Raw genomic sequence first — 72,089 nt, 5'->3', positions numbered from 1 at the left:
TGCAGCACAACATGATCTTTGGATGTGGTCTTGAATGGGTGATGCTGCCCAGAAGTCCACTTTCATGAAATTGTCCTTTGTTGGTTCTAAATTGTTTGAGCAGCAGTTAGAGGATCTGGTCAAAAAGACTGCAGAGAACAACAAACAATTGCTGGCTCCTGTTCAGTCTGCTTTCCAGGGTCAGGGGTGGGTTAGAAAAAGGCTTTTCCCTCTCCTGCTAAGAGCACATATCAGCCTGTTCGAGGTTGGGGTCATTGCCAGCGCTCACCAGTTGCCGTAAAGCCCAGTTCTAGCCAGGGGTTCCACCCCACAGCCTCCTCTTAAAGCATGATTATCTGGATTCACTCCAGTGGGTGATCAGCTCCTGTTTTTCAGAGAAGGTTGGTAGCATTCTGAACAAGATCAGTGGGTGGTCAAGGTGGTTTTGGAGTGTTGCCACCTAAAGTTTTCAGTTGTGCCTCCCAGTTTAATCAAGTAATCACCTTTTCTGAGGGATCCTGTGAGGCGTCAGGCTTTGTTGGAAGGTGTGCAGATTTTGTTGGAAAAGTTGGTGATGATTCCAGTTCCTGCAACAGAAGAGGAGAAGGAATTTATTCCATTCTCTGTTTGGTGCAGAAGACATCATGTGATTTTTGTCCAGTGCTGGATTCAAAAGCCCTAAAAGTGTTTCTTGTTCATAGACCATTCAAGTTGATCACACCACAATCCATCCGTCTTTTCCTGATCCAGGGTGATTTTCTAGCCACACTGGATATGATGGATGCCTATCTACATATGGTAATTGTTCAAACTCACCTTTGTTACCTTCAATTTGATGTAGACAGCAGGCATTTTCAATGCAGGGTCCTTCCCTATGGCTTTACCTCAGCGCCAAGGGTATTCACCAATTTGCTGGGTATCTTAGTGGGTAGGTTGCTCAGCCTTTCCCCTACCTTGATGATTGGCTAATTTCCTCTTCTTGTTTTTCCAAGGCACTAGCAGATGTCAAGGAGGTGTGCAATCTGCTTTGGGCTTTCGCGTTCCTCTTGAATCATCCAAAGTCACATCTGCACCCTACTCAGACGTTATAATTTCTGGGGGGCAGATTTTGTATGGAGAGGTTAGGAGATGTTCCTCTTGGAGGAGTGATACACCCCGTTAATTCACCATCAGCAGGATCTGTTGGCCTTTACATCAGCTTCTGCCAGGCAATGGTTGAGGTATCAGAGAAAATGGCGTCTGTCTTGTACATTGTGCCTTGAAGCACGGTGCATTTGTATCCCCTTACGCACCATCTCTTGGCACATTGGCTCCCTCAATCTTAGGTGTAAGAGACATTAATTTCTGTGACGGTAGAGATCAAACTGTGTCTCCAATGGTAGTTACAACCAGACACACTGCTCAAAGGGGTTGTCTTGGATCCTCCAGTCCCAGTGGTACTGTCCATGGTTGCCAGCAAGTTGGGCTGTGGACAGTGTTTCAGAACAGAAGAGACACAGCCCAGATGGGTTCCACAGGTCCTCCAACTGGCAGGAACTAGCAGCTGTTCAGAGGGCTTTGCTGTTTTTCCTTCCTTTGGTCCAGGGCCTGTGTCCAGACGGACAATCAAGGGGTGAGGTCCTACTTGAATTAACAGGGGGGAATGGATCTTGTTCTTTATCTTCTGGTGCATGGAACTTGCTTGTGGTCAGAGCTAATCTCAGGTCCTTGAAGGTGGTGTATCTTCTGGGTATAGGCAATTGGGCCTGCGGATCAATTTAGCAGGTGGTTTCTGTCATCAGTATCCCTATTTCTCAGTTCTGCAGTTTTTCAGGAGCTGATTCTCAGGTTTAGGGCTCCATCGTTAGACATTTTTGTGAAAGAGGAAAATGCAAGGCTATCCCAGTTTTGTTCTCTAGTGCCCTCAACATTGGGGTGGGGGGAATGCTCTGATGTTCATGTGACTGGCTGGCCTCCTCAATTGTTTTCCACCAATTCCTCTGCTCCAAGCGGTCCTATGGAAAATCAGGACGGACCGAACATCTGTCATTCTGGCAGCTCCAATATGGGTGAGGAGGCATCGGCTCTCTCAGATCTTGATTCTGGCGGTCACTCCTGTCTGGGTGTTTCCCCTTCAGCCCTCTACGTTGGCCCTTCTCTTGCTCTTTTAATCTGCGCTCAGGAGTCTGAACCTAACAGCATGGTTGCTGCCGGGTTAGCACTTCTTCAGCAGGGTTGTTCTAGGGAGGTGGTTTCTGCTGCACTGAAGTATTATGTCCTGCATTGGGGCAATTTAGAGAAGTGGTATGTGGCACATGATTTGGATCCTCTTCGTGGTGATCCCATGAAGGTTCGTGATTTCTTGTGTGAAGGTTTTGTATTGGGCCTTGTGTTGTCTCCCATCAGAGCCCATTTGGCTGCTATCGAGGTGGTTAGTGGGACAGGGGTGGCTCGGCTGGTTCCTTTTACTTCCAAGCTGCTGCACAGTTTTTTTCCTTCAGCCCCCTCCTATTAGGTCCTCTTTCACTTCTCAGGAGTTACTGCCGGTCTTTTAGGCTCTCACATCCCCGCCTTTTGAACCTTGCAGTCGGTGGACTTGAAGTTTCTCACTGAAAAGGTGTTTTTTCTGGTGGTTACTTGCTCAAGCAGAATGATTTTTGAGATAGGTGCGTTATAGTCTGTGTAATGTTGGTACATCAGTCGCTCATTGGTTTCTGTGTCATCTCTCGTGACACAGCTTAGGTTCACATGGTGTTATTTGATACGGCCCTGCCATTCAAGTTCCTTCTCCACAGTAATGAATGTTAAACTCAGGCAGTTCAAAGTACAAACCAGCGGAGAAGGATCTGTTTCTTAAGTTTTTGGAGGATAAAGTGATACTCCAGCCTATATCTGCTTGTTTTACCTAAAGTTGTGTCTAGTTTTCACACTCATTCGGATATTGTCTTTCCAGTGTTCTTCCTTCACCTTTCTCTGCTGGGAAAGTTGACTTGCACACTTTGGATCTGCATTTGAGGGATGTATGTGCCACTGCTACCAGGATTCTCTACATACTTTCCTTCATCATTATCGGTTCCAATAGGGGGGGATGTTTTTCTTCTACGTTTAGTGAACATGTTTTGTCTTCTGTTTCTCAGCCTTGATTTCTGTATTTTTCCATTTGTCAGGCATGTATTAAATGTTCATTTACTTGCATCGGTGCCGTGTGCTCCTTCTATTGTTGGTTTCTATAATCAATCTTGAAGCCTGGGCATGATCTCATGTGTAAGGACTGGGTCAGCAAAGACAAATGAGGAAGTAATACCCCGGCTACTTCTCAGTAATTTTCATTACTCCAGGCCCTGATCTTCCCTGACACAGTCATGGTCCCCGCTCTCCCTCCTAGAGGTAGGATTAATTATATTCTGCTTTCTGTGTTGGTTTTTATTATGCTTGGTAATTTGACAGGAAGTGATGTTAAAGATTTCCCTTCATGGCAGCAATTTTAAGGGAATTATTTTTGTTGGCCTGGGAATATGTCTTTCAGTTTGGAGATACATATGTAAGGACTTTGTCAGGGAAGACTGGGCTTGGACTTGGAGTATTGAAGATTACGAGTAAGTAATCGGGGCATTGTGCAAGAGGGAGTAGAAGAGAGAAGTTGTGTCATTGTCCTGCTTCTCAGTCTACATTAGAGGATGTACCTGGACGTGGAGGCTAGGCTGTTATTTGAGCTTGACTAAGGCACAGTTGCTATCAGTTTTAGACTACATTTTTGCTCTCGGGGGCCTTTACTGGTCCATCTGGAGATGCCATTGTCATTGACACTCCGATCTTATTCCCAGCCAAACTACTAGATGAAGGCAAGGGCACAGATGCACTTCTATTTCAGGCTAGTTCCAACAAAGTGATATTAGTAGCTTTGTTCTAGGATTGCTCTTCTAAATGAAGTAATGTGCGACTTCTGTTTTTATATATGCAGTACCTCTGGGGCAGTGAATTTAGCTTGTTATGTTTTAGCTATTTGTTTTATGTTTCATTTGCGCTAAGCAATCTTTGAGCTCATTCATTTTAGACCAAACAGCCGCTCACCCACTGATATGTACAAGGATACATACAGTCACACAGCCACTCCCATGGTGTATATTAAAAGTAGTATCACTCATTAGTAGTACACCTAGTATACTACTTTAAGCTTTATAGTACCTTAGTATATATGATTGGCAATCATAAACTGTTACAAAATACTTACACTCACTGGATGATTTCATCAGTGATGACATCAGTGATGTCATTTCAGATGTCGTCAGTGATGTCATCAGTGATGTCACTGACCATGTCATAAGTGGTGTAATATGTGAGATCTTAAGCAGTGCTTTGCAGGGGCGTAAAGTATAGTTAGCTCAGCTAACTATAACTGCTGGATTTCTCTTCTTCTGTACGAGTTAAATCTGACCCTAACAATAACGTCTCTGTCACCTTTGGTTTTTTCAGTGAATTTCTAAGGATTTTTAAATGCTAATTCCTAACTATAACGTCCCTGTAGCCTTCGGTTTTTCAGTGAATTTCTATGTTTTTTTAAATAGTGTTCATGTTTGAAGGGTGGTGGAGAAAGGGGGCTGGGCCTCTGACCAGCTTTCAGGAATCCAGCTGTGTAGTACTCAACAGAGGTAACAGGAGGGCTTCTTGGCCCCCAAGGTCCTTCATGGTCAAACCAGTAGTGCACCCTGAGCCGTGTTTACCAGAGTGGTTAAGAAAGGGAGCGTCCTTGAAGGCCAACTACTTCTCCTGTTATCTCCAGTAAGTCCCACACAGCGGATTTGTTGAGACCTGGTAGGAGGCCACACCCTCTTTCTCCACCACACCACAAACACGCCTCCTGGTGCACTACTAGTATGGGGTGTGGGTCCCTATGCTATTGAGGGTCATTGGGGGCTAACTACACCTCCTGTTACCTCCAGCAAGTCCCACACAGTGGGTTTGCTGAGAGGCTTTCAGTGGCCACGCCCCCTCCCTGAGTACAAATTCTGCCCGGGGAGCCCATCACTTGGGGCCTGGCCACTTCATTTAGGACCACAGGGGGAGCCTCAATGTTACTATGTTACTATGTTACTGGGTACTTGTAAAGCACACAGCTACTCCATGGAATGTCCAGGCGCTGAGAAAGAGAACCAGTGACAGAGCAGTACAGGCATCCCCAGGACAACTGATTTATTGTGAGAAAAGACTGTTTTTTTTTTCAGAACATTTATTGTAGCACAGAATTTGCAATACATTCCACATAAAGATAAGAATATTCAGAGAACTTCTCATTGGGCATTACAGTGATGGGTAAATTATACATTTGTGTTTACTACATCTCATCGTCTGATCCATGGTCTATTACCGGGGGAGTACATATATAACCTCTGTGTACATTCCATTTGCCCCACACTTTCACCCCTTTTCTTGGGACACCCCCTGCGGACAAATGTAGCTTTTTCAGCAAGCATGATCATATCCAAATCGTTACACCAGCCTGTTACAGTTGGGACCTGTGCTGCTCCCCAGTACCGAGCTATGTTCCGTTTTGCTACCATCATCCCCGTTGTTGCCCACTGTCTGTGTACATGGTTGAGATCTGTACGCTCCCATACATTCAATAGGCAGCACTTGGGAGACAGAGGAACCATGCTCCCACTAACTTCTGTGATGGTGTCCATTACTGCTTTCCAATACGATGTGATCCCCGGACATTCCCAAAAAGTGTGATAGAATGTGCTCACTCCTTCACAGTTGCGCAAGCAATACTGGTCCGAGGCTCTGCCGATCTTATGCAGAGTCACTCTTGTATAGTAGGTCCTATGTAGTATTTTTAGTTGTATGAGGTGCAGTTTGGAGGAGATCGCTACCTCCCGTGGTGATTCTATGGCGTCCTGACAGTCTGAGTCGTCTATGTCCCCAACCTCCGCCTGCCAAGTCACTCTTAGTTGCGTCAGGGGGTTATAAATGATTTTCCGGTATGTGAGGGAGATTGCTTTTTTGTGCAAAAAATCAGTCAGTAGTTGGCCTTCTAAGGGAGACGATTCAGGAAGTGTGTCTGTCGATGGTAGTGTTGTTTGTAGTGCGTGTTTCACCTGCAAGTATCGAAACCACTCCCCAGGGGCCAATTCATAGTGTTCCTGCAGGTAATTAAAAGTGACCACCTTGCCCTCCTTCCACAGGTCCCCTATCCTGGAGATTCCTATCAAGTCCCATTTCTGAAACCCTTTACTGTTTCCCAGGGTACCCAATCTGCCAGTGTTCCAGAGTGGGGTGTACTGCGTAAGCTTACCGGCCCACCCGAGTTGTCGTGTCGCTGAGTGCCAGACATGAAGCGTATGCGCAGTCAGTTCCTGGAGCCACCTAATTTTCCACTTATTGTATAGCATCCTATTCATTCCTCTAGTTCTCAGGGCTACCTTATCTAAGCAAAACGCTTGGTCTGTATCAGGCACATGGAGCCACTGATTGACTGTCGTCTGTTGTGAGGCCCAATAGTATGCACGGATATCGGGCAGAGCAATGCCGCCATCGTACCAGCTCCTGACGAGTTTACACATGGCTATCCTCGCAGGTTTATTGTCCCAGAGGAGATTAGTAACTTCGGAGTTTATGGCCTTAAAATAGGAGTCGAGTATACAATATGGCATGTTGTGAAGGGCATATAAGAATCTAGACAAAGCCATCATTTTGAAAAGAGCCGCCTTACCCAGCAGGGTGAGTGGCAGCGTCTTCCAGTGCCGAATATCACGCCGCAGCCTTTGCAGCGGTGGTTGAAGATTGAGCGCCCAGAACTCATCTGGGTCCGACATCACATGTATCCCAAGGTACTTAAAGCTATCCGTTACCATCTTGACCATACAGCCCCGGGGTAATTTAGGAGGTGGGCCATACAGAATATTGAGAACCGATTTTTCCCAGTTAATCGTGTTTCCCAACACCGATCCGAATGCCCGGCAGATATCAAGTAGAACGTTGAGAGACCACGTAGGGGAGGCTATATATATCAGAACATCATCTGCGTAGAGGGAGATCCGGTCCTCCCACCGCTCCCTCCGTCTTAAGCATTGAATAGCTGGGTCTCTTCTAATCCATGCACCCAGGGGCTCCAGGACCAGCACAAATAGGAGGGGCGATAGTGGGCAGCCCTGTCTCGTCCCTCGCCCCAGCATAAATTCCGTTGATATGTGTCCGTTGGCTACCACATGCGCGATAGGGTTTGTGTATAGGAGACTTACCCAGGAGCAGAATTTAGGCCCAGGTGTTGGAGGTCTGCAGACAGGAATGCCCATTCCACAGAGTCAAACGCCATTTTCGCGAGATAGGATTGCTGCATCCTCCAGGATTGTATGCTTCCGGCCCAGAACACTGTGCAGGCGGCAGCTGTTCAAAGCGGTATTCCTGCCCAGCATAAATCCTGATTGGTCTGGGTGGATCAATTTAGTGAGATATGGGGCTAGTCTAAGTGCCAGCGCCTTGGCCAAAATCTTGGCCTCCGCGTTGATCAACGATATCGGGCGATATGATGCACACTCCCCGAAGGTTTCCCGGGATTATGGATTGCCACAATGGTAGCTATACGTTGGTCCCTGGGAAGCTCACCCACAGTTAGGCTCTCTTCATACATTCGCAACAGGTAGGGGGCAATCCTATCAGCCGTATGTTTGTATAGTTCAACAGGGATATCGTTGGGGCCGCAGGCCTTGCCTGATTGTAGCTTGTAAATGGCTCCCTTTAGTTCCTCTGTTGTGAAGTCAGCTCCCAGATCTTTAGTTTCATCTGGAGTGAGCCCTGGCATGTGAAAGTCCCTGAGGAAGTCACGTGCTTCCTGCACTGTGGTCGTGTTGGGGGAGACCCGCTCAAAGTGCCCAGCCAGTGCAGTCACAATGTCTAGCAAATTTCTGAGTGTATCTCCATTCTGCGACTTGAGTCCTGCCACCCACCTGTTTGCACGTTCCCTTTTGTCCAACCACACAAGAAGTTTACCAGCCTTATCCCCAGTCTTGTATACCCTGTGCCGAACTGCTGTCAAGCAGGTCTTAACATCAGTCCAGAGGTGTTCGTAATATTCTTGTTGTTTGGCTCGCAGTCTATGTGCATTGTCGTCCGTGGGATCAGCTGCGTGGTGGGATTCTAGCTGGTGTACCTCCCGCTCCAACTCCTCCACTTCTTTTTTCTTGTCTTTCCTATGTCCCTCGATTAGTGAGATGGCATGGCTCAGTAGAACTGGCTTGTACGCCTCCCATAAACTTAACGGGGAAGAGACGGAGGCCTCATTTTCTGTGAAGTATTGTACGGTTGCCGTAAGCAGGCCTTTCCTAATTTTGGGATTGTAGAGGAATCCCAGGTATATGGGGTAAATACGGCTCTAAGCGGGAACATATGATCTATATTCCGCCAACACTGGGGAGTGTTATCCGTTGCTGTAAGAATATAGTCTAAGCGGGAAAGGCTGTTGTGTGCCCCTGAATAAAAGGTGTATTGTCTTACGTGTGGGTTTTGGAAACACCAAGTGTCAAGCAAACCGTGTGCCTCTAAAACTTCTGCCAGGTATGATCGGGAACGGTACTGAGGTCGAGCAGGTGTATGGTCCAATGCGTCATCTAACATCATGTTAAAGTCGCCCCCAAGTATCAGCTCTCCATCCGGCAATGCAAGCATCAATGCGCCTAGTGCCTGGAAGGCCATCGAGTGCAAGCGGGTGGGATGTACACAGTTACAAAATGAAGTAGGCGGCCCTCCCATTGCACCGCCACCACTGCAAATTGACCCTGGTCGTCTTGGAAAGTATGGTGGACCACAAGGGGAAAATATTTCCTGATCAAGATGCCCACCCCTCGGAACCCCAAGGTGAATTCCTAATGGACTATCAATTTAAACCCCCATCTATCCAGTGCTTTACATGTGGAACTCATTAAGTGCGTCTCTTGTAGTAGTGTAACAGCTGAGGTCTTACGTTTTAAGTATTGCAGAACAAGTCCCCTCTTCACCTTATCTTTCAGACCGTTGACATTCCACGAGACAAACAGTATTGTCGGTGTCACTGTGCGTTGCGTCATTTGAGTAGGTAGAGGAACCTATTTTATGTGCCCCTTTCACTAATCGGATACTTGAATGTATATGCATGGATGCCCTTAGAGAGATGATGTCTGGGAATGTGCAAATACACAAAAACACAACAATTACAACAAAAACCCTTGTAAGAACAACAAACTGAAATCCCCTTATATTATGTCCCTCCCTGCCTCCCTGCATGACGGACTTAGAACTACCCACCTCCCCAACGTTGCAGAGCACGTACCCATGTACCTTAGTGGGGTTAGGTCACTCCTTCCCCCGTATCTCTCCATGTAACAATGCCTCATATAGTCTTGTACTTAAGATTACCTAGAAAAAAGAAGAAAAATGCATAGTGCTAGTAATGTCCAGTGAGGTGTCGGACTGTGACAGCTACAATGACCCTCAAATGCAAGCATATTGCTTGCGTTGTTGGGAGGAATTGTTGTTTCATTCCTGCAGCTGCAGGAAGTACTTCTACTGTTCCTCCACCGTATCAGCGTCTCTGCGGCATGACCTCCCACGGCATAGAAGTGGCGCTAGGGTCAGTTTGCATGTTGGTCGCTGGCATTTGGTGCAATTTACCACTGTGTCTTCCTGGTGCTGCCGCTGGGTACCAACCCTCCAACCAGTCCCGGGCTTCTCCGACCTCGGGGAAGAGCCATATCTTGTCCTCCGCCTCCACCCATAAGCGTGCAGGGACGAGCATGGAGTATTTTAGTTCCCTTTTCCAGAGTTCTCTTTTTACCTCCAGGTACGTACGACGCTGTTTTGTGACTGCTGCTGTGTAGTCAGGAAAAAAGGTAATAGTTTTGTCCTCAAATCGGACTGGTGGAGCGATCCGCGCCGTTTGCAGGATTACGTCTCGTCTCTAAAATTAAAGATACTAGCAAGGAGCGGTCTGGGAGGGTTCCCTGGTTTTGGCCTACCTCCTGGGACTCAATGTGCTCTTTCAACTGAAAAGTAGTTCGAAAGCCCCTTAGGTGGGAGGCGCTGTTGAATTAGTTCTTCCACTAAGAGATCGGACGCTCCCCCCTCCGCCCCCACCGGTACGCCAATAATGCGCACATAGTTGCGCCGTAATCTCCCTTCATGCTTGTCGAGGTTGTTGGTAAGCAGCTTCATTCCAGTTTCCAACCCCCTCACTCTTCTTTGAAGTTCTTTAGTTTCAGTGCATAGGTTCACAGTGGTCTCCTCGACCTCTTTGACTCTGGCGTTCATGTTCTTGAAATGGGCTCTAAGCAAGGAGAGTTCCGTCGAGACCGTACCAATTTTCCCATCTAGGTCTGTATGGATCTTGTTCAGGGTGGTGAAGATATCTTTCAGCGTGATCTCCGGATCACTCTCAGTGGACACGTCTCCAGCAGGTTCCTTAGAATGGGCAGCTGAGTCCGTTTGGTCTTTGGTGAACACGAACCTCTCCAGCTTGGATTGCGGGAAGTTACAATGTCCATGGCCCCCCATTTTCGCCGTCAGCGCCACAAACACTGTTGAAATAATATTGGGGTAGTACTCACCGCTGCCAGCCAGAAAGGTTCTATGTCTCCTGCGGCCTATAGGGTTCCTGCCTCCAAACAAGTAATGTCAATCTCCCCTCACCACATCAGACACTGTGTTGCTCGGTAGGTATGTGGTCAATACAATATAATTGTCTCTGCTTGCGTGTACTTGATAAAGCAGCACTCAGGCATCCCACTGTCATCAAAACCCAGTGCCCCGGCAAGAGGCCGTATGGTGCTTTGTGGCCCGCAGGTCGGCTGCCCACCTTACTGGTACCACATCGCCACTTCAAATCTGTCTGTTGGCACTGATCGCGCTCCGATGTTCGCTTCACTGGGCCCCAGTGTTATGAGCCTCTTTGGTGCTGTATCCGCCACTATAAGAAAGGTCCACTTCTGGCTATGTTCGCGTGTGGACCCCTCTGTATTAAGCTGAGTTCTGGGCTGCTGCTCAATGTGCCGGTCGATCAATCCTCGCTTGAACGGGCACTCCCAAAAAGTGTCGGGCTGTGCTGCAAGTCGCAGCTGCGTCCGTCAATGCCTTGGGGCAGGGGGAGTGCGAGAGGGCCTCACCTGGTGGTACAGCCACGTCAGGCAGTCATGCAGGGTACCCCTGTCGCAGGCGATCCTCCTTACCGCCGCTGGATGAGCAGGGAGGGCGTTCCCTCTCTGGTGATGCTGGCAGGATGGATAAGCGAGGCCCCGGCTTCGCGGCCTCACCCAGGCCTCAGCTATGCCACACGCCGGTGCGTCATCAGGGATTAGTTTTGGTTCAGGATGGGATCGTCGCTTATAGCCCACTGCGATCCTGTACTCATGCCACCACACAGATCTCTGCAAGGAGTGCGGATTAATAATCGGATCGTTCAGAACGCGGGAAGGGGTCACGGAGCCCCGTTTAGCAGTGGCCAGCTCGATCGACTGCTAGCCACGCCCCTCTTGAAAAAAGCCAGGTTTTGAATCCTCGCCTAAAATTGATGAGATCCTGCCCCTGACGTAAGGATGGTGACAGACTATTCAAGAGCTGAGAGGCTACCACCTGAAAGGAACGACCACCCATGCCAGAACGGGAGAACCTAGGAATCAGCAAGAGTGCTGGATAGAAGACCTCAGACTTCTGAATGGAACATAGCGCTGGCATCTGTTTCTCAGATAAAAGGCCCCTATATTATGGAAGGCCTTATAAGCCAGCACCAGGGCTTTGAAATGTGCCCTCTTTCATACCGAAAGCCAGTGCAAGGAATTCAGGTGAGGGGTCATGTGTGTCCTGAGGCCCACCATGTGTATGGCTGCAGTGTTTTGCACCACCTGTAGTCGGCCCAGAAGATAGTCAGGAAGGCCAACATACAGAACATTAACATAATCGAGGCGGGATAAAATCAATGCTTGGACTACTGTTTTCCTATGGAAAACCAGGGGTAGTGGGAGGAAGTTTCTCAACATTTTCAGTAGGCCAAAGCATGTGCCCACCACAGCTTGGACCTGGGACTTCATGGACATGTCCGTGTCCATTTTCACCGCGAGGTTCTTAACAGTCGTGGCTAAGTTTGCAGTAGGGGACATATTCTGTGGCCACCATTTGTGCCATTCCTCCCCCGGGTTGTGACCAAAAAAGATAATTTCTGATTTTTCTGAATTATACAACAATTGATTCTGTTTAAACCACTCGAATACTGCTGACAGGCAGATGTTTATCTCATTCCCATTCAATGGCCTCTCGATCCCTGTTGCTTCCCAGCCTCCTGCAGGAGCCCGCATTGCTTTGAGATCCATGGAGCTGCTGACATGCAGCTCCCTGTATCCCAAAGCAAAGTATTTCCCTGCTCGCTTCACAGCGAGCAGGGAAACAGATGCTGCTCTCTGCTTTCAGGAAGCGAGTGAATTTTGTGCTCTTGCTTGCTGTAAGCAGAGCTGAGTTTTCTATGGCATGGCGGGAGCCATGCCCCTGCCATGCTACAGTAAACTGCAATGTCCAGGGGTGGGCACTCCGGGACACTAAAGGAGTGGGCTTTTTTTATAAAGAATGCATGTGCCACTGGGAGGTGGTTGTCCCCGGGGCTGTGGGTAGCCCACATGGGCCCCCATCATTATTTTATTAGTGTCTCCGGGACCTGGGTGCTTAATTAAATGAAGCGCAGATGCCTGCGCTCCATTTTTTGAAAACGTTTCTGCCAAATTTGCGGATACACAGTGACTCCTGCTGAAAATAAGAAACAAAAAAATCCTTTTTTCACCCTGGGGGGTCCGAACAAGCCTAGGGAGTCAGGGTATTTCTACCCTGCCCCCTTTTTTTTATTAACGTTTTTCCTAGTGACTTGGTTCAAGCAAGCCACATGTAGCTGCTAACACTTCATTGTTTGAAGTGTTGGCAGCCAATTCGATCTCAGGCATGAGATTAGGAGGGGTCACGGATCCATCGTAGTCACAGTTTTATATCTGAGAAATCTTTAAATTTCTCAGAAACAACTGATCAATTTACACCATTGGTACCTTTGTGGACCAAGCACTACCTTTTTGCCGAATTTGGTGTAATTCTGTTCACAAGTTCAGGCTGTAGCCGTGTCTAAAGTTTCCCAAGGAATTTAAAATGGAGAAAAAACATTTTGGGACCACCCCTTTTTCTCTGCCCCCGCTTGATGAATCACCTCAAAACTTTCAAGACAGCAGCGGAAGTGACTGCCTCAATAGTTTTGAAAATTTAGCAAAGATTTGTCGAACGGGACTAAATTTATTGGCAAATCAAAACCAACTTTTTATTAGAAATCAGGTTCTAACTATAACTACCTGTTGGCGACCGCGTCTGGGCGTCTTTTGAAATAAATATTTCTTTGATACATTGTCCCACGGTGTCAGCGCCTGTCTTCTCATGCTTGAAATTCAGGACTGGTTTAATGTATATATATATATGTATATATATATATATATAAGCAAAGTATTTCCCTGCTCGCTTCACAGCGAGCAGGGAAACAGATGCTGCTCTCTGCTTTCAGGAAGCGAGTGCATTTTGTGCTCTTGCTTGCTGTAAGCAGAGCTGAGTTTTCTATGGCATGGCAAGAGCCATGCCCCTGCCATGCTACAGCAAACTGCAATGTCCAGGGGTGGGCACACCGGGACACTAAAGGAGTGGGCTTTTTTTATAAAGAATGCATGTGCCACTGGGAGGTGGTTGTCCCCCCGGGGCTGTGGGTAGCCCACACGGGCCCCCATCATTATTTTATTAGTGTCTCCGGGACCTGGGTGCTTAATTAAATGAAGCGCAGATACCCGCGCTCCATTTTTTAAAAACGTTTCTGCCAAATTTGCGGATACACAGTGACTCCTGCTGAAAATAAGAAACAAAAAAATCCTTTTTTCACCCTGGGGGGTCTGAACAAGCCTAGGGAGTCAGGGTATTTCTACCCTGCCCCCTTCTTTTTCATTAACGTTTTTTCTAGTGACTTGGTTCAAGCAAGCCACATATAGCTGCTAACACTTCCTTGTTTGAAGTGTTGGCAGCCAATTCGATCTCAGGCATGATAGATATATATATATATATATATATATATATATATATATATATGTATATATATATATATATATTCACTGAAAAAACCATAGGTTTCAGGGGCGTTATAGTTAGCTGGACTTTTCACTCGTACAAAACCATTGAAATTCCCCCGTTATAGTTAGTTCAGCTAACTATAACTCGCGTGCACGCAATGCACTGCTGATGACGTCACATATTACATCACTCATGACATGGTCAGTGACATCACTCATGACATCACTGATGACATCTCAAAAGACATCACTGATGACATCATCCTTGTGATAGAGTGGCAGACCTCCTCTCCCCCTAATATAACCTTTGATACACACATTCAAAAATAGAAACTAAAATTTTCAAAACAATGGACATACCAATATCAGTTACAACAACCTATTCAGTAATTCTAAGATCCACGTACACATCCACTCATTCACCAACAGTCTTATACAGTCACTCATACATGTACTCACTCATCATATGTACTCATACACCTGTACATCCTGAAACACAACGCCACTCATCCATAGAGTTACTCACACACATAGTCACTCATGCTAATAAAGAATCAAACATCCATTTACTTGCATATACAGTTAGAAACACACCACCACACTTACTTCTACAGAAACTTACACATACTTAGTCTTTTAAACAATCACTTATAGAAACACATACTTATTCATACAGAAACTCTTCCAATCTCTCACTCTCACATCTACTCACTTATATACACCAATAGTCACATATACTAGTTTAAAACATATGTAGTTACTCATAAAGACACTATTGAGACAGTCATTCACTCACTAACACACCCATGCACACACTCATCCACCCATACAGTCCTGCACACATGCTGTCTTCAACACACACAAACAGTGAGTCACTCATTCATGCACCTATGCACTACGTAATACTCCCCACCGAACCTAACAGACACTCAGACACTCATACTGATACTCAAAAAACCAACTAATAACCTATATAGACACTCATGTAGCTACTCACCAACCCATGCAGCCACTTGTACACAGAGAGACTGATACAGATATTGACATATTTAAACATTACTCACTAAGCCATGTATTCACTAAGATACACTTAATCAGTCAGTTATACAATCAATTTTTCAAAAACAAATCATCCATTTAGACACTTATATACCCATTTATTATTCCATCGACCTTGAGATATACATATATAAAACATATGTAATTTTCAGAAAAACACATATTCACTTGATGATGTCATCAGTGATGTCATGAGTGATGTCATTTGAGATGTCATGAGTGATGTCATGAGTGATGTCACTGACCATGTCATGAGTGATGTAATATGTGACGTCATCAGCAGTGCATTGCGTGCGCGCGAGTTATAGTTAGCTGAACTAACTATAACGGGGGAATTTCAATGGTTTTGTACGAGTGAAAAGTCCAGCTAACTATAACGCCCCTGAAACCTATGTTTTTTTCAGTGAATTTCTAAGGTTTTTTAAATGCTAATTCCTAACTATAACGTGCCTGAAACCTATGGTTTTTTCAGTGAATTTCAAAGGTTTTTTAAATGCTAATTTCTAACTATGCCTACAGAGATAGGACATGTGAAGAAAGAAGAAAAAACACACAGAAATAAAAAAAAGAAATGCAGAAAGAAGCAACAGAAGTCCTCAAAGACGAAGAAAAGTGCAGGAAGAAGGATAACGTGCAGAAAGAACAAACAGAAGAGCAGAAAGAAGCCTTGTTGCAAAATCATCCTGTGCCCTCAACTTTTTCAGACGGATACTGGTGGTTAATGAGTCTGACTAACCAGTCCTAGAGCCAGTGCTATGTTAAAAGACACTCAGAATACAGTGAAAACACCTACATACACTAGGGAACACAATGCGTTGGGGTCCCCCTGTGATCAGCATGACCTCCTCTGTAAGCCCCTAGTATATCATAGTGCAGGGGATTAAAACTACCTCTTAAAAAGTGCCACAGGGCGTGTTTGCACACATCACCTCAGGTCCCATCCCCTCCCTTCCCCACTGTGTAAACACGCCCTGAGGCCGTTTTTTAAGTTGGGAGATTAAGTCCCCTTGAATCCTGAGGATCCCTAGGGGCAAAATAGCCCACTAGGTACGTCCAGTAAGCGCCATTGCAGAGAGGTGTAAAAAGGGGCACGGCCTGCACCACCTATCTGCAACGCAGAGCAGTGGCACTTACTGGAAGCACCTGATGAGCTAGTTGGCCCCCAGGGTCCCTCAGGATTGAAAGGGAATTATTTCCCGAACTTAAAACGCGCCACAGGGCGTGTTTGCACACGTCACCTCAGGCCCCATCCCCTCCCTTCACCACTGTTTAAACGCACCCTGTTGCCGTTCTAAGTTGAGAGATTAAGTCCCCTTGAATCCTAAGGGTCCCTAGGGTCAAACTAGCCCACTAGGTACCTCCTGTAAGTGCCACAGTGCTGCGTTGCATAGAGGTGTAAAAAGGGGCGTGGCCTCAGAACACCTGTCTGCAACGCAGCTCCCTGGCGCATACTGGAGATACCTGTTGGGCTAGTTGGCCCTCAAGGACCCTCAGTATTGAAGGGGATTTAATTCCCCAATTTACAACTGGCCAGGGGGCGCGTTTGCAGAGTGCTGCAGGGAGGGGGCATGGCCTCCGGCACGATGCCGCTCTTTTATTTATTTTATTTATTTAAGAAGGAGGGCTGTGTGGCCCCCCTTCTTTTTCTAATTTACTGGCCCTGGGGACCCCATCCCCCAGGGCCTGAACCCTAATTTCTTTTGTTGAAAAAAATTATTTTGGCCCTCCCAAGGCCTTAATCGGCCCCGGGGACCCCAACCCCCGGGTCATGGCCTTTTTTTTTTTATTCTTTAGGAGGGGGCTGCATTGCCCCCCTCCTCAGGCCACTTATGGCCCCGGGGATCCCATCCCCCGGGGCCGGCCTTTGTTTTTTATTATTTTTTTAATAAATATATTTATAGAAAAACCTAGGACATGCTGGACAAACCGTATGTACCTATCACCATGACGATTTGCGTGATATTCATTAAAAGGCGACTATGCATAAAATGAATCCACATGGAATGTATTTAGAGCGCTAGTGAAGCTCTGACATGTCTGACGCCCTACCATGCCTAATACCGGCGCCCCCGCCGGTGGGTACTCTCCAAGTAGACACCCTTGTTGTTTATTTATACAAACATGGGTAGCTATTGACGGCAATTTAATATACACGCACACCAAGCCATTCAAAGCGGATTCGACAAAAATTCGACCAAACTATGCAAGAAACCCCCCTCACGGTTAATAAAACGCACATCCACCGCCGGATGTGTAATACTTTTTATTTTACTCTCTGGAAAGGAGACGAACCTCACTTGAGAGTCACAGCGTGCTCCTGGCTGAGCCCAATGCTGTGTTACACCCACCAGTGCCCGCCGAGTGCCTCACACCTCTGTGTTGTATTCCACCAGCTAGTGCGTATGCTATGACACTCTCTAGCCCATGTGCACTGTAACACCACCCCGTGAATATGTCATGCCACACTTGCCTTCGCACGGGTTATATTGCCCCATCTAACGTGCCTTCCTCGATGCCTATGTTATAACGCACAGCGCTATGCCATACATATTACAATCTGGGATCCATATCTTTGTCACAGTGCATATGCAACGTTACACTCCCCAGCACATATTTTATATTACAACTTTAGAGACTAGTTAGGTTACACAACACTACCCTGTGCATATTACACTCCAAGGCGCATATCGCATAGCACGCGGTGGTGCCTGTGCTATCTCGCGCTCTCTAATGAATCTGTCATTGCGCACAATGTATTGCATATTATATTTCACGCCCCAGTTCATCTTATTTTTGGTGCATAGTTTATACCATATACTATATCTAGTTTTCATTTTCAATCGTGCTCTCAGGACTATGTTCTATATAACACTGCGTCCACCTACCATTTTCACGGGCATTACATTTTGCGTTGGGGGTGGAGGGTCAGGGGGTGTTTCTGCTAAGTGAGCCCGGAGTCACAGTCACAAACGTCCTCTTCTTCCTGAATAAAAGTGAGATTATGCTGCATACTTGTTTATATTTTATTTAGTTCGCACAGACACACATTTTAAAAAGAATAAAGTTCCTAATACCCACCTTCTCTGAACAGTTAGCCTGCTGCCCCATCCACCTCCTCCCTATCCTCTGTTGTCTGAATCCATGGACTAGCCTCCTCCCTCCTGCCATGCATGGTCTGATGTGCTGCCACTGCCCTCCATTTAGCATGATGTACCAGTCCACCCCTCCTGCCCTCCATTGCCCAGTTCTATGGCCCATCATTGACCTCCTGCTTAGCCTCTGTGCTTAGCTTGCTGCCCCTATTCTCCTTCCCCCTGCCCTCCAATGTCTTTGTGCATGCCCCTGCTCCATCCTTTTTGCCCACCATGTTCCATGGACCTGCCACTCCTATCTACTCTGAGTGTTCTGTTGAGCTGCCACTCCCATCCCACCTGCCTAGCATTGTCAGATGACTGTAACCTGTCCCTGCCACCTCCACACTGCCTGTCCACATGCCATGCCCCTATCCCCTTCCTCCTGTCCTCCATGGTCCATTTTACTGCCACACCCTTCTGCCCTCCCTGGTCTATGTGCTGCAACTGCTCCTCCTGCCTGCCCCGCGCGGTCTGTTGTGAGGCCCCTTCCCCTGAACTCTCTTGTCTGTGCCCAGGTCCTGACCCTCCCTTCTATCCTCCATGGTCCTTTGTGCATGCCCCTGCACCCTCCTTCTTGCCCATCATAGCCATTGTGCTGCCACTAACCCTCCTGCTTGCCATGCATGGTCTTCTGTGCTGCCATGGCCCCTCCCACCTTCCCTGTGTGGTCAGCTAGCTGCCCCTGACCCCCTCCCACCTTCCCTCCATGCTCTGTGTGTATGCCATCATAGTCTCATTGTTGCTCTCCATGGTGTGTCTTGTTTCTAGTGCCCATCCTGCCTGACCTCCATGGTCATCTTGCTGCTCCTGCCCTGCCCCCTTGCCCCAAGCCCTCTTTTTCCATGTGCAGACCCCTATTCCCTCCTTCCTGGCTTGTCTGTTCCATTGTAATGCTCCTGATCCGTCCCTCCTGCCCTTTATGGTCTGTTATGCTGCAGCTTTCACTCCTGTCTGTCCATTATGGTCAGCTAGCTACCATTGCCTCTTTCCCCTCTGTTCTCTGTTGTCCATGTGCATAGTCCTGTCCCCTCCCTATTGCTTTCTATGGATTGTTGTGCTGCACTCCCGTCCTGCATGCGCTGTGTGGTGCATTGTGCTGCTGCAAACCCTGATGCCTGCCCTGTAGGGTCAGTTTGGTGCACCTCTCCATGCCCTCCTGTCCTCTGTTATCCAAGTCCATGTCCCTACCCCAATTCCTCCTGCCTACCATGATCCAATGTACCATGCTTGCGAACATTTTGAACTTGGTAAGAGGGAGATTTTGAAAAAAAACTGGGGTATTGATTTTCCCCTTTGAGTTACATTGAAAAAGAGGAGATTGTAGATAGGAGACAGATCAAATAAAGCCCATTTGAGCTTAACCTCTTCGCTGCGGCACGAATTCCGCCGCAGCGCTGGGGGGGTTTGGGGTGAGCGCGGCGCCGCCATGCTCATGACGGAACCACGCCGTCATGAGTCACGGGCGAGCTGTGCTCATGACGGCGTGGTTCCGTCATGACTCCACCCACTTGCGCTGATCGCCCGCACAGGCAGGGAAACAGCGCCGTGTGGGCGGAACGGCCGCCAACGGCCGCAGCATGACGGAACCACTCCATCATGAGCACACGTCACCCGTGGCTCATGACGGAGTGGATCCGTCAGAAGCATGCAAGGGGTTAAAAACATTGGACGTTTCCTGGCTGAAACGGGTCTGTTGGTATGTATGGTTGTACTACCACTGCCTCTTCCTTCTGCCAACAATGGTCTATTATATTGCCACAGCCTCTCTTGCCAGTCCTGCATTGTTGGTTTGTTGCCCCTGCCCCCCTTTCCATTGCCCTCCATAGTCTGTTGTGCTGCCACTGCCCTTCCTGCCTGCCAGTGTGGTCAAATTGTTGCATCTGCACTCTCCTACCTGCCTTCAATTTTCAGAGTCCGTGCCCCTGGCCTCTGCCTCCCAATGAACAACTAGATTGCTAACATTCTATATTTATTACAAAAGTGTGGAACGCCTGATGTCATCTTGATGTAATCACAACTGTAATACCTAGAGTATTTCCTTTAGAAATGACATATATGAGAGGGTCTTATTTGCATCAAAATTATGGTTAGTGCTCTAAAAAACTAAAATGAGGACATATTTTCTGAGTTTTCAAATAGCCACAAAGAACTTTTAAATTATTTGTAATCTTTATGTTTTTTTATCCAGTTGACCACTTGATTAAATGTTGCACCTAGGGGAGAGGATGTGGTGTTACTTCCAGAGCTGCAGACTTTGCAACTGGGGAACCAGGTTGGAGTTTCTGCTTCAGCTCAACATTCTGTGATTCTGGTCAAATCACTTAATCTCCCCATGTCTACAACCAAAATGAATTTGATCTTGTGTGATGTAACCAATGCTCATGTAAAGCACTCCAATACCTGACAAGTCTGCACTATATAACACTGCAAATACACAACAAATAAGTGTTTTGCACACTTCTATCATTGGGCTGTATGTGGGCTACATCTAGGTGATATTTGTGCTGCATTTGGACTCTTTTGTCTCTGGTGGCCATCTTGGGAGATTTATTTGTTATGAAGTTTCCTAATTTCCTCATTTACTGCAGTCTCCTCAGTGGGAATACTTTCAGTTTTTTATTTTGGTTCCATCAAGAAGGCATTCAGATGTGTCACACATGTGCCATAAATTCTGAATGTTAGCACTCTAGTTGCTCATTAGATCACTGTAGTAAAACGACTGCTCACCAGGGAAGTCTGCTGCTGGTATTCAAAGTGCATGTTTCAGTCTGCATGTCAGAATTTTTTTATGAAATAGAAGAAGATTTGAGAAGACAAAATGTGCCCTAATTTTTCTTTCTGCAGAACTAATCATCATAATGTCTATGGCAAAATGAACCCCCTCATTTTGTTCCTTTGTAAATTAAATGTTTTAAGTGTTACCACTTTATTCCAATCAAGATGGCTTCAGGTGTGCCATACTTTTGTCATAAGTAAGACTGTTAGCGCTCTAGTTGTTCGTTAGAACACTCTGGGACATTCTGTCATTGGGCTATACTTGGGCTACATCTGGGTGACATGTGGGCTACAGTTGGGCTCTTTTGTCTCTGGTGGCCATCTTGGGAGATTTATTTGTTACGAAGTTTCCTAATTTCCTCATTTACTGCAGTTTCCTCAGTAGGAAATACTTTCAGTTTTTTACTTTGGTTCCATCAAGAAGGCATTCAGATGTGTCACACATTTGCCATAAATTCTGAATGTTAGCACTCTAGTTGCTCATTAGATCACTGTGGTAAAGCTACTGCTCACCAGGGAAGTCTGCTGCTGGTATTCAAAGTGCATGTTTCAGTCTGCATGTCAGAATTTTTTTATGAAATAGAAGAGGATTTGAGAAGTCAAAATGTGTCCTAATTTTTCTTTCTGCAGCACTAATCATAATTTATATGGCAAAATGAACCCCTTTATTTAGTTCCTTTGTAAATTAAATGTTTTAAGTGTTACCACTTTATTCCAATCAAGATGGCTTCAGGTGTGCCATACTTTTGTCATAAGTAAGACTGTTAGCGCTCTAGTTGTGCGTTAGAACACTCTGGGACATTCTGTCATTGGGCTATACTTGGGCTACATCTGGGTGATGTTTGGGCTACATTTGGGATCTTTTGTCTCTGGTGGCCATTTTGGGAGACTTATTTGTTATGATGTTTCCTAATTTCCTCATTTACTACAGTCTCCTCAGTAGGAAATACTTTCAGTTTTTTACTTTGATTCCATCAAGAAGGCATTCAGATGTGTCACACATTTGCCATAAATTCAGAATGTTAGCACTCTAGTTGCTTATTAGATCACTGTAGTAAAGCTACTGCTCACCAGGGAAGTCTGCTGCTGGTATTGAAAGTGCATGTTTCAGTCTGCATGTCAGAATTTTTTTATGAAATAGAAGAAGATTTGAGAAGACAAAATGTGCCCTAATTTTTCTTTCTGCAGAACTAATCATAATGTCTATGGCAAAATGAACCCCCTCATTTTGTTCCTTTGTAAATTAAATGTTTTAAGTGTTACCACTTTATTCCAATCAAGATGGCTTCAGGTGTGCCATACTTTTGTCATAAGTAAGACTGTTAGCGCTCTAGTTGTTCGTTAGAACACTCTGGGACATTCTGTCATTGGGCTATACTTGGGCTACATCTGGGTGATATGTGGGCTACAGTTGGGCTCTTTTGTCTCTGGTGGCCATCTTGGGAGATTTATTTGTTATGAAGTTTCCTAATTTCCTCATTTACTGCAGTTTCCTCAGTAGGAAATACTTTCAGTGTTTTACTTTGGTTCCATCAAGAAGGCATTCAGATGTGTCACACATTTGCCATAAATTCTGAATGTTAGCACTCTAGTTGCTCATTAGATCACTGTGGTAAAGCTACTGCTCAACAGGGAAGTCTGCTGCTGGTATTCAAAGTGCATGTTTCAGTCTGCATGTCAGAATATTTTTATGAAATAGAAGAGGATTTGAGAAGTCAAAATGTGTCCTAATTTTTCTTTCTGCAGCACTAATCATAATTTATATGGCAAAATGAACCCCTTTATTTAGTTCCTTTGTAAATTAAATGTTTTAAGTGTTACCACTTTATTCCAATCAAGATGGCTTCAGGTGTGCCATACTTTTGTCATAAGTAAGACTGTTAGCGCTCTAGTTGTGCTTTAGAACACTCTGGGACATTCTGTCATTCGGCTATACTTGGGCTACATCTGGGTGATGTTTGGGCTACATTTGGGATCTTTTGTCTCTGGTGGCCATTTTGGGAGACTTATTTGTTATGATGTTTCCTAATTTCCTCATTTACTACAGTCTCCTCAATAGGAAATACTTTCAGTTTTTTACTTTGATTCCATCAAGAAGGCATTCAGATGAGTCACACATTTGCCATAAATTCAGAATGTTAGCACTCTAGTTGCTTATTAGATCACTGTAGTAAAGCTACTGCTCACCAGGGAAGTCTGCTGCTGGGATTGAAAGTGCATGTTTCAGTCTGCATGTCAGAATTTTTTAATGAAATAGAAGAGGATTTGAGAAGTCACTCAAAATGTGCCCTAAATTTTCTTTCTGCAGCACTAATCCTACTTTCTATGGCAAAATGAACCCCCTCATTTTGTTCCTTTTTAAATTAAATGTTTTAAGAGTTACCACTTTATTCCAACCAAGATGGCTTCAGGTGTGCAAACGTTTGTCATAAGTAGGACTGTTAGCGCTCTAGTTGTTCTTTAGAACAATCTCGGAAGCTGCAGTAGAACACAAAGGAATCAACTGACAGTCTCTGCCCTTGTTGGATGTACATGTTTTACTGAGAATGTCAGACTTCATTCTCACATGACTGAGAAAGATAATGTGAATTTACCGAAAATATGCTCTCAGTTTAGCTTATAGATCACCTTCCAAACCTCTGTGGGTAAAGCATGAGAAAATAGTTTTCAAGCAAACATGATTCATGATATCACATCAGAAGGCTTTTTCACATGGTAAAATCACTTAGAACACACCACAATTCCTAAAATGGGTATGGTACCATCAACAAATGATTTATAATGTAACTAAAGTCTTAAAACCTTCTATTAACCGCAATGCTTTTTAATGAGGTATATTGGTCCCAAGATGGCTGCCAACACTTCTTGGATGAAGTGCTGACAGCCAATCAGATCTCACGATGAGATGTGTGGTTAGGCTCCGCCCAGATATATATGTGATTTTACTTTTGATTTTCTCAGGAACTACTGAACGGATTTACACCATTCAAGCAAAAAGCACGAGTGTGAACCAAGGGCTACCTATTTGCCAAATTTGGTGTAATTCCGTTCAGCCGTTCGGGTTGTACCTTCGACTAAAGGTCCTATGGGAAAATGCATGGGGAAAACGCGTTTTGGGAAACCCCTTTTTTCTCAGCCCCCGCTTGACGAATCACCCAGTGACTTTCAGGGTAGGAGCTGAGCGGAGCGCCCCATTAGTTTTGAAAATTTCACGAAGATAAGTCAACCGGCGCCAAAGTTATTCAAAATAGAATTTTCAGATCTCCTATGGGAACTCGGTCCTAACTATAACTATCTACTGGCGACCGCCAGTAGATAATATATATGTATATATATATTGAACAGAACACCATCAGCGCGCTCTCAAGGAGAAACCAGTCCAGCGCTAAGTAGATGTGCCAGAAGTTGTTTCATACACAACGTTTTTAGACTGCCCCGCACACTTGATATTGTGTAATGTGCAAACCAATAAGTTTCTCTTAAGTAAGCAAAATAGAAACAAATGACAGTTTCCCAGGCTGAAAAATAGAAGGCTGAAGCATACAGGTACTGCGTCAGCCATCTTTGAATGCATATACATCCAGACTAGTATGTAATTACACAGATAGTTCAATCCGTTAAATGTAATACTAAACATGAATAATAAACACAATTGCATCATTGAAGTGAACCAAAAAAACATATGAAACGCACAATGCGGGTTACTGTTGTAGGTGGACATTGGTTTGCCTCAACCTCAGTAAGGGATGAAGCACATTGCGAGACAAGCCTGTTGGTATAACTCACACATAGAACCTTGGAGAAGGTATACGCAAGTGCGCAAAGGCCTGCCATTGAGCTGTGACTTAAAAATATTCACTTTATGCAAAACACAGCTGAGTAAGAAAGAATGCAAAACTAAAATTGTTGCATATGCGAGCGTGCCGCTGGTTCTGAAATAGTACACATCATAATGACTATACCAGCCTAAAATTGCAAGCGCCTGTAGGCCTGACTCAATGAAGGGCCCTGAACTCATGTTGGATAGGGAATCTACAAAGAGCACCTCTTGGCACCTCTTGGAACCTCTTGACATAGTGCCAAAGCTCTCGTAAGTATGGCGAATATAAGTGATATGTATAGAATCAACAGTTCCCCTTGACATACAGGAATGTCATGTGTAGTTAATCAGTACGGTTTACTAGAATGCATCTTGTCCACAGTGACATCACTGAACAGCCCAGCAGAAACACACTGACCCACAGAGCAGGACACGCCCTCGACCCCATCTTCGCAGCAGGAAACAGCGTCCAATTCAGCCACACAACTCAGCCGCCATGGACTGACTAACACTGCGTACACTTCGCTATCAATAAACCCAAGGCACCCAAACCAGCACCATGTCCACCATGAAGGAACTGGAGCAAGGTTACCGATGAGCAACTTAACTCCACCCTCACCTGAGAAAACCACACCTGGGCACCCGAAGAAAACGACGCAGCCAGAGAACTCCACACCTGGATCTCCGACTGCGCAGACGGACTCACCCCGCTACGCAACCCTGACAACCAACACCCCAGGAATGCCGCCTGGTTTACCACCGCTCTCCAAGAAACCAAGCACACCTGCAGACGTCTGGAGAAGATTTGGAGAAACACCAACACAACTGACAACCACACCACCTACAAGGATGCCATGGCGGACTATCACAACCAGATCAGAGCCACCAAGAGGAACTTCATCCACAACAATATCCTGGCCAAATCCACCAACTCCAAGGAATTTTTCAGTGTCATTCAATAATGCACCAACCCACCCAGCAAAGCCACAGACATTACCAAACCCCAAGACCTCTGCGACAAGTTTGGCAGCTATTTCCACCTCAAGATCAAAAACCTCTACGACAACTTTGTCGACCATCCACCAGGCACCACAGACGGCCCCCGGCCCCCAGAAACTCCAGCCAGCCCACCATCTCCAACTGGACACCAATCACGGCCGAAGACACCGCCTCCACCATGAAAAGTATCCACTCGGGGCCCCCACTGACCCCTGTGCCCCTCACATCTACCACAGAGCCACGGCCACCATTGCACCTGAACTGCAATGCACCATCAACACCACCTTCAAAACAGGCACCTTCCCAGATGACTGGAAGCGCGCAGAAGTTAGACCTCTGCTCAAGAAGCCCACAGCTCATCCCCCGACCTCAAGAACCATCGGCCCATCTCGCTCCTCCCCTTCGCAGCCAAAGTTGCAGAGAAAACAGTCAACAGGAAACTGACACGATTCATTGAAGAGAACGCCGTCCTCGACCCGTCCCAATCGGATTTCGAAGCAACCACAGCACAGAGACTGCCCTACTCTCCGCCACAGATGACATCCGCACCGTCCTGGACCACGGCCACTCTGCAGCCCTCATCCTACTTGACCTATCAGCAGCCTTCCACACCATCTCCCACCGCACACTAGTTGCCAGACTACATGACGCAGGGATTCAAAGAACAGCCCTGGACTGGATCCGATCATTCCTAACCGGAAGAAGCCAAAGGTTCAGGCTCCCACCCTTCCTCTTCGACCTCACAAAAATCACATGCGGAGTCCTGCAGGGTTCATCCCTGAGCCCCACCCTCTTCAACATCTACATGGCCCCCCTCACAGCCATCATCCGACAACACGGCCTCGACATTGTATCCTATGCTGACGACACCCAGCTCATCCTCTCCCTCACCAAAGACCTCACCACTGCCAAACTCAACTTCCAGAAAGGAATGCAAGACGTCGAAGTCTGGATGACCAACAGCTACCTGAAGCTCAACGCCGAGAAGACAAAAGTCCTCGTCCTCAGTATCACTCCTTCTGCATAGGACAGCACCTGGTGGCCGACCTCCCTCGGAAGCCCACCTACCCCCTCAGACCACGTCAAGAACCTCGGCATTGTACTCGACTCATCACTCACCATGAACCGATAGGTCAACGCTGTCACCTCCAGCTGATTCAACACCCTCCGCATCCTCTGCAAGACCTTCAAGTGGATCCCCCCTGAGTCAAGGAAGACAGTCACCCATGTACTCATCACCAGCAGACTGGACTATGGAAATGCACTCTACTCCGGCATCAAGAAGTCCCTACTCTGCAAACTTCTGACAATACAGAACACTGTCGCCAGACTCGTTCTCGGCATCCCCCGACACGAACACATCAGTCAACACCTACGAAGTCTCCACTGGTTCCCCATGGAGAAAAGAGTCACTTTAAAAATCCTCACTCACGCCTACAAATGCCTACACAACAACGGACCCAAATACCTCAATGACAGAATCAACTTCCACGTACCCAAAAGAAACCTCCGATCTTCCAACCTCTCACTGGCTGAATCCCCGTGCATCCACAGAGCCAGACCAGACGGAAGATCCTTCTCTCACATTGCAGCCAAGATTTGGAACGAGCTACCGGCAGACATCATACGCGCCCCCTCCCTGAACACCTTCAGGAAGACCCTCAAGACCTGGCTCTTCAGCTAAACAGATCTGCGGACATCCCCTCAGTGCCTTGAGACCCTCACAGGCGAGTAGCGTGCTTACAATTCCCTGATTGATTGATTGATTGATGTCCATCTACAACAGTAACCCGCATTGTGTGTTTCATATGTTTTTTAGTTTCATTTCAATGAGGAAATTGTGCTTATTATTCATGTTTATTATTCATGTTCATTATTCACATTTAACGGATTGAACTATCTACGTAATTACATACTAGTCCGGGTGTATATGCATTCAAAGATGGCCGCCGCAGTACCTGTAGGCTTCAGAGTTGTATTTTTTAGCCTAGGAAACTGTCATTTGTCTCTATTTTGTTTACTTAAGAGAAACTTATTGGTTTGCACATTCCACATGATCAAGACTGCAGTGCAGTCAAAATGCATTGTGTATTAAACGACTTCTGGCACATCTACTTCAGGCTAGACTGGTTTCTCTCTGAGAGGGCGCTGATGGCGTTCTCTTCATGGTTTTAATCTGCCGGTAAGCTCTGCCGGCGTGCACTCCACTTTCCACGGGTCCTAAGGTCTGGAAGGAGCGACGAGTGCAGATATTGAAAGAGGATCAACATAGGGACTGGCCGTGTTTTACATGAAGCAGGACATCAAGAGGAGTGAAGCCACGGTGTTTTTGCATAGGTAAGCCTGTGCTCGTTGTTTGCCTTGTCCCTGGGGTGGGTCTGCTGGGCATCAGAGGGCGCACAGTGCTCCCATTCCCTGTGGTATAGGCAACAACCGCGGGTCTTCTGTCTCTGCTCAACCTGACAAGATGTAACACCAAGTTGCATTGTACTGCGAGGCACGAACATAGTTTGAACGCACGATCGGGTATATTTCCTATCGATGGACACATCCTGCTTGAGCTATGTACATTGACTAGGCTCCTCATTGAAAGTAACGTTACACGGCAGAAAGAACCTGTTCATTGTTAAAGGGGAGTGGAACACCCAGCCCATTTTGGGACATTTGCTGAAGTTGTGTGTGCAATATGGAGGAAAAGGCTGAGAGCAGAGTGGCTGCTCTTACTCTGTTAACCAGGAAACCAGGGTCTGGGGCATCTAAGGAAATTAAGACCAATCAAAAATAGCCGCTTGAAAAAAAACTGAAAAAACTTGAAACATTTAAGAGAATTGAAATCTCCAAATGGTGGGAGCCAAGTTCACTACAGAACTAGGTCAATATCAAAATGGTGCCAAGAAGTTTAAGAATATTCACTACAGCATCTTATGAATCGCCAAATCCAATGATTGTTGAGTAGTGGTCTGAAAATTCCTCCTTGAGCTTGAAACACATGTTAGACATTTTGGTAAAATATGCCAGAATAGATCATGAAGCAGTGCTGATTCAAATCAAGTGCATTCTAGATGACCGCACAAGTAACATGGAACCTGATATCCTCAAGAGATCCCTGGATGCCATGAAAGAAAGGCTAAAGAAAACACGAAGAAGACATCAAAGACCGTAAACAACGCAACTTAGATCACGACTACGGCGATTGTGAAAGGTGCAGATACTAACCTTCAGCAAAAAGTACGATCATTTATACAGGGATCAATCAAAGCCTCAAGAAACACCGGTGACAATAGCAGAGAGTTCCATCTCAGACTTATCAACCACCAGTGATGCTGAATCAGAGACAACAGCAAGTAACACGTCAGACAATGAACGAAGCACATGTCCAGTGACTTTTTTAGACGAGTATCGGCTGCTACGCCGAGGACGTCAGACAACAAGGGACACTCCAACACCCAAGACAAGAAGCCAGAGGTGTAGGGGTCGAGGAAGAAGATGAGGAAACGCAGAAACAGAAGAAAGCAAATCCAACAGAGGTGGCAAAAGAGGCAGAGGATGGGGCCGCATGGGAAGCAACAACACGGGCTCCAAAAAGGCATACTGATGGATGCAGAAATGGTTAATAAGACTATTGTCAATCTTTCTAACAGACCTCTGAGTGACACTGAAAAACAGACTCTTCTATGTTTGATTACACCAATACTAGAATTGACTTGTTTAAATATGTCAGGAAACTGAAACTTAAAAAGTGGCATAAACTCAAAGGAACAGGCCCCAAGAGAAGGGAGGTAGAGAGGATCGCCAATAATGATAACAACTTTGACATAGGTGACATTGATACTTTGGTCACCATGAACTCAAACAAGACCAAGACGTGGGCAGAAGTGGGAGTGATGAACATCACATATTGGAAGAGCTAGGCATTATACATGATGCAGCAGCCAATAATAATTTCAGACCTAATTTCACATTTCTCCCTACACTGCCACATGATAGTATTGATACGTTTCATGTCAGTGTGACGAGATCTCTTATAGATTATCATCACAAAACATATTACAGAAACAGAAGACACAACAATCTGACTTTTGGTCAAAGGCAGGCTTTTGTTTCCTTAGCTGAAGACAAAGAGATTGTCATCCGGCCGGCTGATAAGGGTGGGAATGATGTACTGCTAGGCAGGAACATGTACATCACGGAAGCAACGAAACAGCTATGAGACACCAAATGTACACCCCTATCACCACAGACATATACAACAGCAACATCACTGACATCTGGGACATCTGGAACAAGTTGATTGTATGGAGAGACAAAGGGATTGTGGAATGGGAAGAGTACTGTTTTATCAAGAATGACCATCCCAGACTCGCTGTCTTCTTTTTGCTGCCCAAATTTCACAAGGACCCTCTCACCCCTCCCGGAAGCCCCATTGTGCCCGAACATTTTTCCAAATATGTGGATCATTTTTTGAGGGAACATGTTTCCAATATTCCTACTTACATCCGGGACACAAAGGATTTGTTGGTTAAGATACAAGATATTGTATGTGAGGAGGACTATTTATTGATCACCTGGGATATTCCCTCCCTATACACTATCATTGACCATAAACAGGGATTAGAGGTGTACAGAAATGTTCTTCTCGAAAAGCCCAGCAGGTTCAGAGAATATAGTGGGATGATTTTAGAGATGACAGAGTACTGTCTCAACAATATGTATATATGTGTTTTTATATGATGGTGCTCTTTACAAGGGTAAACTGGAACAGCGATGGGTTCATGCTTCGCTCCAAGTTTTGCTAACCTTTTCATGGGTGTTTGGGAGGAGGAGGTATTCTCTGATGCCAAACTTACAGGAAACAGTGTTCTTCATGCCCTCAGCCGTCATCCAGAAGTCCTTAAATGGAGCATCCCTTAAGGAGAGCTGCTGAGGGCAAGTAGAAACTGTACCAGTGAAACTGCTTATCAAGTTGAACTCAATAATATGATTGAAAGGTTCAAGGAGATAAGTTTACCCTCCATGGGTTCTGAAGAAAGCCAGTGACAGAGCTGATGGTGTTGGTAGACAGGATTCTCTCTTAGACAAGGCTGCAGCAGATAGAGACATTGACATTGAACCCACGAGAATGATTTTGACATACAATAGTGATGCTGTTGACATCAAAAGGATCATAGGGATATTCTCAAGAGTGATACCATCGTAGGTCCAAGCCTCCAAGACAGACCTAATATAACTTACAGACGCAGTAGGAACATCAGTGATATGCTTGTCCACAGTGACATCACTGAACAGCCCACCAGAAATGATCAAGGGCTGCAGGGATTCTTTCCCTGTGGTCATTGTAAGGCCTGTAGAAATAGTCGCCTCCGCAAGGAAATCACCCATGGGAGACACACTAAAAAGATTACTCACATGCAGTACCACATTTGTCATTTACATTATTGAATGTCCTTGCAAACTGTGGTACATAGGCAGTACCACCCTCATGGCTAAGAAGAGGATATTAGAGCATATGCGAGCCATCACTAACTTGGACCCCTGTTACCCTGTTGCTCATCATTATCAAGACAAACACTTTTCAGATTCTACACAGCTCAGCTATTACACCTTAGAACAGATTGTGAGAAGTTGGCCTGGTATATGCTGTCCACTTGTTAAAGTGGGCACCTTGCACCAGTCCAAACAACCCTTATTGATGATTAGGTTAAAGACAACCTTTATTGAAAGCTATCCTAGTGGTAGCTATGGAGAGCAGCCTTCAGGCTAAGTCTCGAAGGAATGTAAAGCAGCTTGGTTTACCAAATTATAACCTCTTGAATGACCAAATGAAAGGAGAACCACACAAGGTATATATATAAAATATATGTAGTTATTACTAAACACTCTCTGCTAACCTCTTTATGAGATTAGAGAACAAGGCACAAAATATTCATACACTAGAACAACAGTAAAGAGCACAATACACAGTGGGCCCCAGGGGGAGACCAAACCCTATATTAAGAAAGTGGTATAACAACCACGACTTGACACAGTGCCTAGAGCATGTAGAATCGCTATGACCACAAGAAACCACCCAAGGCAGTGACACAGGGGACCCACGGGGGACGCGTGCAGTGTGAGAACACAGCCGCGAGCTCTGTACATTCCTATGGGAAAGTCGCAGTTGGAATTTTAAAGCTTAATGACACTTAGGAGAGGACTTTGAGCAAACCCTTTTAAATTTAGAAGGTTCTAAGGTCAGCACCCACGTGAGCAGTGGAGTACTCATGTTACCTCACCCAGGGAAGCCGGTTGCATAGGTGTCAAATGGTGTTGGGAATCTTCGTTCTTTTCAATGGCGTGATGCTGCAAAGTGCTGCTGCCGTGAAGAGGAAAAGTGTCCGGTGTGGTCCAAGCCTGGATTGGAGCTGTAAAGAACCTGAAAGCAGAAGAGACAGAGTCTGCGTCACTTGCCAGTGACCAGGGGCTCGGTAGACGAATGCCCACCGATATCGGGTGCTTCATGTGAGATGAGGTGAAGCTTGACTCTGCAGCCATGGAGACCAGTAAACGTCGATGATGACCAAAGTCCGCAGGCGAGCTGTCCCATGAAGGATGTCGAGTGCTGTGGGGTCAGTGTCCGGATTGGAGACCAACAAGCCTTGGCAACTGCAACCCACGCGGTCAGAGAAAAGATGCTTCGGTGTGGACCAGCAAGGTCCTGTGTACTCCCCAAGTGATGGTGAGTCAGGGTACGTCTGGAGCAACCAGGAAAGCCCACTGAAAGTTAAAGTACCCTTCTCAGGGACCCACAGGTCGACGGACCAAGGATCGCAAAGGGACCTCGAGAGGAATCACTAAACACCGCTCACGGAACACTCGTGGAGTGTAGGCCAGTAATCTTCAATGGAATCAATGATTGGGGTCTGGACTACACGTAGCCCAAAGCACAGCCTCAAGGATCGCCAAGAAGCATATGCTGCTGCAAATGTGCATGGTGTCCAGGGGTTCAGGTTGCACAGTCCGCATGAGGACTGCGGGTCTCAGGTTTGCTGAGAGCACTGGTCGGCCTCGGAGAAGCTTAGGAACCCACCTCCTGTGTTGCAAAATCTTTGAGTCCATCAAGAGCTCTGGTCAGATGCATCTTTGGTGCCTGCCTTGCAGGGGAGTAACTCCTTTACTCCAAGGGAGATTTTTCGGTCATCCAACGAAGTGTAGATAGTTGAAGTACTTGGTTTCTGTAGCAAAGTTTCATCCAGGTAAATCTAAAGTCCTGTAGCCAGGGGTTCCTACTTTATACCCAAGGAAGGGGTGGGACAAACTCTGGGGACCGACCTATGGGAGGATCAGGCCAGAGTGGTGGCTACACCCATGTCCTTTGTCCAGTTTCGCACCAGAGCAGGGGCTGAGAGCTCCTGCAACTGGTTTGAGCTGGACTATGCACAGGGACACCAAATGTGCACCCAGTGCAGACATCAAAGCACTCTCAGAGTGCACCCACCCAGCCCCGTTACACTAAAGCCTGTCTGGGAGATGGTCACACCTCCCTGTGACAGGAAACCTATTGTCCAGCCATCCCCTGCTGGAGTTTCATCCAGCAGCAGGAGGGCAGATTCGTGTCTGTGGCTGGCAGCATGTATTTTGTGATGCCAGGGTCTGTGAAGCTGGTACCGGGTGTACCGGTGCTGTCATCTTTCTCCCTCTAGTAGGGCAGAATCATACCTCCCACACCAGTTACTGGTGTGGAGGTATGATTCCAAGGTGTTTGACACCAAACATGACATGTTTCCATGCAGCCGTTTTAAAGTTAGCATTTACCGCGAGGTTATTATGCACTTAAGAGTATATGGTTGGCTGCATCACAAACAACCCTGGAATATAGGTTCCAAAAGCTGCAGAGGGTCAACCTCTCACATAAAACCCAGCACCCTGCCTTTAGGATTGATAAGGACTGCCATAGGGGTGACTGATCTGTTTATATGTGCAGTGATATGGATAGATATAGTGAACCTATATCTAAGTAAGGGGTGCATACAACGCCTTACGCAGGCTGCTGTAGCAGACACATTGTGTCAATTTGAATGGTCTCCCAGGGGTGGCATACTTCATGCTGCAGCCCCTGAGAGGCCTCTGGGGTACCTATGCCCTGGGTATATAGTATACCATATACTAGTGACTTATAAGGGTACCCCAGAATCCAATCTGAAGTGTACCTAAAGTAAATGCAATCATTTTAGAGAGAAAGCAACTAGGCTGGGGTCCTGGATAGCAGGATCCCAGCCAGACTAATTAGAAAACAGTGAAACATCAGCAAAAAGTGGGGGTAACTATAAGAAGCAGATCCTACTCTCCTACACAGAGCACTTATGTTCTGAGAGGAGGTGACAGAGTTTTAAAATTGAGAGTGGGAGTCGAAATACATTATAGACTTACAAACCAAGATTCCTGGGGGATTAAATCAGGACGAAGAGCTAGCGATCCATCTTAGAGAATAGTGTTCCCTTCTCAGCCTACTGTGTGCAGTCTTTCTCCACTGCATTGGAAACTCATGTACAGCATATGCTAAAATGTCTGTTACATTGATTCTATTGGTATTTTATTGGCACTTTTTGTATTTATGAGTTCCGACATTGTTTTTTTCAGTTTTCTTTTGCAGGAGGAAAGGAAGGGGCCTATCCATAAGGTGCACACTTACGGGCCACCTACCCTTTTCTTCATCGTCACTGTGAGCACAACGACAAGCTAAGAACATTTTTAGTTTTCTCTGAGTATAATCATGACAAGATATGGGAACTTTGTGGACACTTTTCCTTGATGGATTCTAGTGAACCATACTGATTAACTACACATGACATTCCTGTATGTCAAGCGGAATTGTTGATTCTATCCATATCACTAATATGGTCCATACATACATCTTACGAGGGTTAGTCATTATGATGTGCACTATTTCATAAACAGCGGCACGCTTGCGACAATTTTAGTTTTGCCTTCTTGCTTACTTGGCTGTGTTTTGAAAACTGTGTATATTTTTAAGTCACAGCTCAATGGCAGGCCTTTGCGCACTTGCGTATACGTACTCCAAGTGTCTATGTGTGAGTTATGCCTACTGGTGTGTCTCGCAATGTGCTTCATCCCTTTCCGAGGTTGAGGCAAACCAATGTCGATCTACATTGTGCATTTCACATGTTTTTTCGTTTCACTTCTATGATGCAATTGTGCTTATTATTCATGTTTATTATTCATGTATACCATCTTACGAGGGTTAGTCATCATGATGTGCACTATTTCATAAACATCAGCACGCTTGCGACAATTTTAGTTTTGCCTTCTTGCTTACTTTGCTGTGTTTTGCAAACTGTGTATATTTTTAAGTCACAGCTCAAAGGCAGGCCTTTGCGCACTTGCGTATACGTACTCCAAGGGTCTATGTGTGAGTTATGCCTACTGGTGTGTCTCGCAATGTGCTTCATCCCTTTCCGAGGTTGAGGCAAACCAATGTCCATCTACATTGTGCATTTCATATGTTGTTTCGTTTCACTTCTATGATGCAATTGTGCTTATTATTCATGTTTATTATTCTCATTTAACGGATTGAACTATCTATGTAATTACATACTAGTCTGGGTGTATATGCATTCAAAGATGTCCGCCGCAGTACCTGTATGCTTCAGCCTTGTATTTTTCAGCATGGGAAACTGTCATTTGTCTCTATTTTGTTTAAGTAAGAAAAAATTATTAGTTTGCACATTACACATGATCAAGACTGTGGGGCAGTAGAAATGTGTTCTGTATTAAACAACTTCTGGCACATCTACTTCGGGCTGGACTGGTTTCTCTCTGAGAGGGCACTGATGGTGTTTTGTTCATGGTACTAATCTGCTGGTAAGATCTGCCGGCGTGCACACCACTTTCCACGGGTCCCAAGGTCTGGATGGGGCAAAGATTGCAGATATACATATATATGTATATATATATACATTACCTACTGGTGGTTGCCAGTAGGTAGTTATAGTTAGGACTTATTATCCATAGGAAAATCATAACATTCTATTCCCAATAACTTTGGCGCCGTTCCGGTCACCTCCTATCCTGAAAGTTTGGGGGTGATTCTTCAAGCGGGGGCCGAGAAAAAAGAGGGGTCCCAAAACGCGTTTTCCCCATGTTATTTCCCATAGGAAATTTTAGACACTGCTACAGCCCGAACTGCTGAACGGAATTACACCAAATTTTGCAAAACGGTAGCCTTTGGTTCAGAAAGGGGCACATTTTTAAATTTGTGGGGGGGCCTCTAATTAATGAAACCCCCGGGGCTTTCATTAATTGGGAGGGGAGCTGTGCAGCTCCACTCCTGGAGCCAGTGATGGCCCTGGGGACCGCCACCCCCAGGGCTGGCTCCTGCAATGTCCAGGGGTGGCCACCCTGGGACACTGCTGTTTTCAATGACCTGGTGGGCTAGTTGGCCCTCAGGGACCCTCAGGATTGAAGAGGAATTAATTCCCCAACTTAAAACGTGCCACAAGGCATGTTTGCACACATGTCACCTCAGGCCCCACCCCCTTCCTTCACCACAGTGCAAACGCGCCCCCTGGTGAGTTGTAAGTTGGGGAATGAATTACCCTTGAATACTGAGGGTCCCTGTGGGCCAACTAGCCCACTAGGTACCTCCAGTATGCGCCAGGGAGCTGCGTTGCAGAGAGGTGTTCAGAGGCCACACCCCTTTTTACACCTATCTGCAACGCAGCTCTGTGGCGCTTACTGAAGGTACCTGGTGAGCTAGTTGGACCCCAGGGACCCTCAGGATTCAAGGGGACTTTATCCCCCAACTTAAAACGCGTCACGGGGTGCGTTTGCACAGTGGTGAAGGGAGGGGGCGGGGCCTCAGGTGACATGAGTGCAAACACTCCCTGTGGCGCGTTTTCAGTTGAGGAATTAATTCCTCTTCAATTCTGAGGGTTCCTGGGGGCCAACTAGCCCACCGCTTAGCTCCAGTAAACGCCAATGCGCTGCACTGCATAGAGGTGGCCAGGGCCATGCCCCTTTTTACACCACTCTGCAACTCAGCTCTGTGGTGCTTACTGAAGGTAAGTGGTGGGCTAGTTGGCCCCAGGGACCCTCAGGACTCAAGGGGACTTAATCCCCCAATTTACAACTCACCAGGGGGTGCGTTTGCACAGTGGTGCAGGGAGGGGGCGTGGCCTGATGTCACAAGTGTGCAAACGTGCCCTGTGGTGCTTTTTAAGTTGGGGAATTAAGTCCCCTTGAATCCTGAGGGTCTCTGAGGGCTAACTAACCCATCAGGTACGTCCAGTAAGTGCCACAGAGTTGCAATGCAGAAAGGTGTAAAATGGGGCATGGCCTTGGACCACCTCTCTGCAACGCAGCTCTGTGGTGCCTACTGGAGGTGAATGATGGGCTAGTTGGACCCAGGGACTCTCAGGATTCAAGGGAACTTAATCCACCGACTTAAAACATGCTCAGGGCGCCTCTGCACAGTAGAAAAGGGAGGGGGCGGGGCCAGGGAAAATTGCTCTCACTTCAATGAAGCAAAGCAGATTGCATTTCCGCACTGGGAGCTGCATGTTAGCAGCGTTCCATGTGGAAAAGCAATGCCAGCTCCCGCAGGAAGCAGGAAACCGGCAGGGACCGTGGGGGCATTGGGGCTCCCCCCACGGTCCCCAACGAGGTGGCCAGGCCCCGGGGGAAGGGGTCCCCGTGGCCTGGAATTGACCACGGGAGGGGGGCCCACTCAGCCCCCTTCCCGTTAATAAATTATTATTTTATTAATTTGGGGGTCAGGCCCTGGGGGATGGGGTCCCCAGGGCCCCCAAAAAGTAAAAGGAAGGGGGGCCACACAGCCCCCGTTTCCAATTTTCTTTTTTTTAAAAGACACGCAATCATGCCTAGGCCCTGCCCCCTCACAAAAACACTCTGCAAACGCACCCTGTGGCACGTTTTAAATTGGGGAATTAATTCCCCTTCAATACCGGAGGTCCCTGAGGACCAACTAGCCAGGTACCTCCAGTAAGCACCACAGGGCTGCGTTGCAGAGAGGTGATCCAGGCCACGCCCCTTTTTACACCTCTCTGCAACACAGCCCTGAGGCACTTACTGGAGGTACCTGGTGGGCTAGTTGCACCCCAGGGACCCTCAGGATTCAAGGGGAGTTAATCCCCCCCAACTTAAAACACACCACGGGGCACGTTTGCACAGTGGTGAAGGTAGGGGGCGGGACCTGAGGTGATATGTGTGCAAACGCACCCTGTGGCGCGTTTTAAGTTGGGGAATTCATTACTTTTCAATCCAGAGGTCCCCTAGGGGCCAACTAGCCCACCAGGTACCTCCACTAAGCGCCACTGAGCTGCGTTGCAGAGTGTTGTAAAAAGGGGCGTGGCCTCTGAACACCTCTCGGCAACGCAGCCCCCTGATGCATACTGGAGGTACCTGGTGGGCTAGTTGGCCCTCAGGGACCCTCAGGATTGAAGAGGAATTAATTCCCCAACTTAAAACGTGCCACAAGGCATGTTTGCACACATGTCACCTCAGGCCCCACCCCCTTCCTTCACCACAGTGCAAATGCGCCCCCTGGTGAGTTGTAAGTTGGGGAATTAATTACCCTTGAATACTGAGGGTCCCTGTGGGCCAACTAGCCCACTAGGTACCTCCAGTATGCGCCAGGGAGCTGCGTTGCAGAGAGGTGTTCAGAGGCCACACCCCTTTTTCCACCTATCTGCAACGCTGCTCTGTGGCGCTTACTGAAGGTACCTGGTGAGCTAGTTGGACCCCAGGGACCCTCAGGATTCAAGGGGACTTTATCCCCCAACTTAAAACGCGTCACAAGGTGCGTTTGCACAGTGGTGAAGGGAGGGGGCGGGGCCTCAGGTGACATGAGTGCAAACACGCCCTGTGGCGCGTTTTCAGTTGAGGAATTAATTCCTCTTCAATTCTGAGGGTTCCTGGGGGCCAACTAGCCCACCGCTTAGCTCCAGTAAATGCCACTGCGCTGCACTGCATAGAGGTGGCCCAGGCCATGTCCCTTTTTACACCACTCTGCAACTCAGCTCTGTGGCGCTGTGGCGCTTACTGAAGGTAAGTGGTGGGCTAGTTGGCCCCCAGGGACCCTCAGGACTCAAGGGGACTTAATCCCCCAATTTACAATGCACCAGGGGGTGCGTTTGCACAGTGGTGCAGGGAGGGGGCGTGGCCTGATGTCACAAGTGTGCAAACGTGCCCTGTGGTGCTTTTTGAGTTGGGGAATTAAGTCCCCTTGAATACTGAGGGTCTCTGAGGGCTAACTAACCCACCAGGTACGTCCAGTAAGTGCCACAGAGTTGCAATGCAGAAAGGTGTAAAATGGGGCATGGCCTTGGACCACCTCTCTGCAACGCAGCTCTGTGGTGCCTACTGGAGGTCCATGATGGGCTAGTTGGACCCAGGGACTCTCAGGATTCAAGGGAACTTAATCCACCGACTTAAAACATGCCCAGGGCGCCTCTGCACAGTAGAAAAGGGAGGGGGCGGGGCCAGAGGTGACGTGTGCAAACACGCCCTGTGGTGAGTTTTAAGTTGGGGAATTAAGTCCCCTTCAATCCTGAGGGCCCCTGAGGGCCAACAAGACCACCAGGTACCTCCAGTAAGCACCACAGGCCTGCGTTGCAGAGAGGTGGTCCAGGTCATGCCCCTTTTTACACCTCTGTGCAACGCAGCTCTATGGCACTTACTGGAGGTACCTAGTGGGCTAGTTGGACTCCAGGGACCCGCAGGATTCAAGGGGACTTAATCTCCCAACTTAAAATGTGCCACAGGGCGTGTTTGCACACGTCACCTCAGGCCCACCCCCTCCCTTCACCACTGTGCAAACGCGCCTCTTGGCACTTTGTAAATTGGGGAATAAATTCCCCTTGAATACTGAGGGTCCCTGGGGTCCAACTAGCCCACCAGGTACCTCCAGTATGTGCCAGGGAGCTGCGTTGCAAAGAGGTATTCAGATGTCACGCCCGTTTTTACACCTCTCTGCAACGCAGCTCTGTGGCGCTTACTGGAGGTTCCCCGCGGGATAGTTGAAGCCCAGGGACCCTCAGGATTCAAGGAGACTTAATCTCCAAACTTAAAACGTGCCATGGGGTGTGTTTGCACAGTGGTGAAGGGAGGGGGCGGGGCCTGAGGTGACGTGTGCAAATACACCTTGTGGCGCATTTAAAGTTGGAGAATTTATTCCTTTTCAAGCCTGAGTGCCACTGGGGGCCAACTAGCCCACCATATGCATCCATTAAGGGCCACTGCGCTGCGTTGCAGAGAGGTGGTCCAGTCCACGCCCCTTTTTACACCTCTAAAAGCTTTGTAGCACTTACTGGAGGTACCTGGTAGGCGAGTTGGTCCCCAGGGGCCCTCAGGATTGAAGGGGACTTTATCACTCAACTTAAAACGCCCCACGGGGCACGTTTGCACAGTGGTAAAGGGAGGGGGCGGGGCCTGAGGTTCCATGTGTTCAAACACGCCCTGTGGCGCATTTAACGTTGGGGAATAAATTCAGTTTCAATCCTGAGGGACCTTGGGGGCCAACTAGCCCACCAGGTGTTTCCAGTAAGCGCCACTGCACTGCGTTGCAGAGAGGTGGTCCAGGCCATGCCCTTTTTTACACCTCTCTGCAACGCAGCTCTGTGGCGCTTACTGGAGGTACCTGGTGGGCTAGTTGGATCCCAGGGACCCTCAGGATTGAAGGGGACTTTATCCCCCAACTTAAAACACGCCATGGGGTGTTTTTGCACACATGTCACCTCAGGCCCCGCACCGTCCCAGTGTGTAAACGCGCCCCGTAGCGTGTTTTAAGAGGTAGTTTTAATCCCTTGCACTATTATGTACTAGAGACTTACAGAGGAGGTTATGCTAATCACAGTGGTACCCCAACACATAGTGTTCCCTAGTGTATGTAGGTGTTTTCACTGTATTCTAAGTGTCTTTTAGCATAGCACTGGCTCTAGGCTTGGTTAGTCAGAGTCCGTTACCACAACTACCCGTCTGAAAAAGTTGTGGGCACAGCATGATTTCGCAACAAGGCCTCTTTCTGCTCCTCAGTTGGTTCTTTCGGCACATGTCTTGCTTCTTCCTGCACTTTTCTTTGTCTTTGTGGAATTCTGTTGCTTCTTTCTGCATTTCTTTCGCTTCTTTCTGTGTGTTTTTTCTTCTTTCTTCAGATGTCCAACCTCTGTAGGCATAGTTAGAAACTAGCATTTAAAAACCTTAGAAATTCACTTAAAAAACCATAGGTTTCAGGCACGTTATAGTTAGAAATTAGCATTTAAAAAACCTTAGAAATTCACTGAAAAAACCATAGGTTTTAGGGAACGTTATAGTTAGTTGAACATTGCACTCGTACAAAACCCATGAAATTCCCCCATTATAGTTAGCTCAGCTAACTATAACTCGCGCCCCTGCAATGCACTGCTGATGACGTCACATATAACATCACTCATGACATGGTCAGTGACATCACTGATGACATCACTGATGACATCTCAAATGACATCACTTATGACATCATTCATGTGATAATTTCATGCATCTTCTCACACCCTAACATAACTTTAGGAACACCCACTCTAAGTTACAGACTGCCATTCTCAAAACCATAGACACTCCAACACCAATAACTACATACCCACTCACTGATTCTTAGGTCTACACACTCATCCACTCACTCACCCGTACAGTCACTTATACTTATAGTCACTCAGTACAGGACTATTATATGCACTCATACACCTATATAGACACTCACACACCACCACTCATTCATAGAGGTACTCACACACCTAGTCAGTCATGCAAATAATTATTCACACTCCCATGTACTCACCTATACAGTTATACACACACCAGCTCACTTAGTGATACAAATACTAGCACATTCTTATGTTCTTATACAATCACTGATACAAGCAAACACTCATCCATGCAGCCACTCTCACAATCACACACTCTTACTTATAGCCATTTATATACTCCTACACACTATACTGCCTTCCATATATGTAGTTACTTTCACATGTACACATGAGATATACATTCACTAACTAACACACCCATACACACACTCACCCACCCATACAGTTCATCACAGATGCACACTTCAAACTATGCACCCAGTGAATTACCCACTCACACATCGATGCACAGAGTCACACACAACCCACCCACACAAACACTCAGACACCCATACAGATACTCAGACAACCAATCAATAACTCATATAGAAACTTATGTTGTTATTCACAAACCAATGCAGTCACTTACACACCAACAGACAGACGGATACAGAGATTCACACAGTTTAGTCACTAACCCATGCATTCAGTAGCATATGTTTAACCCCTCTCTTATAGAGTCAGTCACGCACCTAGTAAAACATCCATTCAAATACTTATACACCCACTCATTCTTCAATACACCTTTGCCTATATATATTAAACATATTTAAACTTTACAGAAACACGCAGTCACTGGATGTCATCAGTGATGTCATTTGAGATATCATCAGTGATGTCATCAGTGATGTCACTGACCATGTGATGAGTGATGTAATATGTGACGTCATCAGCAGTGCATTGTGGGGGGGCGAGTTATAGTTAGCTGAACTAACTATAACGAGGGAATTTCACAGGTTTTGTACGAGTGCAATGTACAACCAACTATAACTTTCCCAAAAACCTATGTTTTTTTCAGTGAATTTCTAAGGTTTTTTAAATGCTAATAATTGACGAATCTTCGCGAAATTTTCCAAACTTTTGGCCAGCTCTGGTCCGCTTCTATCCTGAAAGTTTCACGGTGATTCGTCAAGCGGGGGCCAAGAAAAAAGGGGGGTTCCAAAACACGTTTTCGCCATGCATTTTCCCATAAGACTTTTAGCCGCAGCTACAGCCCGAACTGCTGAACGGAATTACACCAAATTTGGCAAAGAGGTAGTCCTCAGTTCAGACTCGTGCCTTTTGCTTAAATGGTGTAAATCCGTTCATTAGTTCCTGAGACAATTACAGTTAAATGTACATATATATCTATTGCCTCAGAGGATCCGCGCACCCTCCTGATCACAAGCTGAATTTTAATTGGCTGCCAACACTCTGAATCAGGAAGTGTTGGCAGCCATCTTGTGCCCCACTCTACCCCGGGGACCGCTTCCCCCGGGGCACTAACATAAAATAGGCAGGGGGCTCATGAACCCCCCCCCAGACCCGGGGACCACCACCCCAGGGCAACTTTTAAATAGTGGGAGGGGGACCGTGCGGCCCCCCTCCTGGAGCCTTGTACAGGCCCTGGGGACCGCCACCCCCGAGGGTCGGCTCCTGCAGTGTCCCGGGGTGCCCACCCCCGGGACACTGCTGTTTGCAATGGCAGGGCAGGAACCTCGCGGCTCCCACCCTGCCATTGCAAACTGCTTTGCTTCCTTCAAGCGAGAGCAGGGAAACCTGCTCTCGCTTCAATGAAGCAAAGCAGATTGCTTTTCCACATGGGGAGCAGCATGTTAGCTGCTCCCCATGTGGAAAAGCAATGCTGGCTCCCGCAGGTTGCGGGGAGCTGGCTGGGACCGTGGGGGGATTGGGGACCCCCCCACGGCCCCCAACAAAGAGGGCCAGCCCCGGGGGATGGGGTCCCCGGGGCTAGTAGTAGCCCGGGAGGGGGGCCACGTGGCCCCCCTCCTAAAAACATTGTTTTTTACATAGGGAAAAAAAAAACAGTCCCGGGGCCATAAGTGGCCACAGGAGGGGGTCAAGGCAGCCCCCTCCAAAATAAAAAATTACAAATAAAAGGGCCATGCCCCGGGGGATGGGGTCCCCGGGGCAAATTTTGGCCTCGGGAGGGGGGCCATGCGGCCCCTTCCCGATTTAAAAAAAAAAAGAATTGGGCAGGCCCTGGGGTATGTGGTCCCCAGGGCCAATAAATTAGAAAACAAAAAATGTTTAAATCGGGATCGGGCCGGAGGCCACGCCCACTCCTTGCACCACTCTGCAAACGCGCCCCCTGGCTAATTCCCCTTGAATACTGGGGGTCCCTGGGGGCCAACCAGCCCACCAGGAACCTCCAGTATGCGCCAGTGGGCTGCGTTGCAGATAAGAGAACTTAAAACACACCACGGGGCACGTTTGCACAGTGGTGAAGGTAGGGGGCGGGGCCTGAGGTGATATGTGTGCAAACACACCCTGTGGCGCGTTTTAAGTTGGGGAATTCATTCCTCTTCAATCCAGAAGTTCTCTAGGGGCCAACTAGCCCACCAGGTACCTCCACTAAGCACCACTGAGCTGCGTTGCAGAGTGTTGTAAAAAAAGGGCGTGGCCTCTGAACACCTCTCTGCAACGCAGCTCCCTGGCGCATACTGGAGGTACCCGGTGGGCTAGTTGGCTGCCAGGGGACATCAGAATTCAAGGGGACTTAATCCCCCAACTTAAAACACGCCATGGGGGCCGTTTGCACAGTGGTGAAGGTAGGGGGCGGGGCCTGAGATGATATGTGTGCAAACACGCCCTGTGGCGCATTTTAAGTTGGGGAATTAATTCCTCTTCAATCCAGAGGTCCCCTAGGGGCCAACGAGCCCACCAGGTACCTCCAGTAAGCGCCACAGAGCTGCATTGCAGAGTGTTGTAAAAAGGGGCATGGCCTCTAAACATCTCTCTGCAACGCAGCTCCCTGGCGCATACTGGAGGTACCTGGTGGGCTAGTTGGCCCCCAGGGGAACACAGGATTGAAGAGGAATTAATTCCCCAACTTAAAACGCGCCACAGGGCGTGTTTGCACATGTCACCTCAGGCCCCGCCCCCTTCCTTCACCATTGTACAAATATTCCTCTAAAATCAGCTGAACTACGAATTCCGATGTACTCACCTGTTATCAGGAGAGAACCCAGTGCTGCATCTTTTAGCCCAGCACTGACCCTGAAAAGTAATTCTAAGCGTACTTACCAGTAACTTGTATTTCCTTCCATAGGAATCCATTGTGTGGTTTTCACCAGAAAATTTTCAAAGTGTCCATTTTTGAAACATACACATATTCCTCTAAAATCAGCCGAACTACGAATTCCGATTTACTCACCTGTTATCAGGAGAGAACCCAGGGCTGCATCATTTAGCTCAGCACTGACCTTGAAAAGTAATTCTAAGCGTACATACCAGTAACTTGTATTTCCTTCCATAGGAATCAATTGTGTGGTTTTCACCAGAAAAGTTTCAAAGTGTCTATTTTCACAAAATAAAAATATTCCTAAAAAATCGTCTGTATGACTTAAACACATTCTTTCAACTGTTTACAGGAGGTTGGCCAGTGCTGGATCCAGGATCGACCACTGAGTAAGAAAAAGTAACGATAACACTACTTACCTGCTAAGTGAATTTTCTGCCATAGGATAACATTGGTGATTCTATGGGAAAAAGTTTCTAAGTGTCAACTTTTAAAATACAATAATATTCCTTAAAAATCACTACTGTAACCAAAGCGCTTTTACTCAACTGTTTACAGGAGATGTCCAAGGACTGAATCTAGGATCCAGTCTTGTGGTTAGAAAAGTAATCCATAAAGTAACTAATTGCATTTAACTAGAAATTCACATTGAGCTCAATGTTGCTTTGTGTTTGAAATTGTGTTGCCCATTGCAACAACTGTAACTACTGTACTTAAAAGTCTGTTGCCTATTTGCCAAGTATGTAATTCATTCTGAGAAAGTATATTTTGTATTGTAATGTATAATGTAATTATAATGTAATAAAAAAAATATATCTAAAAATAAATAGTTTAAAAAATGTAGTAAATCAGTATCAAAAAAATCAGTATAACAATTAATACATTCAAAATTGTCATTTAGAAAACCTTTGAAATTCACTGAAAAAACCATAGGTTTCAGGGGCGTTATAGTTAGGAATTGGCATTTAAAAAACCTTAGAAATTCACTGAAAAAACCATAGGTTTCAGGGGCGTTATAGTTAGCTGGACATTTCCCTCATACAAAACCCTAGAAATTCCCCTGTTATAGTTAGTTTAGCTAACTATAACTCGCGCCCCCGCAATGCACTGCTGATGACGTCACATATTACATCACTCATGACATGGTCAGTGACATCACTGATGACATCACTGATGACGTCACTGATGACATCACTGATGACGTCATCCAGTGAGTGTGTGTTTCTGTAAATTTTAAATATGTTGTGCATCACTCATGAGGTGCAGAAAGAAGCAAGGGCAGTGCAGAAAGAACCAACAGAGGTACAGAAAGAGACAAGAGTGGTGCAGAAAGAGGTAAGGGAGGTGTAGAAAGAGGCAGGAGAATTGCACAAAGATGGAAGAGGGGTGCCGAAAAAGGCAAGAGTGGGGCAGAAAGAAGCAAGTTTTGAGCAGATAGAGGTAAGAGAGGTACAGAAAGAGGTCAGAAAGGATCCAAAACAGTCAAGAGAATTGCAGAAAGAGGCAAGGGAATTGCTGAAAGATGCAAGAGAGGTGCAGAAAGAGGGAAGACAAGTGCAGAAAGAGACAACAGGGGTGCAGAAGGAGTCAAAACGGGTACAGAAAGAAGCATGAGAAGTACAGAATGAAGCAACTGGGCTGCAGAAAGAGGCAAGAGAAGTGCAGAAAGAAGCAACAGAGATGCAGAAGGAGGCAAGAGAACTGCAGAAAGAGGCAATAGACTTGCAGAAACAGGCAAAAGGGGTACAAAAGAGGGAACATGGGTGCAGATAGAGGCAAGAAATGTGCACAAAGAGGTAAGAGGGGTGCAGAAAGAGGCAAGACAGGTGCAGAAATTTGCAAGAGAGGTGCAGAAAGAAGCAAGGGCAGTGTAAAAGAACCAACAGAGGTACAGAAAGAGGCCAGTGAGGTACAGAAGGAGGAAAGAAGACTACAGGAAGAGGTTAAAGAGTTGCAGAAATAGGCAAAAGGGGTGTAGAAAGAGGGAACAAGTGGGCAGACTGAGGCAAGAGAGGTACAGTAAGAGGGAAGAGGGGTGCAGAAAGAGGCAAGAGGGATGTAGACATTTGGGACAGAGGTGCAGAAAGAAGCAAGAGCAGTGTAGAAAGAACCAACAGAGGTGCAGAAAGAGGCAAGAGGGGTACAGAAAGAGGCAAGTGAAGTGCAGAACGAAGTAAAAGAGGTACAGAAAGAGGCAAGAGAACTGCAGAAAAAGGCAAGAGGGGTGTAGAATGAGGCAGAAGAGTTGCAGAAAGAGGCAAAAGGGTACAGAAAGAGGTAAGAGGGGTGTAGAAAGAAGCAAGAGAAGTGCAGAGCAAAGCAAACGAGGTGCTGAAAGAGGCAAGATGGGTGCAGAAAGAGGCAAGAGAAGTACAGAAAGAAGCAATAGGGGTGCAGAAAGAGTCAAGACAAGTGCAGAAACAGGCAATAAAGGTACAGAAAGGGGGGTGAACAGGGGTGCAGGGGTGCAGAAAGATGCAAGAGGGATACAGAAATTTGCAAGAGAGGTGCAGAAAGAAGCAAGAGTAGTGCAGAAAGAAGTAAGAGAAGTGCAGAAAGAAGCAAGAGAAGTGGACATAAAAGGAAGAGGGGAGCAGAAATAGGCAAGAGGGATGCAGAAATTTGCAAAAGAGGTGCAGTGCAGAAAGAACCAGCAGAGGTGCAAAAAGAGGCTTATGCCATATTTATCCATGCAGTACCATTTGCTTCTCTAGAATCTTAGGGTTCACCACTGACATGCTTGCTGCAGGGAGTGGAGAGGTACGCTGTGTGGGCACATATGCGCTGTGAAATGCCGGTCTGTCTTCAGGTCCCTCTGACCCATGACGTGAGCCTTGTAAACCATTGCAGAAGCCTGTCCTGTGGTACTGTCACTTGCTTAGCATCTACATGCATTGTACCAGAGAGCTCAGGGACAAGATGGCATGCCTTCAAAAAGGTTTATAGTTAGGTACAAAACAAGCAGAAGAATTAGAAAAAAATATATATAATGGGAATAAAACAGGAACATATAGAAAATCCAAGGGGGTGTGAGGAGGCTGACAGATGGAGTGTTGAAAAAAGGCAAGTAAGATAGAAAACTGAGACGATGCACACATAGAAAATGGGAAAATATGGGCAGAGGGGCAGGAGGGGAAAAGAGAAAGGGTGGTCAACTGTCACAAAAGGCAGGCAGATAGAAAAAAGGCAAAAGGATAAACAAATGTTCAGATGGAGAGGTGCCACGCAGCAAAGAGACACAGGAAGGCAGATAAAAGGCGGAGAAAAGCTAGCTTTGGAGAAAGTAAAAGCAAACAGAGAATGACAACAAGGGAGGCATAGAGTTAAAGAAGGGATACACACAAGTAAGCCAAGAGGGGAAAAGGAAGAAAGGCAGGATGAGGGACAGATACAATAATATAGAAAAAAACAGGCAGCCAAAAAAAGCTAAAAAGTAGGTTTAACCAGGCAGACAGACAAATAAAAAAATGACGAAAGACAGACTGAAAAGTAAAACAACCATTAAGCAGTAGGACAGAGAATGGGCAAACGGCACACAGACGCAAAAGGGTAAAAAAGATATTCGGCAAAAGACAAATGGAATGAAAAGCGGATGGGAACTCAGACAGAAAATGGGAACCACACATTCGGGCAGCCATGCACAGTTTGAACATAGGAGAGTCGAGTAACCAGAGAGTAAACAAGAAAAGCAGATAGAAAATGTTGAAAAGACAAGAGCTACTGATGTGCAGCAGATGATAAAAGGGGAAAAGATAGATCGGTTGAAAGACTTGAAAAGCAGAAGACAGGCTTCTGGATAGAGGGGAGGGCAAACAGAAAAATACATAGATTAAAAAAAGTTTGCAGCTAGTGCATGGCAAAAGGACAGATACTAGCATAAAAGGGAAATGGAGTGAAACCAAATTGAAATGATAACAGAAAGACCGGTGGGAAGCAAATAACAAAAATCACTCTTAGAAATAAAGAAAAAGACAGACAGAAAGACAAACACTCGAAAGCTAGAAGAAATTCAAGTACATTTTGCAAAGAATGAACGAGTTGTGTGTAAAACACCAAATGCACACCCTTCTCCCAATTCACAATTGAGGCAGAAATTTAGAATACAAAACTTTATAGAAAATAGTTAAAAGCCCCTGCTGAAAATAAAATTCTGTGGCAAAAAGTGTGGGTGCTTCTTTCGCCTTCTGCTTCTTTGTTGCAGGCATGGTGTGCCTTCTGTTCCCCTTCAGGCAGACGTATTTCGGGAACGAAGTTCCCTTCTTCAATGGCTTCAGTTGCTTGAAAACAGAGACAGTTTCCCCCCCGCACTTTTCAATTCCGAGACCACGCTCCTGGGGGCGTAACCATTCTCATGGACATCTGGTTCTTGTAGTGTGAGAATGTGATACTCAAGAGAGTCCGCCTTGCATTCAATAAATAAAGCAGTCATTTTACTATTTAGGTTGATGCGCACTTCGCTGACACTGCTCGCTCCGCTTTCCAGTTGTAGCTCGTTGAATACTGCCTCACAACAACATTGGCACCATCGTGGCGCCATCTCAGGCCCGCTTCACCAGCGGTGTGCTTCATTCCGCGACTGGGCTCAGCCGCTAATATACCAATGAAAAAGGTTGGCCTAAAGGAAAGAGCCGCTGGCAGGTAAGTGTTCAATCATAAGATGGGCACAACTTGCACACGAGCAGCAGGCAGAGAAGACAGCATCCGCAAATGATTCAGGCCAGACACGTTTTGGGAATGAAGTTCCCTTCTTCAATGGCTTGGGTTGCTTGAAAACAGAGACGGCGTTTCTCCCAGCACTTTTCAATTCCGAGACCATGCCCCTGTGGGAGTAACCATTGTCAAGGACATATGGTTCTCATTGTGTGAGAATGTGATACTCAAGTGAGTTCACCTTGCATTCAATAAATAAAGCAGTCTTTCTACCATTTAGGTTGATGCGCACTTCGCTGACACTGCTCGCTCCGCTTTCCAGTTGTAGCTCGTTGAATACTGCCTCCCAAAAACTTTGGCACCATTGTGGCGCCAACTCAGGCCGCTTCACCAGCGGTGGGCTTCATTCCACGGCTGGGCTTAGCCACTAATATCCCATGAAAAAGGTTGCCCCATAGGAAAGAGCTGCCGGCAGGTAAGTGTTCAATCATTTAATGGGTACAACTTGCCCACGGGCAGCAGGCAGAGAAGACAGCATCCGCAAGTGATTCAGGCCAGACACGTTTCGGGAATGAAGTTCCCTTCTTCAATGGCTTGGGTTGCTTGAAAACAGAGACATCGTTTCTCCCCGCACTTTTCAATTCCAAGACCACGCCCCTGTGGGAGTAACCATTGTCATGGATATATGGTTCTCATTGTGTGAGAATGTGATACTCAAGTGAGTCCGCCTTGCATTCAATAAATAAAGCAGTCTTTCTACAATTTAGGTTGATGCACACTTCGCTGACACTGCTCGCTCTGCTTTCCAGTTGTAGCTCGTTGAATACTGCCTCCCAACAACGTTGGCACCATCGTGGTGCCAACTCAGGCCGCTACACCAGCAGTGGGCTTCATTCCGCGGCTGGGCTCAGCCACTAATATCCCAACGAAAAAGGTTGCCCCGTAGGAAAGAGCCGCCGGCAAGTAAGTGTTCAATCATTTATCGGGGACAACTTCCACACGAGCAGCAGGCAGAGAAGACAGCATTTGCAAATGATTCAGGCCACACACGTTTCGGGAACAAAGTTCCCTTCTTCAATGGCTTGGGTTGCTTGAAAACAGAGACAGCGTTTCTCCCCGCACATTTCAATTCCGAGACCACGCCCCTGTGGGAGTAACCATTCCCATGGACTTATGGTTCTCATAGTGTGAGAATGTGATACTCAAGTGAGTCCGCCTTGCAATCAATAAATAAAGCAGTCTTTCTACCATTTAGGTTGATGCACACTTCGCTGACACTGCTCGCTCCGCTTTCCAGTTGTAGCTTGTTGAATACTGCCTCCCAACAACGTTGGCACCTTCGTGGCGCCAACTCAGGCCGCTTCACCTGCGGTGGGCTTCATTCCGCGGCTGGGCTCAGCCACTAATATCCCAATGAAAAAGGTTGCCCCAAAGGAAAGAGCCGCCGGCAGGTAAGTGTTCAATCATTTAATGGGTACAACTTGCACACAAGCAGCAGGCAGAGAAGACAGCATCCGCAAATGATTCATGCCAGACGCGTTTCGGGAACAAAGTTCCCTACTTCAATGGCTTGGGTTGGTTGAAAACAGAGACAGCGCTTCTCCCCGCACTTTTAAATTCTGAGACCACGCCCTTTTGGGCTTAACCATTCTAATGGACTTCTGGTTCCTGTAGTGTGAGAATGTGATACTAAAGTGAGTCCGCCTTGCATTTAATAAATAAAGCAGTCTTTTTACCATTTAGGTTGATGCGCACTTCACTGACACTGCTCACTCCGCTTTCCAGTTGTAGCTCGTTGAATACTGCCTCCCAACAACGTTGGCACCATTGTGGTGCCAACTCAGGCCTGCTTCACTAGCGGCGGGCTTCATTCCGTGGCTGGGCTCAGCCGCTAATATTCCAACTAAAAAGGTTGCCCCAAAGGAAAGAGCCGCCGGCAGGTAAGTGTTCAATCATATAATGGGTACAACTTGCACACAAGCAGCAGGCAGAGAAGACAGCATCCGCAAATGATTCAGGCCAGGCGTGTTTTGGGAATGAAGTTCCCTTCTTTAATGGCTTGGGTTGCTTGAAAACAGAGACAGCGTTTCTCCCCCCACTTTTCAATTCCGAGACCACACCCCTGTGGGAGTAACCATTCTCATGGACTTATGGTTCTCATAGTTTGAGAATGTGATACTCAAGTGAGTCCGCCTTGCATTCAATAAAGAAAGCAGTCTTTTTACCATTTAGGTTGATGCGAACTTTGCTGACACTGCTCGCTTCGCATTCCAGTTTTAGCTCGTTGAATACTGACTCCCAACAACATTGGCACCATCGTGGTGCCATCTCAGGTCCGCTTCACCAGCAGTAGGCTTCATTCCACTGCTGTGCTCAGCCACTAATATCCCAACTACCATTGTGGCGCCAACTCAGGCCTGCTTCACTAGCGGTGGGCTTCATTCCGTGGCTGGGCTCAGCCGCTAATATTCCAACTAAAAATTTTGCCCCAAAGGAAAGAGCCGCCCACAGGTAAGTGTTCAATCATTTAATGAGCACAACTTGCACACATGCAGCAGGCAGAGAAAACAGAATCCGCAAATGAATCAGGCCAGAGGCATTTTGGAAACGAAGTTCCCTTCTTCAATGGCTTGAGTTGCTTGAAAACAAAGACAGCGTTCCTCCCCGCACTTTTTAATTCCGAGACTACGCCCCTGTGGGTGTAAGCATTCTCATGGACTTCTATATACACACACACACAGCATTCCCCGATTCTGGAGCTCCCGAAACTTCAGGGCGGCCTCACGACAATGGGCTCAGAGTAACCCATCAAAACACCATCATGTGTAGCACAGAAAGTGAGGCCCAATACTGGAAATTAGGCTTTTATTCAGGCCTTCAGCAGCACAGCATGCTTCCATTTACTAACGTTTCGGCGGTAATTGCCTTGATCACAGCTGGAAGTAGAGACATTTGAATTGCAAAGTGCGTTCATGCTTGCTTTTAAAATAATAGTCACACTACTGGATGTTAAAAATACAAGACCCACAGTGCATTGTAAATTCATTACAGGTGAACGGTCTGAAAGTTCTAATTTTATTTCACCATTATTGTGGATTCAAAGTTCTTACTTGACAATAACACTGTTGTTGGTATGGGGTCTTCAATCAGAGCAGTCAGGCGAATTGGTAATCCTCGCGTGTTACTGTCGATTATCGTTATGCCTGAAACAAACCCCATTATCAAGCAAGATCGCAGAAGGATGTAATCCATCACAAATCCCTTCTAACACGTGCACACATTGTGCTTCATTAGCTTTCCTTTGTAGGCTGGGCGCGTGAGTGGGTCATGCTCCTCGTTTTGAATACACACACAGCATTCCCCGATTCTGGAGCCCCCGACCCTTCAGGGCGGCCTCACGACAATGGGCTCGGAGTAACCCATTAAAACACCATCAAGTGTAGCACAGAAAGTATATACATAACTTACTCCCCTGCAATGCACTGCTGATGACGTCACATATTACATATTACATCACTCGTGACATGGTCAGTGACATCACTGATGACATCTCAAATGAATCACTGATGACATCACTGATGGCATCATCCACTTAATCTCTGATGCACCTACTCACATTCTAATATAACCTTGATAACGATACAAGACGTCATTGTAGCTTCCTTATTTAAATGTACAAATGCCTCCAGTTGCCAACATTAACAAAGGTCTACATATTACTTTAATCCAAAAAGCTGTCGGCCATATTGGCCTGGTCACGATGTAAAAATTCAGGAATGGATACAATAAAGAAAAGTAAACAAGTGTTAATACGCACACAATGTCATTTCAGCATATCTTGCCCCGTGACCGCCATACCTGTATGTTCGTCATTGTGACTTATTCATAATAAAGATACTTAGGATTGCAAACATCAACATAAACAATGGACTACACATTACTTTAAAGTGAAAGGCTATTGGCCATATTGATCTGGGCACGTTGTGTATTATAATGGTTCTTACACGAAAGAAAAGAAAAAAAGGGGTGTTAATATACACACTATCCCTAAATAAAGTAACAATTATAGTTCCATTCCATTCACTGCTCATTTGAGATGTCATGATTGGTGTCATGAGTGATATAACTGACCGTATCATAAATAATGTAATGCCTGAGTTCATTAGCAGTACATTGTGGGGGCGTAATTTATGGTTAGTTAAGGTAACTATAACTGCTGAATTTCACTGGTTGTGTATGAGTGAAATCTGAGTCTAACTGTATTGTCCCTGTAATCTTTGTTTTTTTTAGCAAATTTCTATTTTTTTTAACATTAAGTAAGATGCATATCACAATGGATGGTGGGGGGTTGGAAGCAGGGCCAGGCCTGGCATTGTGCTGAGCCCACCCAAGCTTGCTGCTCCTGCCTCCCCTCCTCCTAGCCATCAATTGTCCAAGTCCATGTCCCTGCACCCTTATTACAGCCCTCTGTAGCCATTGTTCTGGCACTGGCTTTCCCGCCTTCTCTGAACAGTTAGCTTCCTGCTCCATCCACCGCCTCCCAATCCTCTGTTGTCCGAATCCATGCACTAGCCTCCTCCCTCCTGCCATGCATGGTCTGATGTGTTGCTACTGCCCTCCATTTAGCATGATGTCCCAGTCCACTCCTCCTACCCTCCATTGCCCAATTCTATGCCCCATCATTGACCTCCTGCTTAGTCTCCGTGCTTAGCTTGCTGCCCCTACTCTCCTTCCCCCTGCCCTCCGATGTCTGTGTGCATGCCCCTGCTCCATCCTTTTTGCCCACCATGTTCCATGGACCTGCCCCTCCTATCTACTCTGAGTGTTCTGATGAGCTGCCACTCTCCTCCCACCCGCCTATCATTGTCAGATGACTGTAACCTGTCGCTGCCACCTCCACCCTGCCTGTCCACGTTCCATGCCCCTATCCCCTTCCTCCTGTCCTCCATGTTCCATTTTACTGCCGCACCCTTCTGCCCTCCCTGGTCTGTTGTGCTGCAACAGCTCCTCCTGCCTGCCCGTGTGGTCTGTCGTGAGGTCCCTTCCCCTGAACTCTCTGGTCTGTGCCCAGCTCCTACCCCTCACTTCTATCTTCCATGGTCCTTTGTGCTTGACCCCTCCTTCTTGCTCATCATGGCCATTGTTCTGCCACTAACCCTCCTGCTTGCCATGCATGGTCTTCTGTGCTGCCACAGCCCCTCCCACCTTCCCTGTGTGGTCAGCTAGCTGCCCCTGACCCCTCCCACCTTCCCTTCATGGTCTGTGTGTATGCCATTATAGTCTCACTGTTGCTCTCCATGATGTCTCTTGCCCATCCTGCCTGACCTCCATGGTCAGCTTGCTGCTCTTGCCCTACCCCTTGCCCCCTGCCCTCTGTTCTCCATGTGCAGACCCCTATTCCCTCCCTCCTGGCTTGTCTGTTCCATTGTAATGCCCCTGATCACTCCCTCCTGCACTTTATGGTCCGTTATGCTGCAGCTTTCTCTCCTGTCAGTCCATTATGGTCAGCCAGCTGCCATTGACTCTTTCCTCTCTGTTCTCTTTTGTCCATGCACATGGTCCTGTCCCCTACCTATTGCTTTCTATGGATTGTTGTGCTGCTCTCCTGTCCCGCATGCCCTGTGTGGTGTATTGTGCTGCTGCTAACCCTGATGCCTGCCCTGTAAGGTCAGTTTGGTGCACCTCTCCATGTCCCTCCTATCCTCTGTTATCCGAGTCAATGTCCCTACCCCAATTCCCCCTGCCTTCCATGATCCAATGTACCATACTTGCCAACATTTTGAACTTGGAAAGAGGGAGATTTTGAAAAAAAAACTGGGGTATTGATTTTCCCCATTGACTTACATTGAAAAAGAGGACATTTTAGACAGGCGACAGATCAAATAAAGCCCATTTGGGCTTAAAAACATTGGGCTTTTCCTGGCTGAATCGGGTCTGTTGGCATGTATGGTTGTACTACCACTGCCTCTTCCTTCTGCCCAGCCACTCTTGCCTGTCCTGTATTGTTGGTTTGTTGCCCTTGCTCCCCTTTCCACTGCCCTCCATAGTCTTTTGTGCTGCCACTGCCCTTCCTGCCAGCCCAGTGTGGCCAAATTGTTGTCTCTGCACCCTCTTACCTGCCTTCAATTTTCTGAGTCCGTGCCCCTGGCCTCTGCCTCTCAACAGTATCCTAATGAACAACTAGATTGCTAATATTCAATATTTATTACAAAAGTGTGCCACGCCTGATGTCTTCTTGATGTAATCAAAACTGTAATACCTAGAGTATTTCCTTTAGAAATTACATAGATGAGAGGGTCTTATTTGCATCGAAAGTATGGTTAGTGCTCTAAAAAACTAAAATTAGGACATATTTTCGGAGTTTTCAAATAGCGACAAAGCACTTTTTTGTTATCTTTATGATTTTTTATCCAGCTGACCACTTGATTAAATGTTGCACTTAGGAGAGAGGATGTGGGGTTACTTCCAGAGCTGCAGACTTTGCAACTGGGGAACCAGGTTGGGGTTTCTGCTTCAGCTAGATATTCTGTGATTCTGGTCAAATCACTTAATCTCCCCATGTCTACAACCAAAATGAATTTATCCTTGTGGGATGTAACCAATGCTCATGTAAAAAACTCCAATACCTGACCAGTCTGCACTATATAAAACTACAAAAACACAGAAAATAAAAATAATTTTTCACACTTCTGTCATTGGGCTACATGTGGGCTACATCTGGGTGATAGTCGTGCTACATTTGGGCTCTTTTGTCCATGGTGGTCATCTTGGGAGATTTATTTATTATGAAGTTTCCTCATTTACTGCAGTCCCCTCAGTGGGAAATGCTTTCAGTTCTTTACCTTGATTCTATCAAGAAGGTATTCAGATTGTCACACATTTGCCATAAATTCTGAATGTTAGCACTTTAGTTGCTGATTAGAGCACTGTAGTAAAGCTACTGCTCACCAGGGAAGTCTGCTGCTGGTATTGAAAGTGCATGTTTCAGTATGCATGTCAGAATTTGTTAATGAAATAGAAGAGGATTTGAGAAGTCACTCAAAATGTGCCCTAATTTTTTTTTCTTCAGCACCAATCATAATTTTTATGGCAAAATGAACCTCCTCATTGTGTTCCTTTTTAAATTAAATGTTTTAAGTGTTACCAGTTTATTCCAACCAAGGTGGCTTCAGGTGTGCCATACTTTTGTCATAAGTAAGACTGTTAGCGCTCTAGTTATTCTTCAGAGCCCTCTGGGACATTCTGTCATTGGGCTATACGTGGGCTACATCTGGATGATATTTGTGTTATATTTGTATTTGGGCTCGTTTGTCTCTGGTTGCCATATTGGGAGACTTATTTGTTATGAAGTTTCCTAATTTCCTTATTTACTGCAGTCTCCTCAGTAGGAAATAATTCCAGTTTTTTACGTTGATTCCATCAAGAAGGCATGCAGGTGTGTCCCACATTTGCCTTAAATTCAGAATGTTAGTACTCTAGTTGCTCATTAGATCACTGTAGTAAAGCTACTGCTCACCAGGAAGTCTGCTGCTGGTATTCAAAGTGCATGTTTCAGTCTGCATGTCAGATTTTTTTTATGAAATAGAAGAAGATTTGAGAAGTCAAAATGTACCCTAATGTTTCTTTCTGCAGCACTAATCATAATTTCTATGGCAAAATGAACCCCCTCAGTTTATTCCTTTGCAAATTAAATGTTTTAAGTGTTACCACTTTATTCCAATCAAGATGGCTTCATGTGTGCCATACTTTTATCATGAGTAAGACTGTTAGCACTCTAGTTATTCTTCAGAACACTCTGGGACATTCTGTCATTGGGCTATACGTGGGCTACATCTGGATGATATTTGTGCCATATTTGGGCTCGTTTGTCTCTGGTTGCTATCTTGGGACACTTATTTGTTATGAAGTTTCCTAATTTCCTCATTTACTGCAGTCTCCTCAGTAGGAAATACTTTCAGTTTTTTACTTTGATTCCATCAAGAAGGCATTCAGATGGCATACATTCTGAATTTTAGCACTCTAGTTGCTCATTAGATCACTGTAGTAAAGCTACTGCTCAGCAGGGACGTCTGCTGCTGGTATTGAAAGTGCATGTTTCAGTCTGCATGTCAGATGTTTTAATGAAATAGAAAAGGATTTGAGAAGTCACTCAAAATGTTCCCTAATTTTTCTTTCTGAAGCACTAATCATAATTTCTATGGCAAAATGAACCCCCTCATGTTGTTAAATGTTTTAAGAGTTACCACTATATTCCAATCAAGATGGCTTCAGGTGTGCAATACCTTTGTTATAAGTAAGACGGTTAGCGCTCTAGTTGTTCTTTAGAACACTCTGGGAAGCTGCAGTAGAACACAAAGGAATCAACTGATAGTCTCTGCCCTTGTTGGATATACATGTTTTTCTGAGAATGTCAGACTTCATTCTCACATGACTGAGTACGATAATGTGAATTTATAGAAAATATGCTCTCATTTTAGCTTCTAGATCACCTTCCAAATCTCTGTGGTGGAAAAGTATGATAAAATAGTTTTCTCTCAAACATGAATCATATTATCCCAGCAGAAGACTTTTTCACAGGGTAAAATCACCTTAGAAGACATCACAATTCCTAAAATTAGTATGGTACCATCAATAAATGATTTATAATGTAACTAAAGTGTTATCACCCTTTATACGTTCTCCTTTTGGTGACCCTCAAAACCTTCTATTCACTGCAATGCTTTTTAATGAGTTGCTATCAAGTATATTGGTCCCAAGATGGCTGCCAACACTTCTTGGATGAAGTGCTGAAAGCCAATCGGCTCTCACGATGAGATGTGTGGTTAGGCTCTGCCCAGAGATATACATTTCTTTTACCTTTAATATTTAAAAAACTACTGAACGGATTTACACCATTTATCAAAAAGGTCGCTTTCTGAACCAAGAGCTACCTTTCTGCCAAATTTGGTGTAATACCGTTCAGCAGTTCAGGCTGTAGCTTTGTCTAAACTTTCCTATGTAAATTTACAAGGGGAAATCATGTTTTGGGACCCCCCTTTTTTCTCGGGTCCTGCTTCACAAATCACCACTAAACTTTCAAGACAGGAGCAGACCGGAGCGCCCCACTAGTTTTGAACATTTCACGAAGAATGGTCAAACGATGCCAGAGTTATTGGGAAAACAAAAAACGCTTTGTGAATAGAAACGAGGTCCTAACTATAACTACCTACCAGCAACCATATATATATATATATATATATTATCTACTGGCGGTCGCCAGTAGATAGTTATAGTTAGGATTTTGAATAACTTAGGCGCCGGTTGACAAATCCTCGTGAATTTTTCAAAATAGGTGGGGCGATCCGCTCCGCTCCTACCCTGAAAGTCTCGGGATGATTAGTCACGCGGGGGCCGAGAAAAAAGGGGGGTCCCAAAAGGCGTTTCCCCATGCATTTTTCCATAGGGACATTTAGTCCAAGGTACAGCCCGAACGGCTGAACAGAATTACTTGAAATTTGGCAGAGAGGTAGTCCTCAGGTCAGGGATGTGCCTTTTGAATATCTGGAGTCAATCTGTTCAGTTATTCCTGAGAAAATTTCAGTTAAAAGTACATATATATCTATAAGCGTGCACCGTGCGCGCACGGTGACGTGCACGAGTGCGATTCTGATTGGTTGTTAGATCTTAGTAAACATTTGAATAGGTCTAAACCAGGAAGTCTCAGCCGCCATTTTGTCTCTCGCAGTCTGAGGGGGTGAAAAACAAAGGTGGAGAACGTGAAAAGGGGGCAGGGTGGACAGTTCCTGACCCCCTAGCCTTTGTCAGGGGGTCCCAGAAGGACCCCCAAGGGCCAAAATTTCCTTTAACTTTGTTGCAAAAAATCGCGGAGTGCGCGTAGCGTGCACGTACGGTAGAAATAGAAAAATTCCGCGAAAGGCGTAACGTGGGCACGCGGTGCGCACCGCGCGCCCACAGCGCTTCGCACGGTATGCGAAGCGCACCGTGCGCATACGGTACGCGCACGGTGAAAAACCTTAGAAAAAAAAAAAAAATACATAACTTAGCATTTAAAAAAACGTACAAATTCACTGAAAAAACCATAGGTTTCACACATGTTATAGTTAGGAATTAGCATTTAAAAAACCTTGCAAATTCACTTAAAAAACCATAGGATTCACACATGTTATAGTTAGCTGGACATTTCACTCGTGAAAAACCATTGAAATTCCCCCGTTATAGTTAGTGCAGGCAACTATAACTCACGCGACCGCAATCCTCTGCTGATGACGTCAGATATTACATCACTGATGACACATGTGTCTTTCTGAAAAAAAAATATTTGTAATATATGTATAGCTAAAAATGAATGGAAGGAGACATGGGTAAATAAGTGTCTAAATACAGTGATGTAACATCTGACGTCATCAGCAGAGGATTGCGGTCGCGTGAGTTATAGTTGGGTAGTTATAGTGAAATGTCCAGCTAACTATAACATGTGTGAAACCTATGGTTTTTTAAGTGAATTTGCAAGGTTTTTTAAATGCAAATTCCTAACTATAACGTGTGTGAAACCTATGGTTTTTTCAGTAAATATATATATATATATACATTACCTACTGGCGGTCGCCAGTAGGTAGTTATAGTTAGGACCCTGTTTCCATAGGAAATCCGCAACATTCTATTTGGAATAATTTTGGCGCCGGTCAACGAATCCTCGCGAAATTTTCAAAATAGGTGGGGCGCTACGCTCCGCTCCTACCCTGAAAGTCTCGGGGGGATTCGTCAAGCGGGGGCTGAGAAAAAAGGGGGGTCCCAAAACGCGTTTTTCCCATGCATTTTTCCATAGGACCTTTAGACACAGCTACAGCCCGAACGGCTGAACAGAATAACTTGAAATTTGGCAGAGAGGTAGTCCTCAGGTCAAGGAAGTGCCTTTTGTAGGTCTGGTGTAAATCTGTTCAGTAGTTCCTGAGAAAATAGCATTTAAATCAATATATATATCTGTGGCAGCTTACGGTGCGCTTACCGTGCGCTTACGGTAAGCTTACCATACGCGTACGGTGACGTGCGCGAATGCGATTCTGATTGGATGTTAGATCTTAGTAAACATTCGAATCGGTCGAAACCAGGAAGCGTTGGCCGCCATTTTCTCTCTCGCACTCTGAGTGGGGATTAAAAAACAAAGGACCAAAACATGTAAAGGGGCTGTTTAGACAGCTCCTAAGCACCTAGCCATGTTGGGGGAGTCCCCAAAGATCCCCCAAGGCCAAAAACGGAATTTTAATTTTTTCGATAATTTCGCCGATTACGCTTAAAAAAAATTATCCATACTCTCCCCACCCCATGTGCAAATGGTGCCCGAAGGGCACCATTTGTGCATGGCATATGACAGATGTGAAAAATTTAAATATTACCTTTCACAACGAAGTGCATCATATGTCCTCCATGTGCGCACGGTGCGTGAAGCGCATCGTGCGTACATGGCCCATCTAGCGTAACGTGGGTACGCGGTGCGCGTAGCGCACCGCCTGCCCACCGTGCGTGCACGGCACTAACTGCGTAAAGTGGGCGCGCGGTGCACTGCGTTAAGTGGGCGCGCACGCCACGAATGGGCGCGCACGCCACGAATGGGCGCGCACGCCACGAAGCGCATCGTGTGTACATGGCCCATCTAGCGTAACGTGGGCACGCGGTGCGCGTAGCGCACCGCGTGCTCATCGTGCGTGCACGGCACTAACTGCGTAAAGTGGGCGCACGGTGCGCGAAGCGCACCGCGTGCTCACTGTGCGCGCACGGTTTCTTGAAGCGCACCGTGCGCGCACGGAACGAACTGCGTTAAGTGGGCGCGCACGCCACGAATGGCGTAAAGTAACTTAGCATTTAAAAAACTGTACAAATTCACTGAAAAAACCATAGGTTTCACACACGTTATAGTTAGGAATTAGCATTTAAAAAACCTTGCAAATTCACTGAAAAAACCATAGGTTTCACACATGTTATAGTTACTGATTTTACTGATAAAAAACCAATGAAATTCCCCCGTTATAGTTAGTGCAGGCAACTATAACTCACGCGACCGCAATCTTCTGCTGATGACATATGTGTCTTTATGAAAAAAAAATATTTGTAATATATGTATAGCTAAAAATTTATGGAAGAAGACATGGGCAAATAAGTGTCTAAATACAGTATTAGCATCAGCAGAGGATTGCGGTCGCGTGAGTTATAGTTGCCTGCACTAACTATAAAGGGGAAATTTCATTGGTTTTTTATCAGTAAAATTTCCGCTAACTATAACATGTGTGAAACCTATGGTTTTTTCAGTGAATATATATATATATATATATGGATTTCCAAAGAAGTCGTTATCCAAAATTGCAGAATAACTCCCAGCGGCACACCAAAGGACGAGTTCAATAAAGATTTATTGTCTCAAAAACAAAACAGTACGACGCTTTTCGGCGAAGCCTTTGTCAAGCAAATGACCTGTGCCCAATTCCCCATAGAAATAGGGGTTACGGTTTATAGACAGTGAAACAATAATAATCAATAATCAATTTGAAGAAATTTTGTGCAAAAAAGCTTAGTTTGTTTCCCATTAATGCCTTTACTCTGGTAGTAGTATTGTTTCACTGTCTATAAACCGTAACCCCTATTTCTATGGGGAATTGGGCACAGGTCATTTGCTTGACAAAGGCTTCGCCGAAACGCGTCGTACTGTTTTGTTTTTGAGACAAGAAATCTTTATTGAACTCGTCCTTTGGTGTGCCGCTGGGAGTTATTCTGCAATTTTGGATAACGACTTCTTTGGAAAACAATAATAGCGGTACTGTGTCCGCTGCTGGCACCGGCGTCGTTAGGAGGGTGAGCAGCTCTTCACAGTGACTCTCGTACACACATATATATATATATATATATATATATATATATATATATATATATATATATATTCACTGAAAAAACCACAGGTTTCAGGGACGTTATAGTTAGTTGGACATTTCACTCAATCAAAACCAGAGAAATTCGGCCGTTATAGTTAGTTGACCTAACTAGTACTCGCACTCACGCAATGCACTGCTTATGATGTCACATATTACATCACTCATGACATGGTCAGTGACATCACTGATGACATCTCAAATGACATCACTGATGACATCATCCACTGACCGTGTGGATCCGAAAAGTTTAAGTATGTTTTATATATATATATATATATATATATCGCGCTCGGTGGGGAGTGACCAAAAATTGAGTCGCACTCGAACAAAGGAAGGCTTTCCCCAAGCAGCCTTTAATTTCGAATCAACCAGCACAATTTGTCAGCAAATCATCGGCTTGAAACTGCAATCCTGACGCGTTTCGAGAGGTTCTCTTCTTCAGAGGATAGAGCAGTCGGAAAGCGTGTGGATGGCTCACCTTCAAATTTGAAGTAACATTGCATGCCCCTGATTGGCTACTCTGGATGAGTCTATGCATTGCTTCATGGGAGGTGTAGTCCTTTCTTTTTCCCCAGATGGATGCGCTTTCAACATTGATTGTAGGCTCTCACTTGAGCTTCTGGCAAATGTAACTGGTGCATTTCCTGTCCTTAGTCCCACAACGAGCCCCTCGTATACGAGCCCTGTGGCCCCCACATTCCGGAGTGGTGCAGACTCAGCGGCTGGACAGCCGCCAAAACATCACGCTCGGTGGGGAGTGACCAAAAATTGAGTCGCACTCGAACAAAGGAAGGCTTTCCCCAAGCAGCCTTTAATTTCGAATCAACCAGCACAATTTGTCAGCAAATCATCGGCTTGAAACTGCAATCCTGACGCGTTTCGAGAGGTTCTCTTCTTCAGAGGATAGAGCAGTCGGAAAGCGTGTGGATGGCTCACCTTCAAATTTGAAGTAACATTGCATGCCCCTGATTGGCTACTCTGGATGAGTCTATGCATTGCTTCATGGGAGGTGTAGTCATTTCTTTTTCCCCAGATGGATGCGCTTTCAACATTGATTGTAGGCTCTCACTTGAGCTTCTGGCAAATGTAACTGGTGCATTTCCTGTCCTTAGTCCCACAACGAGCCCCTCGTATACGAGCCCTGTGGCCCCCACATTCCGGAGTGGTGCAGACTCAGCGGCTGGACAGCCGCCAAAACATCGCGCTCGGTGGGGAGTGACCAAAAATTGAGTCGCACTCGAACAAAGGAAGGCTTTCCCCAAGCAGCCTTTAATTTCGAATCAACCAGCACAATTTGTCAGCAAATCATCGGCTTGAAACTGCAATCCTGACGCGTTTCGAGAGGTTCTCTTCTTCAGAGGATAGAGCAGTCGGAAAGCGTGTGGATGGCTCACCTTCAAATTTGAAGTAACATTGCATGCCCCTGATTGGCTACTCTGGATGAGTCTATGCATTGCTTCATGGGAGGTGTAGTCCTTTCTTTTTCCCCAGATGGATGCGCTTTCAACATTGATTGTAGGCTCTCACTTGAGCTTCTGGCAAATGTAACTGGTGCATTTCCTGTCCTTAGTCCCACAATGAGCCCCTCGTATACGAGCCCTGTGGCCCCCACATTCCGGAGTGGTGCAGACTCAGCGGCTGGACAGCCGCCAAAACATCGCGCTCGGTGGGGAGTGACCAAAAATTGAGTCGCACTCGAACAAAGGAAGGCTTTCCCCAAGCAGCCTTTAATTTCGAATCAACCAGCACAATTTGTCAGCAAATCATCGGCTTGAAACTGCAATCCTGACGCGTTTCGAGAGGTTCTCTTCTTCAGAGGATAGAGCAGTCGGAAAGCGTGTGGATGGCTCACCTTCAATTTTGAAGTAACATTGCATGCCCCTGATTGGCTACTCTGGATGAGTCTATGCATTGCTTCATGGGAGGTGTAGGCCTTTCTTTTTCCCCAGATGGATGCGCTTTCAACATTGATTGTAGGCTCTCACTTGAGCTTCTGGCAAATGTAACTGGTGCATTTCCTGTCCTTAGTCCCACAACGAGCCCCTCGTATACGAGCCCTGTGGCCCCCACATTCCGGAGTGATGAGACTCAGCGGCTGGACAGCCGCCAAAACATCGCGCTCGGTGGGGAGTGACCAAAAATTGAGTCGCACTCGAACAAAGGAAGGCTTTCCCCAAGCAGCCTTTAATTTCGAATCAACCAGCACAATTTGTCAGCAAATCATCGGCTTGAAACTGCAATCCTGACGCGTTTCGAGAGGTTCTCTTCTTCAGAGGATAGAGCAGTCGGAAAGCGTGTGGATGGCTCACCTTCAAATTTGAAGTAACATTGCATGCCCCTGATTGGCTACTCTGGATGAGTCTATGCATTGCTTCATGGGAGGTGTAGTCCTTTCTTTTTCCCCAGATGGATGCGCTTTCAACATTGATTGTAGGCTCTCACTTGAGCTTCTGGCAAATGTAACTGGTGCATTTCCTGTCCTTAGTCCCACAATGAGCCCCTCGTATACGAGCCCTGTGGCCCCCACATTCCGGAGTGGTGCAGACTCAGCGGCTGGACAGCCGCCAAAACATCGCGCTCGGTGGGGAGTGACCAAAAATTGAGTCGCACTCGAACAAAGGAAGGCTTTCCCCAAGCAGCCTTTAATTTCGAATCAACCAGCACAATTTGTCAGCAAATCATCGGCTTGAAACTGCAATCCTGACGCGTTTCGAGAGGTTCTCTTCTTCAGAGGATAGAGCAGTCGGAAAGCGTGTGGATGGCTCACCTTCAAATTTGAAGTAACATTGCATGCCCCTGATTGGCTACTCTGGATGAGTCTATGCATTGCTTCATGGGAGGTGTAGGCCTTTCTTTTTCCCCAGATGGATGCGCTTTCAACATTGATTGTAGGCTCTCACTTGAGCTTCTGGCAAATGTAACTGGTGCATTTCCTGTCCTTAGTCCCACAACGAGCCCCTCGTATACGAGCCCTGTGGCCCCCACATTCCGGAGTGATGAGACTCAGCGGCTGGACAGCCGCCAAAACATCGCGCTCGGTGGGGAGTGACCAAAAATTGAGTCGCACTCGAACAAAGGAAGGCTTTCCCCAAGCAGCCTTTAATTTCGAATCAACCAGCACAATTTGTCAGCAAATCATCGGCTTGAAACTGCAATCCTGACGCGTTTCGAGAGGTTCTCTTCTTCAGAGGATAGAGCAGTCGGAAAGCGTGTGGATGGCTCACCTTCAAATTTGAAGTAACATTGCATGCCCCTGATTGGCTACTCTGGATGAGTCTATGCATTGCTTCATGGGAGGTGTAGTCCTTTCTTTTTCCCCAGATGGATGCGCTTTCAACATTGATTGTAGGCTCTCACTTGAGCTTCTGGCAAATGTAACTGGTGCATTTCCTGTCCTTAGTCCCACAACGAGCCCCTCGTATACGAGCCCTGTGGCCCCCACATTCCGGAGTGGTGCAGACTCAGCGGCTGGACAGCCGCCAAAACATCGCGCTCGGTGGGGAGTGACCAAAAATTGAGTCGCACTCGAACAAAGGAAGGCTTTCCCCAAGCAGCCTTTAATTTCGAATCAACCAGCACAATTTGTCAGCAAATCATCGGCTTGAAACTGCAATCCTGACGAGTTTCAAGAGGTTCTCTTCTTCAGAGGATAGAGCAGTCGAAAAGCGTGTGGATGGCTCACCTTCAAATTTGAAGTAACATTGCATGCCCCTGATTGGCTACTCTGGATGAGTCTATGCATTGCTTCATGGGAGGTGTAGTCCTTTCTTTTTCCCCAGATGGATGCGCTTTCAACATTGATTGTAGGCTCTCACTTGAGCTTCTGGCAAATGTAACTGGTGCATTTCCTGTCCTTAGTCCCACAACGAGCCCCTCGTATACGAGCCCTGTGGCCCCCACATTCCGGAGTGGTGCAGACTCAGCGGCTGGACAGCTGCTTGGGGAAAGCCTTCCTTTGTTCAAGTGCGACTCAATTTTTGGTCACTCCCCACCGAGCACGATGTTTTGGCGGCTGTCCAGCCGCTGAGTCTGCACCACTCCGGAATGTGGGGGCCACAGGGCTCGTATACGAGGGGCTCGTTGTGGGACTAAGGACAGGAAATGCACCAGTTACATTTGCCAGAAGCTCAAGTGAGAGCCTACAATCAATGTTGAAAGCGCATCCATCTGGGGAAAAAGAAAGGACTACACCTCCCATGAAGCAATGCATAGACTCATCCAGAGTAGCCAATCAGGGGCATGCAATGTTACTTCAAATTTGAAGGTGAGCCATCCACACGCTTTCCGACTGCTCTATCCTCTGAAGAAGAGAACCTCTCGAAACGCGTCAGGATTGCAGTTTCAAGCCGATGATTTGCTGACAAATTGTGCTGGTTGATTCGAAATTAAAGGCTGCTTGGGGAAAGCCTTCCTTTGTTCGAGTGCGACTCAATTTTTGGTCACTCCCCACCGAGCGCGATGTTTTGGCGGCTGTCCAGCCGCTGAGTCTGCACCACTCCGGAATGTGGGGGCCACAGGGCTCGTATACGAGGGGCTCGTTGTGGGACTAAGGACAGGAAATGCACCAGTTACATTTGCCAGAAGCTCAAGTGAGAGCCTACAATCAATGTTGAAAGCGCATCCATCTGGGGAAAAAGAAAGGACTACACCTCCCATGAAGCAATGCATAGACTCATCCAGAGTAGCCAATCAGGGGCATGCAATGTTACTTCAAATTTGAAGGTGAGCCATCCACACGCTTTCCGACTGCTCTATCCTCTGAAGAAGAGAACCTCTCGAAACGCGTCAGGATTGCAGTTTCAAGCCGATGATTTGCTGACAAATTGTGCTGGTTGATTCGAAATTAAAGGCTGCTTGGGGAAAGCCTTCCTTTGTTCGAGTGCGACTCAATTTTTGGTCACTCCCCACCGAGCGCGATGTTTTGGCGGCTGTCCAGCCGCTGAGTCTGCACCACTCCGGAATGTGGGGGCCACAGGGCTCGTATACGAGGGGCTCGTTGTGGGACTAAGGACAGGAAATGCACCAGTTACATTTGCCAGAAGCTCAAGTGAGAGCCTACAATCAATGTTGAAAGCGCATCCATCTGGGGAAAAAGAAAGGACTACACCTCCCATGAAGCAATGCATAGACTCATCCAGAGTAGCCAATCAGGGGCATGCAATGTTACTTCAAATTTGAAGGTGAGCCATCCACACGCTTTTCGACTGCTCTATCCTCTGAAGAAGAGAACCTCTTGAAACTCGTCAGGATTGCAGTTTCAAGCCGATGATTTGCTGACAAATTGTGCTGGTTGATTCGAAATTAAAGGCTGCTTGGGGAAAGCCTTCCTTTGTTCGAGTGCGACTCAATTTTTGGTCACTCCCCACCGAGCGCGATGTTTTGGCGGCTGTCCAGCCGCTGAGTCTGCACCACTCCGGAATGTGGGGGCCACAGGGCTCGTATACGAGGGGCTCGTTGTGGGACTAAGGACAGGAAATGCACCAGTTACATTTGCCAGAAGCTCAAGTGAGAGCCTACAATCAATGTTGAAAGCGCATCCATCTGGGGAAAAAGAAAGGACTACACCTCCCATGAAGCAATGCATAGACTCATCCAGAGTAGCCAATCAGGGGCATGCAATGTTACTTCAAATTTGAAGGTGAGCCATCCACACGCTTTCCGACTGCTCTATCCTCTGAAGAAGAGAACCTCTCGAAACGCGTCAGGATTGCAGTTTCAAGCCGATGATTTGCTGACAAATTGTGCTGGTTGATTCGAAATTAAAGGCTGCTTGGGGAAAGCCTTCCTTTGTTCGAGTGCGACTCAATTTTTGGTCACTCCCCACCGAGCGCGATGTTTTGGCGGCTGTCCAGCCGCTGAGTCTGCACCACTCCGGAATGTGGGGGCCACAGGGCTCGTATACGAGGGGCTCGTTGTGGGACTAAGGACAGGAAATGCACCAGTTACATTTGCCAGAAGCTCAAGTGAGAGCCTACAATCAATGTTGAAAGCGCATCCATCTGGGGAAAAAGAAAGGACTACACCTCCCATGAAGCAATGCATAGACTCATCCAGAGTAGCCAATCAGGGGCATGCAATGTTACTTCAAATTTGAAGGTGAGCCATCCACACGCTTTCCGACTGCTCTATCCTCTGAAGAAGAGAACCTCTCGAAACGCGTCAGGATTGCAGTTTCAAGCCGATGATTTGCTGACAAATTGTGCTGGTTGATTCGAAATTAAAGGCTGCTTGGGGAAAGCCTTCCTTTGTTCGAGTGCGACTCAATTTTTGGTCACTCCCCACCGAGCGCGATGTTTTGGCGGCTGTCCAGCCGCTGAGTCTGCACCACTCCGGAATGTGGGGGCCACAGGGCTCGTATACGAGGGGCTCGTTGTGGGACTAAGGACAGGAAATGCACCAGTTACATTTGCCAGAAGCTCAAGTGAGAGCCTACAATCAATGTTGAAAGCGCATCCATCTGGGGAAAAAGAAAGGACTACACCTCCCATGAATCAATGCATAGACTCATCCAGAGTAGCCAATCAGGGGCATGCAATGTTACTTCAAATTTGAAGGTGAGCCATCCACACGCTGTCCGACTGCTCTATCCTCTGAAGAAGAGAACCTCTCGAAACGCGTCAGGATTGCAGTTTCAAGCCGATGATTTGCTGACAAATTGTGCTGGTTGATTCGAAATTAAAGGCTGCTTGGGGAAAGCCTTCCTTTGTTCGAGTGCGACTCAATTTTTGGTCACTCCCCACCGAGCGCGATGTTTTGGCGGCTGTCCAGCCGCTGAGTCTGCACCACTCCGGAATGTGGGGGCCACAGGGCTCGTATACGAGGGGCTCGTTGTGGGACTAAGGACAGGAAATGCACCAGTTACATTTGCCAGAAGCTCAAGTGAGAGCCTACAATCAATGTTGAAAGCGCATCCATCTGGGGAAAAAGAAAGGACTACACCTCCCATGAAGCAATGCATAGACTCATCCAGAGTAGCCAATCAGGGGCATGCAATGTTACTTCAAATTTGAAGGTGAGCCATCCACACGCTTTCCGACTGCTCTATCCTCTGAAGAAGAGAACCTCTCGAAACGCGTCAGGATTGCAGTTTCAAGCCGATGATTTGCTGACAAATTGTGCTGGTTGATTCGAAATTAAAGGCTGCTTGGGGAAAGCCTTCCTTTGTTCGAGTGCGACTCAATTTTTGGTCACTCCCCACCGAGCGCGATATATATATATATATATATATATACGCCAAGGTGTATTGAAGAATGAGTGGATGTATGAGTGTCTGAATGGATGATTTGTGGGTACGTAACTGACTGTATAAGTGAGTGACTTAACGTGTCTAAGTGAATGCATGGGTGAATGACTAATATGTGTGAATATCTGTATCAGTCTGTCAGTTGGCATGTAAGTGGCTGCATGAGTTGGTGAGTAGCTACATGAGTGTCTATATGGGTTAATGATTGGTTGTCTGAGTACCTGTATGATTGCTTGAGTGTTTGTGTGAGTGGGTGGGGGTGTGAAACTCCCTGCATGGATGTGTGAGTGGGTGATTCACTGGGTGGATAGGTTCATTAGTGCATATGCAAAGTGCTGTATGGGTGAGTGAGTGTGCATATGGCTGTGTTCGTGAGTGAGTAGAAATATCTCAGTGGTATATGTGTGAGTAACTACAAATGTGAAAGGCAGTATATATAGATATTTGTAAGAGCCATGCTATATCTACATTGTGCAAAGTACCTCATTTATTTGTACTGTAATGATGAGAGAAAATTGTATGGATGATTTCAAGTAACTCTTCACTGTCCATGACAACATCACACTAAGGTCATATCCGGATGTATTTCCCTTTAAATGCTGCTATTTCCCTTTGCAACGCGTCATGTGATCAAGGCCCGAGTGGGGGCTGAAACTCGTCATGTCGGACTGGCTCGAAGATATTCAAATAAACTAACTTGATTGGCACTGATCCTTGGGTCCGTTCTTCGTCTTTTCGATAAAGGCAGCAATTCAGACGATTTTACCTTCATATATATATATATATATATATATATATATATTCACTGAAAAAAACACAGGTTTCAGGGACGTTATAGTTAGTTGTACATTTCACTCAATCAAAACCAGAGAAATTCGGCCGTTATAGTTAGTTGAGCTAACTATTACTCGCACTCACGCAATGCACTGCTTATGATGTCACATATTACATCACTCATGACATGGTCAGTGACATCACTGATGCCATCTCAAATGACATCACTGATGACATCATCCAGTGACCGTGTGGATCCGAAAAGTTTAAGTATGTTATATATATATATATATATATATATATATATATATATATATATATATATATATATATATATACGCCAAGGTGTATTGAAAAATGAGTGGATGTATGAGTGTCTGAATGGATGATTTGTGGGTACGTAACTGACTGTATAAGTGAGTGACTAAACGTGTCTAAGTGAATGCATGGGTGAATGACTAATCTGTGTGAATATCTGTATCAGTCTGTCAGTTGGCATGTAAGTGGCTGCATGAGTTGGTGAGTAGCTACATGAGTGTCTATATGGGTTAATGATTGGTTGTCTGAGTACCTGTATGATTGCTTGAGTGTTTGTGTGAGTGGGTGGGGCTGTGAAACTCCCTGCATGGATGTGTGAGTGGGTGATTCACTGGGTGGATAGGTTCATTAGTGCGTATGCAAAGTGCTGTATGGGTGAGTGAGTGTGCATATGGCTGTGTTTGTGAGTGAGTAGAAATATCTCAGTGGTATATGTGTGAGTAACTACAAATGTGAAAGGCAGTATATATAAGTAATGGAGTATACAAGTGACTATATGTGAGAGTAACAATTGTGAGAGTGACTGTATGGATGAGTGTATACTTGTGTCAGTGATTCTATAAGAGAGTAAGTATGTGTTAGTATCTGTATGAATAAGTAAGGTGATGTGTGTATAACTCTATAAGTGAGTAAATGGCAATGGGATCAATACTTTGCGTGACTGGCAAGGCTTGTGAGTAACTCTATGGGTGAGTGGCAATGTGTGAGTGTCTGTATGGGTATATGATTGCATATATAAGTGGCTGTATAGATGAGTGACTGCATGAATGAGTAACTGTATGGATGAATGAGTGGATGTATGTTCACCTATGAATCAATGAATGGCTATGTGCTACTATTATTGGTGTGTCTATGGTTTTAAGAATGCTACTCTATATTTTATAGGTAATGTATCAAAGGATATGTAATGGTGTGAAGAGGTGCATCAGATATTAAGTGGATAATGTCATCAGTGATGTCATTTGAGATGTCATCAGTGATGTCACTGACCATGTCATGAGTGATATAATATGTGACGTCATCAGCAGTGCATTCCAGTGGCGCGAGTTGTAGTTAGATCAACTAACTATAATGACTGAATTTCTCTGGTTTTGTACGAGTGAAATGTCCAACTAACTATAACGTCCCTGAAACCTGTGTTTTTTCAGTGAATTTTTAAGGTTTTTTTAAATGCTAATTTCTGACTATAACATCCCTGAAACTTATGTTTTTTTCAGTGAATTTCTAAGGTTTTTTAAATGCTAATTTCTAATTATGTCTACATAGGTAGGACATGTGCAGAACGAGGAACAAAGGTAAAGAAAGAAGCAAGTGAAGTGCAGAAAGAGGCAACAGCAATCCAGAAAGAGGAAGAATGGTGCAAAAAGAAGCAAGAGAAGTACAGAAAGAAGCAGCAGTGGTGCAGAAAGAGGCCTACTTCTACTG

The sequence above is a fragment of the Triturus cristatus genome, chromosome 5_2, assembly GCF_964204655.1.
Source record: "Triturus cristatus chromosome 5_2, aTriCri1.1, whole genome shotgun sequence".
Taxonomy (NCBI): domain Eukaryota; kingdom Metazoa; phylum Chordata; class Amphibia; order Caudata; family Salamandridae; genus Triturus; species Triturus cristatus.
Note: the sequence above shows the minus strand (reverse complement) of the source record.